We start from the raw sequence: 71932 nt of genomic DNA, 5'->3' as shown, positions 1-71932 counted from the left end.
TGTATCGTATTTTCTGATTTTAAGCGTTCAATTACCTCTGGTTCAATAAGAATCATTTTCTTAGTGTACTCCATTTTTATACTAAATTAAACAATCCATTCAAAACAGCCCCCAATATAATCGGAAGAAATGCTCCTCCTTGCTGAATAATAATACGCTTTCTTACTTTACCTTTTCCTTTTTTAATTAATTTTCTTAGAATTGTTTTGTGTTTTTTCAGTTTACCCTTCTCACTATCCTTCAAAGGTACTTTACCATTCAATATATTAAAAATACAATCAATTTCTTCGTCTTTGCAAACTTTTAATAACGCTGTACGATATTTAGGTTTAAGCGTAAGTAAAGCCCTTAATAAATCTTTATGAGTTTTTACACGTCCAAACATTATTATGTTCGTATTTTAATATTTAAATCACATTTGTAGAAAAAAAGCAATTCAGTTTTACTATGCTTAAGATGGGTTCTCTTGCTTCTTTATATTTCGGGGTATCGTCTTTAAAAATTTCTTTGATATATTCACATACACAATTTATTTCCTCTTTTTTAAGAGAACGAAGTAAAATTTTACGATATTTTGGTTTAAATGTTTGCAATGCAAATCTTAACTTTTTTATGTGTAACGTCGTGTTGCCTTCAACCATTATTTGTTACTGACATTAATCGAGTGCTGCACACCATATTTAAACCCCTTCTTAGGGACATATACTACACAGTCATTAGTAGAGGGGTCAATTTTAGTTTTAAAACGACATGCGTCATTTGTATTTTGTTTCAAATCAACCATTAAGTAACCATGAGGTTCCACAGTTGCATCTTTATAGGCCTCTTCGACAAATTTTGAATTATCTGGAAACACCTGGCGTGCTAAATGACGTATTTGCGTCCGGTCTCTGGGATTTTTGAAGTAAATAATATAGCTTGTATTCAGAGAAATATCTCGTTGTCCTCTACCTTGATGAAATAAATTTTGTGTAATGTAAAACACGCTTAAATTTCTGTGATGACTACCTTTAGTAAAAATATCAACGATGCGGCCATCAGACTCTCGCATGAGATCATCAATTATTACTAAACGCGGTTGCTGACCATCAAACATACTCATTTCAGGAATTCCTTGTACATACGTTACATTTTCTAAATTATAAAGAGGTTGCATTTCATCATAACACCATAAAACTTGAGAAAAATGTGTGCTGCATACATTAGTACAGTTTTTTTAAAAAGTTGTTACAAAGTTTGATTTACCACAACCACTTGGACCTGCTACTAAAGCAGTAAATGGATGTAAAAAATGATACATTTGTGAAGTGGTACGTGCTGTCTTGGTTATGGTAGAACAGGGAATGGGTTAAAAAAATAATATAACAGTATTTTAAAGTCACAAATATAATATGCTTAATAAAATGTTAATATTACAATGGAATCGATTTTATACACCTTTAATACATAATACAATTATTTGTAGTCTACATTATTTACAGTTTTAATACATCTTTGTATGTCAGCTAAATTATTCATCAATATTAATGATTTTAAAAAAAAATTATAACAAATAAGTTTATTAAGTATAGAGAAAACTTATTCTACAAACAAATACCATCGATAAAACTCATGATTCAGTATTGAGCAAATTAATTTTGTAGTGACCCCAAGCTAATGTTTCACTAGAGTTATTGATAAAAAATCGTTTTGTATCAGAATGTGAAAGTGATATTTTATTATTTTTTTGGGTAAATATAACATGTTTTATTGATCGAAATCTATACATTTCACATATCTCATTTTTCTTTTTGAATAGAACTGTTTTATAATTTTCCATTTGGAATGTTTTAGTAACTGATTTGTTAACTCCTTTTGCTTTTGCAACGAATTTATCTAATGAATTTATGGCATACATTTTTGATCTTAAACCAACAAATTCTGTGACAATTGTCCCGTTATTTTCATCTTTGAAATAGCCAATTTTTTTTTTATTTAATAAAGGAAAACCATATGTGTTATTAGAACAGTAGTCTGAAGTATCAAAATATTTGTTTAAATCAGGTTTAATATCAGCATAAAAATTGTCAGTAAAAATTTGATATATGAAGCTGTCAGTGTCAGTATACAACATTTTACAATTGGATCCATATTTTTTTTTCATGTAGTTATAGTGGAAATCATACATGAGGGTTTTAGAAATATCTAAAATACAAAGTCCTAAATATATGGGTTTATTGTAAAATAGTTTCGTTTTTTTAAGTTGAATAGCGACAAAATTTTCTGAGAATATTGAAAGGCTATGAAACTCAGGTCTCACAATAAGTTTTTGAGCACCTCTGACTTTACCCCTATCTTCCCAATGCATACATAATTTAACATCCACTCGTTTTTCAATGTTTTCCATAGTTTTCCCAAATATTGAATTATTCATTAGTTAGTAAGTCTTTTTCAAAATCGGAATGAGCAGATGTACGTAGTTTTGTATTTAAATCAATATATTTTTGTAACCAAGGACTCTGTTGAAATTTTAAAATTCTATGGACTTTTTTTAGTTTTAACCCCATTTCAAGAGATTGTTTAAGGTTTCTGTAATGAATTACATATTTATTTTTATCATATAAATTTGGAACTAATTTTAAATGCTTGCTCCCTCCAGCTAAAATATTCTCTGGGCATAGTGGAAAATCGGAATGCAGATCATGCAAATCTTGTGGATATTCTAAATCGACTTCAAGAATATATCCTACATCAGAATCAATTGGAATATTAAAATCAGTATTACAATCCACCCATTCAAAACCACCCGTAGGAAGATACTGAGACATAGCCCAACCATATAAATTGTTAGCATCTAAGTACGTAATATAAGATGATTGAACTTGCTCATCAAAGTTTGGCATAAATTTATTATTAGCTTGTGCATAACGGTTGCTGCATTGGGAGACACCACCACGTATACCGGATTTTACAAAAGCTATTTTATCAAAATCTGTTAGTAGCTCTAATGTCACTTGTGTATACTTCAACATTGCATCCCAACTAAGTCCCGGTGCTGTATAATATTGAACGGGATCTAAATCATATGTTTTAATACATACGTTTCTAAAATTTTTAAATATATCAGTTAAAAGAAGTACATCTGTTTTTAGGTATAAGTCAGAATAGTCACCCATATCACGACATTTAAAATGAACCCAAACTTCCGTAGCATGTCTATAATCCTCATTTGATACTGCACTGTTAGTTAGTGTATTAAAAAACTGTTCTTGTGTGGGAAGTGACGTTAACTTTAAAGATTCAAATGAAGTCATAAAATCATAGGGATATATACCTTTACGTTTTAAATAACGAAGATCATCAATATTTTGAAAATTCCTACTCAGTTCAGTAAAGTTTTCATCATTTAAATTTTTCGATAACGAATCTATGCTACATGACAAAAATTTCAAAGAATCAATGAACCTTAATTCAATCTTATTAACACCTATTTGTATAATTTTTGAAAAAGAAATATATCGCTCTTTATTTTGGGGTATGACATTTACTTCACCCTCCGAAAAATTTAATGCATGCACAATGAAATGAGCATCATAGTTACTTAGGTTGTGTAAAATTATGGGAATAAATTTGGGGGTTTCAAACTTTTCTGCACAACTTGTATGACAGACACCTACAAAGGTACCAGTATATTTATTAAAATCTATTTTATGTTCCGAATCGAGATCTTTATCACATATATAACATGTAGTAGTGACAGATATTTTATTCTTCATATCCACCGTGAGGGGAATAGGGTTAATCACAGTTAAGTTTTGATTAACAATCCGTTTAACGTCTTCGCTTAACCTCTCCATAAATACTTTGGAACAATTATTACCCGTATATGTTTCATACTTAGACAAACTATCATTAAATGCACATTTTATATAGTACCCAAAACTGTATTCATCGTGTCTCTGAATATTTTCAGTATACGAGGTAGATGGATTATTACCACAGCCTTGTAAAGGATTTAAAAATGATTCAAAATCTGCATAAATAACAAAAGGTACTTTTAACTTCCTCTCATATTTATCAAACGTCAATTTAGCTCTCGCAGCGTTCGGTAAATCGGTTCGGATGTGATTACAATCATGTTGTTGATGAATTTTCAATTTAGAATTAGTTTCAAAGTAAAGCAGACAACCATCACAAATATGTGTAGCATGTTCATGTGAATTTATTTGTCGGCTGACTAATCGAGAAAGATTTTTAATATAACAATAATGACCATTGGATCCATTGTTAATGAATAATAAATTAACATGATTTTGTTTACGACATTTTGTGAAATATAGTGGACCAATTATTTTCGTAGATTTATTTGTTATATCACGATCAAGACCAAAAACATTTATACTTATATTATTAAAGCACTCAAATTTATTAATATCTTTTAATTTAACCGGGAATGGGATATTTGTGAAATTTAAAGAGTTTTGTTTAGATAAATATGAAGATACTCTATCTGAATTTTTATTAACTGGATGCAAAGCAGAAAGTATTGCCCATTTAAAACATGATGATCTTTGTTTTTTTCATTAATTATAGCCCGCTTATGTTTAATGTCTAAAGGTAAATCTATATAAGAAGATCCTTTTAATGGGTTAAATTTATTAATGTTTATATCAATATACTTTATTTTTTTAAGACTCCATCCTCTGTCTTTCTTTTCAAAATTACTTATTTTATTTGAAATTTCTGTACTGCTACTAGAATAAATAACACTAATGTCATCACCTAAACAAAACATATAATTAAATGTTTGAAAATCAAAAGTATTTTCTATATTTTTTGTTGGTTGTACAAAATCTCCTTGTAAAATAAAATTTACTTTTAATGTAGTATGCTCTTTTAAAGCATTATCAAGCAAATTATATACAGTATTTTTAATTATGTTAAGAAAGTGCTCAGGAGTTTCGAATATAGAATTAGTGTTGGTGGAATTGGGGATTCTGTACGTTACTATCCGCCGTCCGAAAGCAGTTTCTATTAATTGAACATTATTTAAGTTGGGATTTAAACTTAGAACATTTTTGCTATGAGTCTTGCTTTTAAGATGATTGGTATAATATTTTCTGTTAACATATACTTTGCAGTTAAGGCATTCGATAGTATTATTGTTTGTAGAACTTACAGATGTAGTTGTTTCTTCCTGTATTGGGTTCGTTGTTACCACCGCAGCAGATGTTGAAGGCTCTTGAGAAAATGGACGCTTACTCGAAGAATATTTTGTGACAGCAATTTTTCTTTTTACACCTCCTCCACTTTGTCTTGATCTGAAAATAATTAAAATGATAAAATCAAATAACATATCTTAAAACGTAATAGCATTACTAATACACTAGTAATAATTTACCATTTTTTATACACATTACGCAGTACGCCATCATAGGAAACACGCCATCAATTTCATCGCTTGAAATGGAACACGCGGAAGTAAAGTGATCCGTACAAGGGGTATAAAAAGGTTTTATGTCTGGATCTTCTAACAACCAACTCGGAAGTTTATCACTTATGTACCACAATCGTATATACCTATGCATCTTATTAACCACAAATGGTTTAGTGAATACACTAATGTCATCGTTGGTTAAAGATTCCATAGTGATTATTTTGCTTTCACAGTTTACCACTCAATGAGTAAAACTAAGAATCATCCGAACATTTATATATGGCACGCCCCACTCTCAGAACAGACAAGATGCAACAAGTATTCTTATGTAACTTAAACAATAGTGAAAATATACTCACAAAGCAGCTTGATCGGTTTCTACTTGTATACACAGGTTCACTAAGTCAAATTCAACTTCCGCTGCTTGACATAGCTCAACCATTTCTTCTTCGTAAACAAAGTCGTTGAGTTCGACAGTCATTGTGCAGTTTTGTGTGGTAACTTAGAATGATAATGAAAATAGGAAGAAGATTAGGAAATGTACTTCATGTACATTTCCTAATCTTCTTCCTCGGAGTCCCAAATGGGGCTCGGGGTAACCGCTCAGGGCGATGGCCCTTTTCGGTGGTAGCAACGCCGTCTGCAACTACAGACGGGTCACTTGGTGGGACCGTTGGGTCCGTGGTGTCGAGTCCGGGGAAGAAGTCGCGGCAGCGCGATCAAGCCTGCGTTATGACGCGGCGATCAGCGGTGCTGCGGCGACTTGGTATGTCCTGGATGGGGCTTACGCCCGCCGCTCAGCGAGGTCGAGCTTGCCAATGTGCATTGGCAAGCGCCCGTCAGCCAGCGGCGAGGAAGCGTTTGGAAGTCCGGTGGTTACGTGGTCCTCGTGGGGCGCTCCGTAGACAGCGCGTCTTCATCCGCCACTTGAAGACGCCTGTCTTGCAAAGAGGTGCCCACAGTCTTGACTATTCGACGGGGAATAGCCGACGTGGGCATCTCATGCATGGGGCCGGTATACCAAATGGATAGTAGGTCCTTGTGAGGATGGGGTTTGTTCTTCAAAAGGCCCATCGGCATTCCGGGGGGCAATATGGAGCTCATCCAGTGCAGAGCTCCATTATGCATGCCAGGATGAGCGGGACTGGGTCGCGCTGCTCCTGGATCGCCATCAGGACCTGATTCAGGGCACCGATGACGCGGGTCGTCCTTGTGTCCAATGGGCCGCGGGCCGGCTGAACTGCCGACTGCGGTACTCCCACTCGCTTCGCCTTCGTCCCCCTTTCGGGGGCAGCGACCACGGTGGGCTTGGACGGTCCGGCGGGCTGCGCTAGAGGCTGCATCGTGATGAGGGGCGTCACTGTGGATGGTGCGCTCGGCTTGCGCGCTTTGGCGCGCTTACCGCCACGCTTGCGGCGTCGCTTGCGGCCTTGCTGCTGCCCTGGCTGGTTGGCAGCGGCCGTCAGTGAACCGGGTGCATCTGCTTCTCTTTGCAGAGTAGCAGCAGTTGTGGCGCGCGCAGCTGTGGTAGTGCGCGCAGTGGTACCCGCTCGGCGGTTGCGGGCCTCCTTGCGGAAGACCGCGCAGGCTGCGTTGTTCGCCGTGTGTGCCTCCCCACAGTTGGCGCACGTCGGCGGCTCCTCCCGGGGACGAGGGCAGTCCCGGGCTGGGTGACTTCCCCCACATCTCACACAGGCAATGGGCCTGTGGCAGTTGTGGGAGGAGTGCCGGAACTGCTGGCATCGATGGCATTGCGCGGGCCCCTTCCTGCCGCGCCATGCCTCAATAATGACGCCGGGCATACAGAGGAGCTCGCGCACCTCATATATGCCCCGGGTTAGGTCCGACGTACGCTGCAGTTGCGCGTACATCAAACAGCCCGGTCTGCCCGGGCGGGCGGGGATCGCTCGCACGTGCTCCGGCGTGTAGCCAAGCTCGCGCAGCTCCTGCTCCACTAGTGCCGGATCCGTGTCGGCCGGCAGGCCGCGGATCGCCACCTTGAGGCTCCTCTCTGCTGGCATCGAGTAGCAGAACCAGGAGATTCCGCTAGCACCCTCCAGCTGGGTCAGGTACCGCTGGATGAGGCGGAACTCCTGGTCCGACTTGGGTATAAAACGGACGCCCTTGCCATAGGGGCGTCCGTTTGGTGTGTGTCCCAGGAGCTTCTTCAGCTCCCGGAAGTGGTGCGGCCAATCCGGCAACGCCTCCACTATCAGTGGAGGGTATTTGGCTGCTGTCTTCGGCGCTCCTCCGATGTCGATGGTAGCGGCTGGGGCAGCAGCGGCGGCTGTGGCGTCGTTTGGGGCGACGTTGGTGGCGCGGGTGGGGGCCGCGCCGGCGGCCTGTCGTGTCCGGGCGGCGTATGTCGGGCTCGGGGACGCTGAAGCGTCCATCGGCGAGCTCGGCGATAGTGCGGGCATGCTTGATGGCATAAAAGCTGCCGGAGTCTTGGGTCCCCGTTTAGGCGGGGACGGGAATCTTCCCACGGCGATGTCCGCCTGTGCGGCGGTAAATCGCGGCGATCGCGGGGAAGGTATTGGTGCTGCAGTCCTGGTCCCTGGGTTGGGAGGTGCAGCAACGGTGGGCGTGGTCCGGGTCGGGGTCGGTGTCGCCTGTCGAGACAGCGCTGGCGACAGAGAGAGCGGGTTTGCAGCAAAAGCCACTTCTCCTGCTCCGGTGGAGGGCCCAGCACCGTGGGCCAAGGTGGTGCGGGTGGCGAGGCCGGTCGCGACGATCGCGTCCAGGCCGACTTCAAGCGCGGCGGTAGTGTTCCGCACGAACACTCTTCGCCTTATTGCGCGCGGACGGGTGGCACGCCGCTGCGGTAGCGGCGGCGGGTTAGGCGCCGGTGGCGGCATGGCCGGAGGCGCTAGGGTCGCGGGTAGCGGAGCCGAGGCTCAACGCTAAACACGGCGGTGCGGAGCGCAAGGCGCTCGACGCGGGAACGCGGGGGGGTGCGGAGCACGGGGGGCTCGACGCGGGACGCGAGGGGGTGCGGAGCGCGGGGCGCTCGACGCGGTACGCAGGGCGCTTCGGCGCGGGGCGGAGCTGCCTGACGTGGCCCGAGCAGCGGTGTCGGCACGCCAACCCCACCGACCCAGCCCCCGGGGCTTGCCGCTGGTGGCAGACCGGGGAACCAGAATCGGGGAGGAATGACGCGTAAATCCGAGCGCCGCCGCTGGACGCAGTTGGTTCGGTAGGCAGTCGCAGTGACCGAACACTAGGACGGGCCCGAACGCCGGTGCACAGGTGTGCACGCGATGGCAGCTCGAGCAACTCCTCATTTAACTCAACAACAACTCCTCCTCAGAAGTACATTTAAGAAAAAGGATAGCTTTTATATTAGTTTCGCTTGCATGAAGCAGTGGGGATAGCAAATAGATAAAGAAAAATATTTTTAAAATACAGGTAATAAGCACTTAAGTTTTCATGGGTTCGTATAGAGGGTCTTTTTACTTTGTGATGTTTACCGACCGCTGGTTCAGAGAATACTTATTGTTTCTGGTTATCTCTGTCAATAAAGTATTTTTTACAGTCATGCTTCCCAGCGATTTGCTTTGTAATGTTGTATATAATATCTCGCATGCTTTGATAGTGCTTATCACCAGCAGATTCAACGTAGTACTTTAATCGCAAATCTGCATATTTCCAGTATTCAAGAGGCGAAACATCTTTAAGACTCTTCATGTCATAGATGTCTATTTTGATTAGATGTGTTGCACTGATACTGTCATCGTCGTTGGATGAGATATATGATAGGCCCCCGTCACTTGCTTGCGCTACACATGAAGACTTTGACTGTCTCTTCTTTTTCTTTTGCTTTTCAAAAAAAGCATCTATACTGTTGCTCCTTCTCATTGCGGTCTTTTTATTGTCACTCATATCTTGATCATCTGATATATTGAGTGGATAATATAAGTGCTTTAAAGTATATTCATCATTCGGTGAATTCTAGAATAAATATGAGATCACGATTAAAACAAAATATTAATAAGATTCATAACAGTTCCACATCGTAAAGATTCAATTATAAGTTACGAATAGATAAAAAAAGACAAACGTATGTGATTCTTACCTCCATGATGAATAAATGTTGTTTCACACCACTGGTCGATCTTAGTAAGTGTTTAATAAGTAGACTTTTAAAACACTGGGTTGGATACTAACAGTCTGACACTGAATAAACTTATGCCTTAAAGACTTTTAAAATACTGGGTTAGATACTAACAGTCGGACACTGAATAAACTTATGGCTTGTATGGTTGAGTGAAACGTTTTATACGCACATTTTTATAATACAAGTTTGTTCTTGTCTTTAATTAATCATTGAAACTACCGTGGCTATTTATTGCTTGTAACTAGGAATGGACAATAAAAAATACTTTGACAAAGGAAAGGTTGGGTTATTTATTACGGTGTTTCGTATAGTTAAATAAAAAAAATTCTTTAGATAATGTTCCAACGAACAATATATTTTTTTTGAGTTGAACAAGTAAGTTCTTGTCTGCAATCAGGTAGGTTTATTGTTTGTAACGAGGAATGTGCAACAAAAAATACTTTGGGAAAGGTTACTTGCGTGTTATTTATTTCAGTGCTCCATAAAATAGAATTAAAAAAACTTTGGAATCTTTTCGAGACGAAAATAATTTATTAACAATACATTGTCTTATTTTAAACGATGCTCTACTAAGAATTTCTCTTTTTTTGTTATAAATATTCTAATGTTTCAAACATGATGTGCATATCCTTTGTCAATAACAATTATCGAGTCTTTAATACACTTAATCAAACCAAAATCATTTTGATAATGCTGTAATATGTTAAACCTATCGTAATATCAAATATAGAGTTCTTAATAAACTTAATCAAACGAAAATCCATTTGATAATGCTGTAATATGTTAAACCTATCGTAATATAAAGTCCTTAATAAACTTAATGAAACCAAAATCATTTTAATAATTCTGTAATATGTTAAACCTATCGTAATATCAAATATAGAGTTCTTAATAAACTTAATCAAACGAAAATCCATTTGATAATGCTGTTGTTAAACCTATCGTAATATAAAGTCCTTAATAAACTTAATGAAACCAAAATCATTTTAATAATTCTGTAATATGTTAAACCTATCGTACGTAATGTTTTCATAAACCTATTTCAATAAGTTGTAAATATTCTTATTTTCCAAATATTATGTGCATATACTTAATCAATATCACATATTGAGACCTTAATAAACTTAATCAAAACGTAATTATTTTGATAACGCTGAAATATGTTAAGTTTATATATTTTGGTTTCATCTTATCAAAGTATGAATTTACTAATTGAAATTACGATAATTTGAATTACTAATTTAAAGTACGAGAAAATCTAATAATAATTAGAATAATAGCTTTGGTTTTAGAAACTTGTTAGAATTCGAATATACCTATATCGAATAGTAAAGTTAATAAAAAAAGTTATATCTGCTATAGTGTAATGCGTATTGGAACTTATCCCAATACGCATTACACTCATCCAGGAACTATATTCCAATATGAATTAGAATCCACAGACTTAGGTAAAAACCTGAGGTAGTGATGTAGAGTCGGCGCATATATGAGTGCTATGAGATAGTATTTTGACCTATATAACGCAATTGGAATTAGTTAGATTTTCATCAAAATCCAATAAGAATCTTATTAGAATCCTCAAAAAATTTTCGGAACCGGGCTCCGCCCGGTTTCAGGATGGGGGAAACCGGGCTTCGCCCGGTTTCAGAAGTGAGGCAAATACGGCATTCTATACTACTTACGCATAATGATAAAAAAGTCATTCTATCAGGTTTTCCTGAGGTTTATACTTCAAGAGAATAAATTTTAATAATTTGTCATACAATACTACAGTGACAGCCATAATATCATCTGTTTTCACATTTATGGTCAAATGGGGTCACAGATAACTATGGCAAGGGCAAAGAGGTTTAGCCTTTTTATATATAATCTTTTTGCTTTTTGTTCCATAGTAAACTGTCACCCCATATGAGCATAAATGTGAACACGGCTATAGTATAAGTTGTGTTCAAATTGCGTAATGTGTAATTTGTATAACATCTTATTAAAAAAAAATATCAAAATCATTTTACAGTTAACAATCTTCAGAATTTTCTATCTTGTGAGAGATGAGAGTGAAGCCTGCTTCTAAGCAGACTTGTCGTTAAGAAATTCATCAATCGTATAGTTTTATCCAATTTGTTATAACATATTGCTTATACTTATGCATTGGTACATACATATAAAACATTTAATTATCTTAATGTATTATTCCAGATATTACTTGCAGGATTCATACACGCATAAATAGTAATGGTAAGATACTTAGTTATCTATGCAAAATTTCACCAAAATCCGTTTTGGGTCAAAATGAGGGTTTAAAAACCTATATTTTAAATCCCCCACAAACGTTAAGGAGGTGTTCCACGAAAAAAACTATGACAGTCTCCGGGATACAAGGTATATATATATATCTATCTATATCAGAGCAATGATTAACTCGAACATCTATATATATATCTATATAAAAGAAAGTTGTGTTAGTTACACCATTTATAACTGAAGAACGGCTGGACCAATTTTTATCATATTTGCTTTTTTGGATTCCTCTTAGACCGAAACAGGATAATAAGTATCAAAATATAACATTCATAGAATAAAATATATCCGCGGTACGAAGTTCGCCGGGACAGCTAGTAGATAATAAAGTAATAATGTGAAGAAACATATTAGGTTGGGGAAAAAGTTTCTTCGCATTTTTTAAGAAAATTCAAAACATTTTTTAATATAGTTTATGTACATTTATTTAGTGGAAATCTGAAGGTGCAAGGTCTGGACTATACGGTGGATGCATTAACACCTCCCAGCCAAACTCTCTTAACTTTTGCTGAGTGGCTAAAGATGTGTGAGGTCTAGCGTTATCAGGATGAAAAACCACACCCGTTCTGTTGATTCATTCCGGCCGCTTTCTCTCAACTTCTTGCTTTAATCTAATCTCGTCATATGTAATTATGGTGTATACATAAATATTTTCAACAAGCATATTTGAATATGAAATTTAATTGAATACGTTGAAGTTGTGCATCAATGCAGGCCATTTAGTAGATTAACTGAACTCCAATGTCACATTTATTAACTTGCAACGCACTGAACTTTAGTGTAACTTTTGCCAAGCTAATATACTTACTACCTCCAAGTTTGTGAGGGCTTTCCGAGTAATTATCACTTCATCTGATGAAAATACTTCGTCGTAGTCTACATCTCATTCGATATGATGGCATTCCGGAGAAATCTGGAGAAAACTTAAATTAAAAATATTATTTCTTTTATCTGAGGGGAGCGATATTGTCATATTTACCGAATTATACATAAACCCTAAAAACTTGCAACACTGTTGTGGGTTTAACTTACTTTTATCGTAATTAATTACGAAACCTAAGCAATTAAGTAACCTTACGGTCTCGTTTACATTCCTAAGGCATTCATCGAAGTTATCCCCAATGCACATTATGTCATCCAAATATAAGACTGATTTAAACCCACGATACCTTAAATACCTAACTACTTCCTTCATTAACTTAGTGAAAGTTCGCGGAGCGGAACACAGACCATAAGGCATCGCATTGAATTCGTAGGTTAATATTTGTGCATTTTCATTTTTGAACTGAAATCGTAAATATTTACGTTGGAAAGACGATATCGGGACAAGTAAATAGGATTCTTTAAGATCTATGGACGCCATAAAACCCTTTCGTGGTATCATTTTTGATGCCGTTCTATGATCCTCCATCTTAAAATGAGAATTAGAAACGAATTTATTTAATTGTTTTAGATTGAGAATAAATCTATGACCACCATTAGATTTTTGTGCTAAAAAGATGTTAGAAATAAACTGATCTCTTCGAGGTTTACACTCATTAATAGCACCTAATTCTAATAAATTCCTTATGGCTAGTGCCATTTCTTGTTTTTCTCCAATTGAGAAGGAATTATGAGGGGTGTTATTTTGCACTACTTCACGAGTGAATGGTATACAATAACCATTGTGCACCCAATCTAAAACAATGGGATTTTTAGTAACCCTAAGCCAACAAGGATAGTAATGCCGCAGCCTGCCAGCGTGTACCTGTGTTAGTGCCGTGTTGGGGCACGCTTGTTGACAGGGTTCATTGTGCTCGAAGTTGAATTCCGCGTTGACGGCGGTGGCATGGACGCCGGCGCGCGGCGATATTGAGTTCGGTACGATCCTGCCCGCCCCCCCCTGCTGAACGACTGGTAGCGAGAGGGGCCGGACCAGTTTCCCTGAGGACGAGGGCGAGCGGCTGCAAAGGAAGAACTCGGTGGCGACGCTTTCGGATTGGGGACTTTTTTAATTTGAAGGCCTTGCCTTTCAATTGCCTTTGAAGCTTTGGATTTATCCAGTCCCGGAGTAATGAGCTTCGATCTTACTTGCGTCTCAGTAAAGTGAAGATCAGTAAGTATTCGACAGCTATCCGATAAAATTTTTACTGCTTGTACCTTGTCATCGCCGGTCAATAACAAAGTCATCGCTTTGTTTATAGCTGTTATACCTATGCCCAGCTGATCCTGCCTTGTCTGGAGCTTTCTGTCCCGGGCCCTTACAATATCCGCGACAGCGGCAGATATTTCTGGATTTAAGGTTGGGGCTTTTAACAGTTTACAATTATCTGGAGCCACATACTCCTTTAAAAGCTTTTCTTTTATCTCCGCTTGAAGGCCCTTTTTTAAGATTGGGAGCCATCGCTGCGCCAATTTGCCATGGATGTCAGGGCCATAAATCGGAATATCGTCCACTGCGTCCCCCAGTGCATGCAATAACTCTGGTTCGAGTTCCGGCAACGCCTCTGTGCATACGTCTTGCGACGATGGGACAATCTCATCTACATGTTCGCAAGTCGATGGAGGCAGAGCTCCCGAACGCTGTGCCGACTGAGACGATGGTGTCGGCGAATGAGGTAACAAGGGTGGTGCGTCATTATGCTCATTTGACTCTTGTGTTCCATTTTCTAAGAAAAGAAAACGATAAAGTTAAAACTTTTTTTTTTTTTTTTTATAGGTACTGCTATATATTAGCAATGTTACAGATTTAAATATTTGGAACAAACAAGAGTTTAGGTTTTTGGCATCCGCTTAACCATCGTGTTAACCCGCAGTTAACCGCCAGGAAAGCTTACAGATACCTTTATATTTTAGGTCAAGTCGACCCGGCTCAACCATTGGGATCACTTTTGGCGTCATGCTTGTCCTTCGTGTTAACCCGCAGTTAACCGCCAGGAAAGCCTACTAGACGCTTTACGCACATCAAAGAATCACACACTGTAAAGTATTGTTAAAGCACTTACCCATATTGTCTTCGGAATCCGACGATGAGTACATGATTACACGTCGATGTTTTTTCTCATTTTTTTTCTCAAGCTTTTTAATTTTTTCACTGTAATATTTTATTTTTTCCTCAGCACTTCGTTTACGCATTTTAGAAGCGTGTGCTTGTTGCCTCGCACGGAAATAGAATGACGACTAGTCGCAGAGCCTACCCACAAGAAAACAAAAAAAAAAAAAAAAAAAAAAAAAAAAAATAATACTACCTACTTATTACTAAATGTGCGAAATGTTGCCTGCAGGGTAAAAGGACTACATGTTGTTTATTATATCTGAAGAATGAAGCGACGAAATATAATATTTAGTTTAGTCACTTTTATTAAAACCAGAGATAATTGTCACATTTTTGCCCATTTAGGTATTATCAAGTTAACATACTCAATCATATTTATGTGTTTGAGTCATTGCATTAGTAGAATAGTTACTTTCTTCTACCAATTCTCCCTAATTAGTGTTATGGATCATATACATTTCATGATTTTGTTGTTTTTAAAAGAAATTATTAGAGAGTATATTTATATAAGTTGTTTGCTGTTTCTAAAGAGTTACAAAGCTACTCTAAATATTTTTTCCAGACTTAGTACAAGAAATTACAAAGATTTGAGTCTTTTCTTAGGCTTAAAGAATATTTTTAGGTTTTTGTTCTCATTAGTGCTTGAAGGGTGTTTTATTTATTTCCATGGAGTTTATTTAATGTTTTTAGTTTTTATAAGATATTTCTATATGTTTTGGAATGTCAAGTCCATTTTGTTACTTTTGGTATTTGAAATTATAAAAATTGTATGTCATGAAGAACGTGTACTTTATTACTATATAAGTTTGAGACTTACTATGAAAAATGTCCGAAGATCTTTAATTATTCGGTTGTTACGGTGTTTTTCCGAATGTTTTTGTTGTTCGCTGATTACCTTGAAAGTTCTATACATCCACTGTCTATTAACGTTAAAGAGTTGGGCGCAGGCCTGGTTCAAGGGTGCTAGGGTGATGGGTTGTGAGCCCGCCATTCTGCGTCAAGTCAGTTTTGTGGTAAATTATAGTTTAAGTATAAAGTTTTATCTCATTATGTGTAGGTTAGTTCATTTATTCACAATTTACTTATCATGTGAATTCTTTATTAAAATTAATCATAATTTGTGTATTCTGCGACACAATTATATTCATACGTCAGTTTCATCTAACGACAACTTGGCGCATGTCATAATAGTTATTTGCGAGTTATTTTGTATGTATTATACTTATACCATTAAAATACGCGTCTGATTTGAAAATTTACTATCAAAACGTTCGCGGGCTACGTACGAAGACAAATATAATCTTTTTAGAAGTGTATTAAATTGTGATTATGATATTATATGTCTGACGGAAACCTGGCTGCTCCCGAGTATTTTTGATCTCGAATTATTTGACAACAGATACAGTGTCTATCGTTGTGACCGTAACTATGTACTGAGGGGGGACAAAATGGGTGGCGGTGTTTTAATAGCAGTTAATCGTGAACTCAAAGTTAAGTACTCAACTACCATCCCATCGCCCGACTCAGTGGCTGACATTATTTGTGTTTCAGTTACCATTAAAAGCCGACATATACAAACTTGGAACTTTTATTGTTGCTATTTTCCTCCATGTCGTGCTCACAGGGACTTGTTGTTAAATTTTTATGAACGAATGACGGATTTGACTTTGGCTAGTCCTGAGGCAGTCTATTGAGGCCTACAGCACACTGGTCAGAAAAAATTTAAAATCCGTTAGTTTTATTGAGTTACTGTGTAATTGTTTTTTTTCTGTTGTTTTCCATTATTTATTTTACAGCTGGCGGATTGGGAAAATTAGTTCGTGTATAGTTTTAAAAGACACTTTGTCGTTATTATTATAATATACATATATTTTTTTTTTATTAAATTTTAATTTATTTTATTATGTTTATATTTATTATATTAATATTTATTATTTTATTATGTCGTCAGATAGTCTAAATAGTGATCTTTTTCTGTCTATGTCTTCTAGTTCCAATAGTTTATGTTTCTGAAAACTGGCTTAAAACTTCTTTACCTTCATCAGCCTTCTCTTTACCAGGTTTTCGACTAATTCGGAATGACCGTGTTGGCAGGGGAGGGGGTGGAGTTGCGATCTATTTGCGATCCTATATTCCTTTCTCTGTTGTTAGTTCGTCGTCTCAACCCCCTCTTCCTGATGCGGCTGAGCACTTACTGGTGGAAGTTCTCCTATCTCATACTAAAATCCTTCTTGGTGTATTCTATTGCCCACCATCTATTTCCAATTACTTTCACTCTTTTGAAACCCTGTTAGAAAAAGTAATCCCCTCGTACAGCCATTCAATTATTATGGGAGACTTTAATACATGCTTACTTAAAGATGATCATCGTACCAGGAATCTTCTGGCTACGATAGAATCCTGTAGTCTTTCGCTACTGCCTCTTGCCGCTACACATTATTCTCCCGGCTGTACTCCCTCTCTTCTTGACTTAATTATAGTTTCTTCTCCAGACTTCGTCAATAAGCATGGTCAATGTCTTGCTGATGCATTTTCCTATCACGATTTGATTTATCTCTCCTATAATATACGTCCTCCTAAATCGAAAGCGAGAATTCTTCTGCGGCGTAACTTTGGAGGGATTCATAAGAGTCTTCTATGTGATGATGCCAGACATTTAGATTGGGCGGCTATCATGGATGTAGATTCCGTTGATCGCAAGGTCGAAATATTCAACACGCTGATTACACAGCTCTATGATAAGCATGCTCCGGTAAGACCAATTAAAATTAAGCACTTGCCAGCTCCGTGGTTATCAGAGGAGATTAAAATTCTAATACATAAGAAGAACACGGCAAAATTTAATTATAAAATTAATGATTCTGATGCTAACCGTATAAAGTATCATAAAGCACGAAATCGCTGTAATACATTGTGTAGAGATGCCCAACGTCGCCACATCCATTAATCAGTCGAGAACGGTGATACCGCTAAGACTTGGAAATTTCTTGAGTCACTTGAAGTTGGTAAATCATCCCCTAAGACTTCTATCAACATTGATATTGAACTCCTTAGTAAACATTTCTCTACTTCTGATACAATTGATAGTGTCAATAAGGAGCGTACTCTTAGTATTCTTTCTTCGCCATCAACTCCAGACTTTTTACCTTTTACCTTCGAGACATTCACTGAATGTGATGTTAAGAAGAGCATATTGTCCATCGCCTCGAATGCAATCGGTACTGATAGCGTCAGCCGTAATATGATCGTTCCCATTCTTGATGTTGTTTCCCCTTTTCTTACCCATATTCTGAACTATTCTACCATCTTGACTAGCAAATTTCCTGAAGCTTGGAAGAATGCACAAGTCACCCCTCTGCCTAAAAAGGCCAATCCTGCTTCTTTCTCTGATTTCCGTCCCATTTCTATTTTACCGTTCCTTTCTAAAGTTCTTGAGAAGCTAGTTTACGAACAATTCAATCTTTTCCTTAATAAAAACTTACTTCTCAGTCCCTTGCAGTGGCTTTCGTGCTGGTCATAGTACAGTTACAGCGCTAGTTAAAGTAACTGATGATTTTCGGTGGGCGATGTATGATAAGGAACTCACAGTACTGATACTGCTAGACTTCAGTAATGCTTTTAACTCAGTTGATTATGATATCTTGTTGAGTATCCTGCGCTCCATTAACATATCTCCATCGGTGATAGATTGGTTTCGGAGTTACCTGTTTGGTCGTCGGCAACGCATTCGGATTGAGGAGACCTCTTCATCCTGGTGTGATGTTGCGGCCGGGGTATCTCAGGGCGGCGTGTTATCTCCCTTACTCTTTGCTATTTTTATTAATTCAATTTCCCAATGTATCTCTTCTCTCTATCACATGTATGCAGATGATCTCCAAATCTATCGCCATTCAACCCTTGATAACCTTGGTTCTACTGTTGCTGCTATTAATACAGATCTTAAGGAAATTTTTGAGTGGAGCAGGCAGTATGGAGTTAAGGTTAATCCAGCTAAATCTCAGGCTATTATTATTGGAAGCCCTTGTATGCGTTCAAGGGTTGATTGGGAAAATCTACCTAGTGTTGATTTTAATGGTGTCACAATTCCGTTTTGTGCCTCTTGATAAAGAGACCTTGGCTTGCATCTTGATAAAGAGTTATCGTGGTCTGTGCAAGTCAGGGATTTGAGTAGAAGGACTTTTGGCACTTTTAGGTCGCTGTGCCGTCTGCGATCCATTCTTCCAATCCCGACTAAAGTTATGTTAGCACATTCTCTTTTTCTCTCTTTTCTCGACTATGCGGACGCAAGCTATCTTAATTTGACCGAGGACTATCTTAACAAACTTGAGCGTCTTCAAAATCTAGCTATTCGGTTCATATTTGGATTACGCAAATATGACCATGTATCTGAATTTCGTCAGAAGCTTAAGTGGCTCCCTATCCGCCGTCGCCGGGATCTTCATGTACTTTCACTTCTGTACTGTGTGTTATTTAATCCTAAGACTCCTTCTTATCTTAACGAGAAGTTTAAATTTCTTGGAGTGCAGTCTGAACTTAGATCGAGTCGTGCGCTGACTTTGAGCATGCCGTTCCACAAAACGAAGTTTTATAAGCATTTGTTCACTGTCAAAGCTACTGAATTGTGGAATGCACTCCCATTGAACATAAGACAGTCGAAGTCATTGGGCATATTTAAAAATGCTGTTAAGGCTCATTATCTCGCTCAGTAAAGACGACTATTATTATTTATTTATCTACTCAAACTCATATTTAAGTATTTACGGTATATTAAGATATGTATTAGTATATTTATTTTTTTATATTTATCAATAATATTTTTTATTTTTTTTTATTTGTGTAGTCTGGTTTATGTATTAGTATGTAGATATTCGTATGTATGTACTAAATAGTGTACCCCACCTATTTGTTTTCTTTTTAGTTTTCCTAATCCTAAGGTTGCCTGGCAGAGATCGCTACTTAGCGATAAGGCCGCCTTTTGTATCCTGCTTCATTCTTCACGTGTTTGTTCTTTTTTTGTCTCGTTTTTTTGAGTGGTGTACAAATAAAGAGTATAAATAAATGATTATTATATTGTATTTGGGGACTTCAACATACCTAATGCTACTTGGGTGAGCAATGTGCATCCACACGTGTCTCTCCAGGGTGACTTTCCATCGGATTTAGTCAACGAGCTTTCAAATTTTCTTGCTTTTAATAATTTTCAGCAATACAATGGAATAAATAATTCCAACAATCGTATTTTGGATCTAGTAATGTCGAATATTGAGTGTAAAATCATCTCATCTTCGGCGCCACTGGTGCCTGAGGATGCACATCATCCGGCTTTCGAGGTTATCCTGGCTAGTACAAGCGGAAAGTCACTTGGACCCCGGCAAAATAAGATAAGAATATTTAAGACTGCAGATTATGACGAAATAAATAAAGCTTTGTCGGTGTTTGATTGGGAAAGTTATTTACTTTCTGATGATATTGAAGTTTCGGTTGAGAGATTTTACATTAAATTAAATGAAGTTATTGAGAAATTTGTCCCTTGTAAGTCTTTTAATTGTAACGCTAAATATCCAATATGGTATAACCGAGCATTGGTTAAGATAATCCGTGAAAAACAAAAATTTCACCGTAAGTGGAAAATCTACAACCAGTATTGTGATTATCAATCTTTTTCAATACTAAGGGACAGGCAGAAGATTATGGAAACTGAGTGTTATAATAAGTTTATTGAGAGTGCAGAGTATAAGATGGGCATAAATAGTAAATACTTTTGATCATACGTTAAATCTAAACGTAAATCTAATGACCTACCGGACTCGATGTACATTGGTGATGTTAGGGCCTCTGATGGTGAGACAATATGTGAATTGTTTAATAGTCATTTTAATTCGGTTTTTGACAAAAATAAGGACTCCCCTAGGGATACTCAGTCTTTAACTTCGTTCACTTCAATATTTGTTAATTCTGTTTCCTTCAGCGTGCCCCTAGTAGCTTCGTATTTAAAACAATTAGATATTAGTAAGGGAGCAGGACCCGATTGTATTCCTCCTATATTTTTGAAAATTTGTTGCTATCAGCTGGCGTATCCCTTAGTATTATTATTTAGACAGTCCTTAGGGCAGGGCAAAATGGTATGGAAAAAGTCATTTATTACTCCTATCTTCAAATGTGGTGACAAGCACAATATTAGTAATTATCGTCCTATTTCAAAGTTGAGTACTATTCCCAAATTATTCGAGAAAATTATATATGATACCCTTTTTCGTATTATTCGACCAATTATTATACAGGAACAACATGGGTTCGTTACACGGAAGTCTACAGAAAGCAATCTCTGTGAATTCCTCGACTATGTCTACAGAGCCATGGATGCCAGGGTTCAGGTTGATGCTGTGTATACCGACTATTCTAAAGCATTTGATAAAATATCGCATGAAATTCTCATACAGAAGCTCGATAAAATTGGTATACATGGTGACCTGTTACGATGGATGCAAGATCTTACCTTAGGGATCGTACCCAGGCTGTAGCTTTAAAAGGATACTGTTCCTCATTTCTGCCAGTCTCCTCTGGTGTCCCTCAAGGCTCACATCTTGGTCCGTTGCTATTCAACATCTTTATCAATGACGGTATTTCTTGTTTTAAAAATTCAAAGGTTTTGCTTTTTGCAGATGACATGAAAATTTATAGGTCTATCAATACACTTCATGATTGTAAACTCCTACAAGAAGATCTTTTTAGAGTGAATACGTATTGTAAAGTCAACCTTCTTGATATTAATGTCAAGAAGTGTAATGTTATTACTTTTACCAGAAAGAAAAATCATATAATTAGTGATTATTATGCGAACTTCCTTCTTACTATATATACTGACTGAGGTGAGTTAATACTAGCATAACCTTCTCTAATGGAGATTTGCAACAAGTAAATTGTGTTTTAAGTATTCTTAATATTGATAATATATCGAACATTTCCTTGGTTGCCACATCATCTGGGATGGGTTGAGACATTTTGGGTAATATTGGGTTTTTGAAGTGTGTTATTTCTGCTTCCGTTGCTCCTCCATCAGTTGTAGTAGATGCGGCAACATTGGCCCAGGTTCTAGTTTTCTATAAAGGTTTAGACATATGTATTAGTTAAGGTGGCTTCCGTACATAATTATTCTGCTGAATACGTTTCAAGTAAGCTAGTCTGACTTTGCATTTACTGTAGTTTGCCGGATGATCCTCATTGCAGTTGCAACAGTAAGCAAGTTCATTCCGACTTTTCTTCAAACATTTAGAAGATGGGCGCATCTCTGTACATTTAACCCTTTATAAGGCAGAACTATCCAGAAGAATAAAACAACTTTTGTTTATAGTTTTGGCATATTTTTATTTATTTAAAAAAAATGGCATTAAAAAAAATTGGAAAACTAATTAGGAAAATTGTGGAAATTTGGTGGGAAAAATATCTCCACTGCCCGTCAACTACTCATGTGCTTACAGTATGGTATTGTGCAAAACACGGTGTAATGCAAAGCGGGACATTACATTTATCGCATTTTATTTTGCTTCGTTTGTCGCTCGTCTTTGTGCTGCAGAGCTTACAGCGCCGGTAGGTCTCCATGGCTGCTGGCATATGCACACCTACATTTTGGAATCGCACTTCTTCAGGCACAGCATTGATACTTTTTTGGTAATTGTCTGTATCACATCGTAATTTCTTGGAAACGTAGGTGCCCACGCTCGACTTTCTTTTTCTGCTACTATAACCACCAATAAGTCCTCTTGCAAGAGCCACCCGAAATTCTAAATTGGTAAGCTTGTGTACCCTTGGTGTTTTGGAATATAAAATGAAAGCATTTGTCAAGCTTGCATCAACCAAAAAGTCCGCAGCCACCAGCGTTTGCTTCTTCGTCCGATAGAATATGTGTTCTTGATTTGATCAAATAGGTCGACACCTCCCATTCTTTTTGTGTATTCTTTCACTACCCTTGGGCATTTCACTGTCGGCTTAGTGCCAACTTGTTGAGTTCTTTGAACTGTAGTCATTCCTTCTTTGGGATGAAAAGCATTGGTTAGTAACAAAACCTCTTTGGTATCCTGCCATACAGTAAAAGCTACGTCTTGTTTAGTTCTCCACTTGAATTCGCCTTTTTTCAACTTCAAACTCTTGTTCCTGCCAGTTCTTTTTATTATACTAGGTAAAACTGCTCTATTTCTTCTAACCGTTCCACTTGCAAATATATTTTGACGTGACAACGTCTTATAAATTGGTTTGCCGGGTGACACTTCAAGAAACTGCGTTACGCTCCGCTCACGTTATGCGCTCACAATGAGAGCGAGTGAGAGGCACGCGTCCCTTCCACTCGGGCATGGTTAGCCCGCCTAAGAGCGAGAGAGACAGACATAAAAAGTGAAAGGCACGCGTCCGTAGTAGTAAACGCTGTTTCATTGTACGCAAATGTATTGCAAGTTATTGTATGTATATTTGTATATAAATACGTATGTATGTGTAAAGGTAAAAATAAAATTTTGTTAATATGAAATTCAGTGCGAGATTCTTTGTATAAATTAATGTTTTAAATATAATTCTTTGTATAAATAAATGTTTTAAATTGTTACTATTATTTCATCCTTCTTCCTACTATACGAATGAATATTCACATTAAAATTATTTTACCACTCAAAGTCGTTGTCACGTAAAACTTTCGCCCGTATACCGACTTTACAGGCAACCAATTTTTTTTTTTTAAATTATTCTTCCTTTGGGAAAGAATAGCAGGACACCTCCGACATGGTGGTCGGAGACCTTGTAATTCCTGGTTAATTTTAGTATACCAACTTCTTTTAATTTAAAAATAGGATGTGATAAATAAATAGATAAGGGATGTAATAGTGTTTTTTTTTTTCATATAAATACTGCATGAGTACCAGTCGCAAAAAAAATTATCGAAGGTGATGTGTTTCTTGAAAGCTTTCTCTGACAATTTGATTGACAATCTTTTTACAACATTAGCACCTAAGCGCTATTCTGTTCCTTGTCCCGTTTTACCTGTATAAATTTCGAAATTATATAGATACCCTGTGCTGCTGTCGCAGCAACACCACACTTTATATCCCCTTTTTATAGGTTTCAACGGCATATACTGCTTCAAGCTGGATCTACCTTTGAAGAGGATCATGCTCTCATCGATGCTCTGTGATGATGAGTTGGTGGCATTATTTTGAAATGCATCATTGAGTTATGATATGAGAGGTCTAAGTTTATACAATTTGTCAAAATCGGGACTTCCTCTTTCGGGTTGTTCTCTGTTATTATTCAAATGAAGTGCCTGTAATATTTTCTTGAAACGTTTTACCGTCATAACATCAGCAACTTCGTTTACTCTAAAGCCAGGGTCTGTTGACCAATACAAATCTATTTGGGGCAGAATGTGATATCCCATTATAATAAAAATGCCCAAAAAAGCACGAATTTCTGCTTTGTCGACAGGACTCAAATTCTTTATCCGTTCCTGTTCCGCATACAAGTTCGTCTGAGTAATAATCAAATCAAAGCCATCATCGTTGAAAAACTTTTCAAAGTGGGCTACTGGACGGGCTTTTCTATTCATAAGATACTTAGGTTGTACTGTTACCTCATCAAATTCAGGATCTGGCCGGGAATCCCACATATTTTTTCCCCATGACTCATCTTCACATTCTGATTCATCACTAGGTTCTTCCTCCAGTAATTCTGGGATCTGTTGGGTAGATTCAATACTCAAAGACTCGTCCTGATGTGAGTAATCTGATCTTCCAGCAGAAGTTGAATGTGATGAGGAAGGCTCTGGCTCTGGTCTATTTCTAAGTGTGTATTCTGATTGCTCCGGCGCAGGAGAACTTGTGGAAGAACTATTCTTCCAGAACTCTTTGAATATTGTTCACATTGAATTCTTCTGCCTCATCAGACTCATTTCCGTCTTCTGAACCATCATCTGGAATCCCAAAGATCTCCTCCAAGGCCTTTTCTATTTCATCGTCACGCAAATAATGCTCCATTGTACGAGAAAATCTGAAAAAAATATGAACTAGTTGAACGACATACCCGGGCAGCGGGAATAATATTCCCACCAATGAAAAAAATCTTAGAAAAAAGAAAAAAGATGGTGAATTCAAAAATACAGGCAAAAATCATAGGAGTAATTATAATTCCACAAAACGAAACTAAGTAATTACCTCTTTCCAAGTAAAATTAAGAAGATTCACGGAGATTAAAACTGATCATGAAAAATACGCCAATTTTACAACAGCTGCATCGGCCATCACAAAAATTCCAAAGACAAATCTTTTTTTTTTTTAATTATTGACAAGACAGATAATTCATATTTGCCAGTGCAAAAAAATATATATTCCCTAATTTTGTTCTCACTGCTTAATCGGTAGAAAATATTGGTGGTAAAAATAGCCCCTCTGCCCTATAAAGGGTTAACACAACGCGGTGGCATATTACAGTTTTTCGAAGAATGTCCAAAGCCCTAACAACTTAAGCACTGTCTACCTGAAGAGAGGTTAGGTTTAAATTTTTCAATCGTTATAACACAGTTAAATAAGTATTTTATTTGTCGAAATTTGACAACATCAGAGCCTTCGGCGAGTTGAACTAAATATGGAGGACAAGGTGCCTCATTGTTTAATTTTAATTTAGTCACAGTAGCTCCCACAAAGCCAAGCTTTTTGAGCTCATCAGGAAGATCCTTTTCAGTATAGGCAGGTAGACCTTTGATAACTACCTTGGGTGTTTTTTCATCCTTGCGGGTGTATGTGTAATACACCATCAGCAGATCACCTTTTAACAGCTTGATGAGCTTCAGGTGAATAACAGATGACAGCTACTTTATTCCCGTTTCTGTATTGGAGATGAAACTGCTTTTTATATTTACTTACAGTGTCTTTGATGTTTTCATAGGTCATATTTTTGATATACCACGAGTGGTCTCCAGCGATGGCAAAAGGTCGTTTCTTATTGCAAACCCGACACCATGCTCACGTTTGGCAGATTCCTCTTTCCCTCTCCAAAAAAAAGTGTAGTGAGATTCTCTAATGGAGCCTTCGTCGGGAATTCGTGTTTCTTGTAAAGCTGTTACTGCTATGTTGAGCCTCTTTAACTCAAGATCAATTACAGCGGTTTTACGTAGGTCTTGTACGTTACCTAAGCCTCCACAGGTGTTTGGGAGACCTGTCCTCAATGTACGGACGTTCCGCGTCGCAAGACGCATAGATAGTCGGGTAATAGTAGGTTTTATTTTCGTGAATGCAGGTGTAACAGATAACGGCGCTAGTTATCTGGCTATAAGCCAGTGTTCTCCACACCTCAAAAGAACAGACTCGCACCGAGACGGATCAGTACCCAATTGGCCGGGGGCTGCCTAGCTTGAGCTGGTAACTGATCGATGAGTCTACAATGGACTCTCTCACTGTCGAGAATGACCCCTAGCGTCCACACTTACGCCTATTCATGCGGACTTATAACTGGTAACTGCCACTCTCCGTGTTGTTTCCGCGAAAGCTAGCTCTCACGTGTGAAGTGTCCTCTTCACAGACAGTGCATCGCCTGGGACGATATTGAGGAGATGTAGGGTTGCCCAAGACCTACACCACCCTCTCGGCCTAGCTGGTCTGACCCACAGGAACGATAAGTCGATATATGTGGAACCAGGTCGGCTGCAGGTGACTGCCGCTTAGACAGGTTGGACCCATGCGCGCCTAACAGAGTAACCATTCCGGGTTTGATTTTTGAGTTTTCCTTCTCCTAGACGGGTTGCAGACCAATGCTGACGAAGCCCATCCCTCCGAAACTTCTATATATGCAAGTGGAATAAACCCCTTAATTTCTGTTGATGGGTATAAGTAGAAAGAAATATCATAACAATTCATATTTTTCTAGCTTTTAAATCAAGATTCTATTTGAATTATGTTTTCCATATACCAACCAATCGGTCTGAAGTAGCCGCAGCTATAAATGCACCACTCTTAGAATAAGTAACAGCATTCTTTGCAGCATTAGATCTAAAGAATATAAAGCTTTTCCCATGGTTAAATCCACGACCTTCAAAGTGCCATCTTTACTTGCAGTCACTAAACATTTATTTTTAGGATGAAAAGCTAATTGTGTTATAAGCTGTATGTAAACTGAAATATTGCGCTGTTTTATGAGTTCTTGTATCAAATAGTTTTAATTTTCCCAATGATGTACCCACACCTAGAAATTTAGTTCCTGGTAACCAAGCTAAATTATTTCCATGACCGCTCAGATACTCGTATCTACGAGGGGGCGTTTTTAAGTTCGCGGCATCGGGGGTAAGACGTGGAAATAAAAATACAAGTTTATTTTTCCTTTTCAATATATTCTCCTGCAACCCTAATACATTTTTCAGATCTTTCAATTAGCTTATGTATACCCTCGAAAAAAAAATGTTTTTTCTTTGTCTGAAAAATAAGCTGAAACTGCTTCCTTCACTTCTTCATCGCTTGAGAACTTCTTCCCCCGAAGTTCTTTTTTCATTTTTGGAAAGAGATAATAATCACTGGGAGCCAGGTCAGGACTGTAGGGTGGATGAACCAAATGAAGATATCTTTTTGTTGATCTGGAACCTCCAAAGCCTCCAATCGTGTCTATAGAGATTATTTGAAAGGGTTTCGTGGCTGGGCCAAGCTGAGACATAAATCCAAATTTATCTTGTCCTCTTGATTTATTTTTAATACAAATTTCACAACTACTACAAACTTTTTTGATGTTCTTCATCAAATTTTTAGCTGCATAGTGTGGACTAATTGTCTTCTGCATTTGTCCAATTCCAATATGGCAAAATTTATCATGCACGTTTTTCAACAATTAGCTAAATTGTTCAGAAAGAATTATTTTTTTTCGTTTTTTACCCATTTTGAAGAAGACGTTGCATCGTTCAATTAATTTGCTTTTTTTGTTTTGTATTTCTTCGTAATTTTTTTGATCTTTTATGATATCTTCAAGTTTAATTAAGTTCACAACTTTTAATTGTTCATCTGTATTTTCATTGGACTCCAATACCGGATTTCTGCTCAGGCAATCCGCTTCCAAATTCTGTTTTCCTGGTGCATATTTTATTTTAAAATCATATTGTGAAAGATAATATGTTAAATCACCAAGCTCTTCATCAGCCCTACATTTCAGATTCATGTTTCCAAGTGGTTTGTGGTCTGAATAAACTGTAAAAGTTTTACCTATCAACCAGTGTTGCCAGTATCTCACCGCTTCCTTGATAGCTAAGCATTCTAAGTATATTGCTTTCTTTTTCTTTTGTGCTTCATTTAATTTTTTTGAAAAATATGCAACCGGATTTTCTTTACCATCCGGTTGTGTTTGTTTTAAAATAGCCCCAATACCTTCTAAAGAAGCATCAGTATAGATGTTTATTGGTAAGTCCTGATCATATATTTCTAGAACTGGTTGTGAGCATAGCAAGTTTTTTATCATTTCAAATGCTGTTTGGCATTTATCTGACCAAACACATTTTTGATTCTTCCTTAGTAAATTATGCAATGGTTCTAGTATTATTGCTCTTTTTTCTATATACTCGTAATTTTTTTGTGTTTTTGGAACTGGGAAATCTTTTATTGAAATCAGGTTATCTTTAAGTGGTTTTACAGAATTATTCTGAATTATGTGACCCAGGTATTTGACAGAGTCTGATGCAAAGGTGCATTTGGTAAAATTTTAGCCTGAAGCCTTCTGTTTTGATTGCATCTAATAACTGTGTTAGATGACCAATGTGTTCATCGAAAGTTTCGGAATAAATGAGTATATCATCAATGAAATTAACTGTGAAATCTATTAGTTTATACTTTCTCAATATATTACTTAATATTCTCTGAAAAATTGCTGGTGAGGTCTTTAACCCAAATGGAAGGCATGTCCATTGAAAATGTCCATCCTGTGTAACGAATCCCGTCTTTTTTCGATCTTCGATTCGTAAAGGGATAGACCAAAATGCTGAATTTATGTCTAATGTTGAAAAAAATTTGCATTCTCGTTTTCATCATTAAATCTTCAATTAAGGGAAATGGTTGAGCTTGAGGCACTACTATTTTATTTAAATCCCTGAAGTCTATGCATAGCCTGGACTTTCTGTTCTCCTCTTTTTTAAATGCCAATGTTACAGGCGCAGCAAATGGACTATAGGACTCTTCTATAAGTTTAGTATCCAGTAATTTTGCTATTAGTTTTTCTATTTCTTTTTTATCTTCTATAGTGCATCTATAAGGCCTCTTACTACAATATTTATCGACTAATAAGTCTATCCTCGCTTCATATCCATCAACCGAACCAACATCATATTTGTCCTTTGCAAAAACGGATTTATATTTGCTTATTAGTCTATCTATTTTATTTTTTTGATACTGATTTAAGTGCTCTATCATTAATTTGAAATCTTGTTTGTTAACATGCTCATTCAAATTTATTTTGTAATTCGACCAAATGCTATTATTTTTTTGTATTTCTTGTAATACTGTATTTGTTCTAATATTGGTAAAAAAAAATTCAGTTTTTTCATTTTCCGTATTAACACAGTGTTTTTGTGTTATTGATAAGTCTTCATTTTGAATAAGCTTAAAACTTTTAATTATGTATAATCCAATCAAAAATTCATATTTAAAGTTTTTTTCATCAATTATGTATACATCAACATCTTTTTCCAATTCAAAGATTTTTATTTTTAAAGTTGTCAAACCACTTGTCTTTTTAATACCATTAATTGTTACTAAATTAGCTTCATTTGAACTGTTTCTTTTTCCTTTTAGTTTAAGTAACTTTGAGTTAATCAGAGAAACATTTGAGCCGGAATCATAAATTCCATTTATTTGTACTTTATCATTTAATATTAATTTTACATTAATTAGTGGTGTTGCTATTCGTTTTTTTGGTCGGTTTCATTTAACTCAGCTTCAATCACCGAATTGTTAACATGTTTGATAGCATTTTTTTCCATTTGTCGTCCTCTTTTGTTCGAAACCAACATGAACTCCCAGAGTGGTACCGATTTCCTTTATTTAATTTTTCACAAATTTTGCAAGGAATTTTATCTTCATTTTTAGTCTGTGCTCTAGGGTTTCCATATTTTCCCTTAGCCACAAAATTTCTCTTATTTACCATGTGTTCAAATTTACTCACTTCATTGAATAAATCCACTGTATGAAGTAATGCTTCTCTATCAATTCTATTAAGAATAAACTCTGGTAAACCAGCTGCGATAAGATCCAACAATGTGCCTATGTCAATTGTTCTTCTCATTTCCAACAAAAGTTTTTCCTTTCTCATGGCATAATCTAACAATGAACCTTCTTTGTATTTAAATAATAGTGCATATGTGACTGGGTTCCATCCCTTGTTCGCAAATGATTCACAGAATTTGTTTCTCTACATTGACCATTCAGAGTTGACGGTTAATTTTATGATCATTGAGCTATACCAATCAGCACAACTTTTATCCATAAACAATCTGAGTATTTCAATTTTTTGTTCATCTGTTTTCACATCAAAGCGTATGCATTCTTTTTCAAAAATGTCAATCCACTGGTTTGCATTGGAATTTTTACTTGTAAATTTTTCTATCACAAACTTCTCAGCAACATGTTTCAAGCTCTGAGTTTTACTCACCTGCGTATTTTCTACTAATTTTTCAAATAACTTCTCCAATGTACCAGTGTCTGATGTAAGAGCGGCAACTTTTTCCTGGCAAATTTCTTCTAGAAATTGGTCCCCAAATTGTAAATTACCGTCCTCATCCACATAAACTTTTTCAAGCTCTTTTGTCAAAGTTATCCAGACTCTTCTTACCTGGTGCCTTTTTTTATGCTATTTTTTACTTTCACATACGCAGATGTTTTCAATATTTCTTTATGAAGATTAACTGGTTGTAACTCTCCGGGTATTGCGTACACTTTGTTATCACTTGTGGCTATTGAGGTTATAGCAAAAACGTTCGATTTTCCATCATTCCCAGGCGTCAGTGTAAATTCAAAACGAAGTTTCTCCATTTCCAATTGACGTTAATAAACAAAAATGTCGTTTTATAATAGGTTTTTAGTTTACTTCGTATGATTTCGTCAACTGAAACAACTTAAATGTGTTGCTCTGTAAAAACTAAGATTTATTTCGTTATTTTTATTACATTACGCTACAATTCAATTTTGAGACAAATATGTAAATCACTCCTACCTGTAAAAACAAAGAAACGACATTTAAAGTTTATTTCTTAAGTAAGTTCACAAATGGTTTTTTGATTTATTCCGTTATCCGTTATAAGTCACGCACAATGACACATCAAAATTGTCTTTTTCTGACTGCCATATTTGTTACTGTTTTATCATAACTTTTGAACTGCTTTGCCGACGGCTTGGAGCGCGGGAGAATTTAAATTATACAATATTGAAACTCTAAAGAAATATACTTTCTTTACATATATATACTACAGCAATACACACATCTCTTAAATGGAGTATTGTAAGCTATTTTGAGTGCTTTGTTTTGGATAATTTGTAATAATTTATAATTAGTTGAACAAGTATTACTACAAATGGGGCAAGCATAAGTTATTGTTGGCCTGACAAGTACAATATAAATTTTTAGCTTGGTAGACGCGCTAAGTTTCCTTTTTTCGATTTAAGATTAGGCTGAGGGCACCAAGTGTTTGTGCACCTCTTACTCGTAAATCTGCAATGTGCTTCGACCAATTTAGTTTTACGTCCATGTTTAACCCAAGATAGCACACTTACCGCCGCTACTGGTCGAGACTTTTTACGAGTCCACTGTCGGGGTGTTATTTCTGGCCTTCTGCGCCACCCTGCAAAAAGAAAAATAATTAATTTCATTGGAAAATTTTTGGACTTTTTCCGAAAATTTTCCGAGTTTCTAAATTTTTTAACTAAATTTTCACATAAGCGTGTGCTCCTCACTGGACTGCACGACACCCGCACGCGCGAGAGCGGCGCGCACGCGAATTTAGCACATTTTAGACGGTCTAAAAAGACATTAATCTTGAACCGAGGCTTCATAGGCCCAACAAAACTGCCATACTTTGAGTGATTTCATTCAACAATTTGACTGCTAAACACACTTACCGCCGCTCCTGGTCGAGACTTTTTACGAGTCCACTGTCGGGGTGTTATTTCTGGCCTTCTGCGCCACCCTGCAAAAAGAAAAATAATTAATTTCATTGGAAAATTTTTGGACTTTTTCCGAAAATTTTCCGAGTTTCTAAATTTTTTAACTAAATTTTCACATAAGCGTGTGCTCCTCACTGGACTGCACGACACCTGCACGCGCGACAGCGGCGCGCACGCGAATTTCGCACATTTTAGACGGTCTAAAAAGACATAAAAATCTTGAACCGAGGCTTCATAGGCCCTACAAAACTGCCATACTTTGAGTGATTTCATTCAACAATTTGACTGCTAAACACACTTACCGCCGCTCCTGGTCGAGACTTTTTACGAGTCCACTGTCGGGGTGTTATTTTTGGCCTTCTGCGCCACCCTGCAAAAAGAAAATAATTAATTTCATTGGAAAATTTTTGGACTTTTCCGAAAATTTTCCGAGTTTCTAAATTTTTTAACTAAATTTTTACATAAGCGTGTGCTCCTCACTGGACTGCACGACACCCGCACGCGCGAGAGCGGCGCGCACGCGAATTTCGCACATTTTAGACGGTCTAAAAAGACATAAATCTTGAACCGAGGCTTCATAGGCCCTACAAAACTGCCATACTTTTTTTTTTTTTTTTTTTTTTCTTAAGAATACTTTATTTGTTGGTCAGAAAAATATGAATACAATTTTCTACAGAAAGTAATTATTTATAGTAAATCAATAGACAATGAATAAAAAGCAGTAGACAATGAATCAGTATTTAGTGACAGAGAATATTTATTCAAACATTATATTATTAAGTAAGGTAACAGAATCTAATTTTAATTGAAAAAATGGGGTTTTTGTTGGTCTAGTACTATACCTAGCTGGTACTATAGTTATTAAAAAATCAGGAAGGAAGCAAATAATATACTATTCCTTATTGAGTATCAAAGTAACATTAAAATTAAATTAAATTCTTAACTTAAGTATGCTAATAATAAATTTAATAACAAAGTATTTATATCAAATGTAAATTTTCAAATTAAATGACTTTTACAATGCAAATACACAATTTTCAAAAAAAATAGCTAGTTTTCGAGTATCGTATGTCCTACATGTTTGAGACAATGCAAATTATGTATTTTTTGGAAGTTTATACAACTTGGTAAAAAAATGTCTTCATAAAAATTATTTTTTACAGATGGATGATATTAACCTTTATTACTTAGGGTTTTAACCTTTCAAACATACTATCTATACCACCACAATACACCATAATATAGCTACAGCATTTTTGCGGCGCATCAAAAGACTCAATCTTATACAGGTACTAAACATATTTAATTGATTTTAATATTTCTGTAATTATTCTCTGAAATTATAATTTTTATTTTAGGGACGCAAATGTCAAAGTCAATGTAATAAAAAAACTTTTATTCAAAATAATGTTGCTTGAAGTGATGGCAATATTAGTTATTAAATTTATGTTTTTATTAGAATGCACAAACAAATTTAGGACCGACAGGATTAGAAACGGGAACTCTCTCGCATTGGCGGTATGACGACCATGTATGGTGAAGGCCGCGATTGCAGTCGCCAGTTCGCAGAACTACTGATGCCTGGGGTAGTAGGGCGGCGGGTACCGTTCCATCGCGTAGTGGCTGGGCTGATGTACGGGCGGCGGCGCGGGCGCAGCGGTCGGCGCGAACGAGACGGGCGGCGGGGGCGCGGGCGGCATCGCAAGTGGAACGTGTGCTCGCATTGCCTGGCTGTCTTGAGCCATTTGCATACCTGCTGTGTGGGCGCCTGCGAAGGGTGAAGGGTAGTAAAGCCCTGCTGGCGGCATTGGCTGATAGTGCTGGTAAGGCGGCGGCGCGGGCGCAACTTGAGGTTGCAAGAACGCCGGAGATGTCGCAACTCCGTGCGCAGTCGGCGGTGGGAACCTACTCGAACTCACTGATGACACGGGTATATCTTGCCTATTCGAGTATTGTTGGGAGTCACTTATGTTACTATTATTTGAGCTTGCGTTGTTGCTTGTATCTAGGTTCACTTCTGCAGGCGCTGTTTCGTCAGTTGAATTAATTTGTTGTAAAATGTCCAAAAACGTTTGCAATATCTCAGGAGATGCGTTATTTTTATTATTGTGTTTTATTTTGACAGGATTACTTTCTCCAGCCAAAGAAGATAAAGCTTGAATAAGTGATTCATCAAAGCTCTTTTGTTGTGCCGTGACTGACGCTAACGCTGCTTGACTGAACATAGTATTATTGGATTGATTTTTATGGGCTCCGGACGCTAACGCTCCATGATTGTACATAGTATTATTGGATTGATTTTGAGAGGTTCCTGACGCTAACGCAGCTGGATTGTACATAGTATTATTGGATTGATTTTTATGTGCTCCTGACGCTAACGCAGCTGGATTGTACATAGTATTATTGGATTGATTTTTATGTGCTCCTGACGCCAACGCTGCTTGATTGTACAAAGCATTATTGGATTGATTTTGAGAGGTTCCTGACGCTAACGCAGCTGGATTGAACATAGTATTATTGGATTGATTTTTATGTGCTCCTGACGCTAACGCAGCTGGATTGAACATAGTATTATTGGATTGATTTTTATGTGCTCCCAAATCGCCGCCCTTGGCGTCGCCCATCATGTATTCCATGAGTTGTAATAAAAATTGATTAGGCACGGTTGAAACACCTGCATTTGACGGTTCTTCATCAAATATAGTATTATTGGATTGATTTTGAGGGATTCCTGCATTGAACGGTTCTTGATCAAATATAGTATTATTATTGGATTGATTTTGAGAGATTCCCTCTACATTTTCTTCAACGAACTTTTGAAACAAATCAGTGCTGATTAGTGACTTCAATATTTCTTTCAAGTTCTGGTACTCCTCAATCATTTTTTTATAATCGAGAGTCCCATATTCCTCCTCTTCATTAATAGCTTCTAATTGTTTTTTTATCGCATCGATCCTTAGTTCCCTTTGCACACAATTTTCACACAGCTGGTCTGCAATTGTTTCATCCTCTCCCTTTTTCATTTTGATTCGCACATTTGAATCGTCATTCGAGGCTTTCCTTTTCGTAGGTTCGCTACTTTTTATTTGAGCGTGCGCTGGCATTATTGGCGGTGGTGGTTTACTGGAATCATATACCGGTATAGGTGGAGGTGGATGGGCCATTGTAAAAGGTGCCGTTGGAGGGGGTGCTGTAAATACAGGCGCCTGCTGCCGAACTGAAGTAGTTGGAACCGTCGGTGGCGGCGGCGGCGGCGGCGGCGGCAGCGGTGGTTGTCCAATAGGCATCACGGGACGCGGGGCGATTGGCGCAACCGACACGACGGGCGGTCGCGGGAACGCTGCAGCGGGGGCAACACTAGCCGGCGCAGACACAGCCGGCAAAGGTGGTGGCGGTGGCGGCGGAGGTGGGCCCGCGTAACTCCCTTGTATGTATAATGCAATCTGGGGGATAGTCTCAGCTGCGGCTGCAGACATGTTGGCGTGACGCTCCGCTAAAACCCGCGGCAGTTGCCCGGTAGATTTGAACAAACTCTGCTCCTCCTTAGTGGCGTGCAGATATGTACACAGTTCGCGAGAACATCCAGCCGAATTTTGAAAGTCGTGACAGAACTTCAAAGTCTTTTTTATAACCTCGAACACAAGCTCGTGGCGGTACTTGCACTGTGCACCCTTGTTACACTGCCCCCATATAAAGTCCCGGCAGAAACTTTATTTGACATAAAGAACTTAAAGAGACCGGCAAAAAGTTTATTTGACATATCTCGGTATTGCTCCCAGGCAATTTACTAGTGACAGTTTGGGTTGCTCTATACACAGCCCAAACATAACAATTACCAATTGTTACATGACTTGGGGCACTTTACACCCCCAAAAATAACAACATTAGAGGAACTTCAGTCCGCTTATTATCTTACTGACTGAAGCTCTTGACAAATTTTAATCAATAAAAATTACAAAATTATCGACCATTGGCAGGCAATTTACACCTCCCAATAATTCTAATTAGGTTAGAATAGTGAAGGACTACATTAAATACTGTGATATAGCCAATTTGTAATTCCCTGTTATTTATTAATTTGTATGTTTGTATCGTTGTATTGTTAGTTGTGTGACTTTTAAACTCTAAACTTACTTACGAATTATTATAATGGCATTCAGAGCGTCAAATGCAACTAAATCTTCTAACGTGGCCAGTGTCAACGTTAAGCACGTTGACCCAGAAAACCGCAAGCGCCCTCCTGTCAAGGCACCCTCTAAAGACCTGCCCTTCTTGGCGAAGTCGGCCGCGGAAGGCCCCCTTGAGGAGCTGGCTACCACGGCAAACCAGCTCTTCCAGGAAGCCAAGACTCAGTTGGAGCAGTCTGGAAATATAAAAGCGACTATAAAAGAGACACTGATCGAGTGCCTTAGCGGCCTGTACACAATTGCGCTGAGACTCAACGACAAAGCACCGTGTCCAGTCGTTCAAACTGCTCCCGTCGCTGACTTTGCCAAGGAGGTCTTGGAAGAAATCAGAAAACAGAGTGATCTTGTAGTTGCGGCCAGAACTGATATGGGTGCCGTCAGAGAAACGGTCGAAAAACTCAACGACGACATTAACAAAAACACTTTAGGCGGCATCTCATATGCGGCAATGGCCGCAACCACCAAATCGGAGAAGACCTCTTTCTCCCAGCCTGAGCGGGTCCACTCGCTGATCGTATCTTCAGTTGACGCTCATGATACCAGTGACGATGTGATAGTGAAAATCAGAACTGCAGTGAGCGCAAAGATATCGGGCCTGCGGGTGGACCGGCTCAGGAAAGTGAGAGATCAAAAAGTGGTGTTGGGATGTCAGACCCAGGAAGAGCTGGCCAAGGTAGCAGATAAGCTCAGGTCTGGCAATCCAACACTACTAATAGAAGAGAAAGCAAATAAAGACCCGTTGATTATAATAAAAAATGTTCTTAGCTATAATACAGACGAAGACATAACGGGCGCTCTGAAAAACCAGAATGCACACCTGCTGGCGGGGATACCTGAAGGGAACTACAGGGCCGTGGTGCGGTATCGACGGAAAGCGAGAAACCCACTCGAATGCCACGCGGTCCTGCAGGTGTCCCCATCAGTGTGGCAAAACCTTACCCAGGCTGGCAAGGTGCACGTGGATTTGCAGAGGGTGCAGGTCGAAGACCAGTCTCCGTTAATCCAGTGCACACGATGTCTGTCTTACGGGCACGGTAGGAAACTCTGCACGGAAGCGGCAGACCAGTGCAGTCATTGTACTGGGCCGCACCTGAGGAGGGACTGCCCACACTGGATGGCAGGAGAAAAGGCTACGTGTCGCAATTGTCAGGCGGCCAAACTGGATAAACTGGACCACGACGCCTTTGACAAAGAATGCCCAATCCGCAAAAAATGGGATAGGCTGGCCAGACTTAGTGTCGCCTACTGTTAAAGGCATCACTAGAGCAATAGCGCATGATATTAGCGACGGCAGAGCGGCGAGCTTTAACCAAGTTGCAACAAACCTCGAAATCAGTAAAATAGAACTAAAGAATAACAAACAAAATGTGAAAAGGAAAAAATTGAGCGGGTTTCATGAGAAACTCGAACAAATTTTAATTGAGCATAGAAAAGGAATAAACATATATTTCATCAAAATAGCCTATATAGAACCAAAAATTAACATTAATAAATTTAGGAAACATCACTTACCAATCTCAAACGTCAAGCTCGTCACGCCGAAACCGAAAGTCGCCACCGATGCGCTATATACACCTAAAATAAAAAGAAAAAAGATATGAATATTAATATAGGGTTACTAAGATAAGGGGTGTAAGTGGGTGTGGCTAGTACCAGTCAGCCTCCCAAATTGCCAACCTCACCTGCACGTGGTGCACCCTGCCGTTTAACCGACGAGGCTCTGGCGACCGACAAGTGGCGGTATAACCACTTCGAATTGGCTAGGCTGAACGCAGGCGCCCACACAGCAGGTATGCAAATGGCTCAAGACAGCCAGGCAATGCGAGCACACGTTCCACTTGCGATGCCGCCCGCGCCCCCGCCGCCCGTCTCGTTCGCGCCGACCGCTGCGCCCGCGCCGCCGCCCGTACATCAGCCCAGCCACTACGCGATGGAACGGTACCCGCCGCCCTACTACCCCAGGCATCAGTAGTTCTGCGAACTGGCGACTGCAATCGCGGCCTTCACCATACATGGTTGTCATACCGCCAATGCGAGAGAGTTCCCGTTTCTAATCCTGTCGGTCCTAAATTTGTTTGTGCATTCTAATAAAAACATAAATTTAATAACTAATATTGCCATCACTTCAAGCAACATTATTTTGAATAAAAGTTTTTTTATTACATTGACTTTGACATTTGCGTCCCTAAAATAAAAATTATAATTTCAGAGAATAATTACAGAAATATTAAAATCAATTAAATATGTTTAGTACCTGTATAAGATTGAGTCTTTTGATGCGCCGCAAAAATGCTGTAGCTATATTATGGTGTATTGTGGTGGTATAGATAGTATGTTTGAAAGGTTAAAACCCTAAGTAATAAAGGTTAATATCATCCATCTGTAAAAAAATAATTTTTATGAAGACATTTTTTTACAAAGTTGTATAAACTTCCAAAAAAGTACATTGTCTCAAACATGTAGGACATACGATACTCGAAAACTAGCTATTTTTTTTGAAAATTGTGAATTTGCATTGTAAAAGTCATTTAATTTGAAAATTTACATTTGATATAAATACTTTGTTATTAAATTTATTATTAGCATACTTAAGTTAACAATTTAATTTAATTTTAATGTTACTTTGATACTCAATAAGGAATAGTATATTATTTGCTTCCTTCCTGATTTTTTAATAACTATAGTACCAGCTAGGTATAGTACTAGACCAACAAAAACCCCATTTTTTCAATTAAAATTAGATTCTGTTACCTTACTTAATAATATAATGTTTGAATAAATATTCTCTGTCACTAAATACTGATTCATTGTCTACTGCTTTTTATTCATTGTCTATTGATTTACTATAAATAATTACTTTCTGTGGAAAAACAATTGTATTCATATTTTTCTGACCAACAAATAAAGTATTCTTAAGAAAAAAAAAAAAAAAAAAAAAAGTATGGCAGTTTTGTAGGGCCTATGAAGCCTCGGTTCAAGATTTATGTCTTTTTAGACCGTCTAAAATGTGCGAAATTCGCGTGCGCGCCGCTCTCGCGCGTGCGGGTGTCGTGCAGTCCAGTGAGGAGCACACGCTTATGTAAAAATTTAGTTAAAAAATTTAGAAACTCGGAAAATTTTCGGAAAAAGTCCAAAAATTTTCCAATGAAATTAATTATTTTCTTTTTGCAGGGTGGCGCAGAAGGCCAGAAATAACACCCCGACAGTGGACTCGTAAAAAGTCTCGACCAGGAGCGGCGGTAAGTGTGTTTAGCAGTCAAATTGTTGAATGAAATCACTCAAAGTATGGCAGTTTTGTAGGGCCTATGAAGCCTCGGTTCAAGATTAATGTCTTTTTAGACCGTCTAAAATGTGCGAAATTCGCGTGCGCGCCGCTCTCGCGCGTGCGGGTGTCGTGCAGTCCAGTGAGGAGCACACGCTTATGTGAAAATTTAGTTAAAAAATTTAGAAACTCGGAAAATTTTCGGAAAAAGTCCAAAAATTTTCCAATGAAATTAATTATTTTTCTTTTTGCAGGGTGGCGCAGAAGGCCAGAAATAACACCCCGACAGTGGACTCGTAAAAAGTCTCGACCAGGAGCGGGGGTAAGTGTGTTTAGCAGTCAAATTGTTGAATGAAATCACTCAAAGTATGGCAGTTTTGTAGGGCCTATGAAGCCTCGGTTCAAGATTAATGTCTTTTTAGACCGTCTAAAATGTGCGAAATTCGCGTGCGCGCCTCTCTCGCGCGTGCGGGTGTCGTGCAGTCCAGTGAGGAGCACACGCTTATGTGAAAATTTAGTTAAAAAATTTAGAAACTCGGAAAATTTTCGGAAAAAGTCCAAAAATTTTCCAATGAAATTAATTATTTTTCTTTTTGCAGGGTGGCGCAGAAGGCCAGAAATAACACCCCGACAGTGGACTCGTAAAAAGTCTCGACCAGGAGCGGCGGTAAGTGTGTTTAGCAGTCAAATTGTTGAATGAAATCACTCAAAGTATGGCAGTTTTGTAGGGCCTATGAAGCCTCGGTTCAAGATTAATGTCTTTTTAGACCGTCTAAAATGTGCTAAATTCGCGTGCGCGCCGCTCTCGCGCGTGCGGGTGTCGTGCAGTCCAGTGAGGAGCACACGCTTATGTGAAAATTTAGTTAAAAAATTTAGAAACTCGGAAAATTTTCGGAAAAAGTCCAAAAATTTTCCAATGAAATTAATTATTTTTCTTTTTGCAGGGTGGCGCAGAAGGCCAGAAATAACACCCGGACAGTGGACTCGTAAAAAGTCTCGACCAGTAGCGGCGGTAAGTGTGCTATCTTGGGTTAAACATGGACGTAAAACTAAATTGGTCGAAGCACATTGCAGATTTACGAGTAAGAGGTGCACAAACACTTGGTGCCCTCAGCCTAATCTTAAATCGAAAAAAGGAAACTTAGCGCGTCTACCAAGCTAAAAATTTATATTGTACCTGACAAGTACAATAACTTATGCTTGCCCCATTTGGAGTAATACTTGTTCAACTAATTATAAATTATTACAAATTATCCAAAACAAAGCACTCAAAATAGCTTACAATACTCCATTTAAGAGATGTGTGTATTGCTGTAGTATATATATGTAAAGAAAGTATATTTCTTTAGTTTCAATATTGTATAATTTAAATTCTCCCGCGCTCCAAGCCGTCGGCAAAGCAGTTCAAAAGTTATGATAAAACAGTAACAAATATGGCAGTCAGAAAAAGACAATTTTGATGTGTCATTGTGCGTGACTTATAACGGATAACGGAATAAATCAAAAAACCATTTGTGAACTTACTTAAGAAATAAACTTTAAATGTCGTTTCTTTGTTTTTACAGGTAGGAGTGATTTACATATTTGTCTCAAAATTGAATTGTAGCGTAATGTAATAAAAATAACGAAATAAATCTTTGTTTTTACAGAGCAACACATTTAAGTTGTTTCAGTTGACGAAATCATACGAAGTAAACTAAAAACCTATTATAAAACGACATTTTTGTTTATTAACGTCAATTGGAAATGGAGAAACTTCGTTTTGAATTTACACTGACGCCTGGGAATGATGGAAAATCGAACGTTTTTGCTATAACCTCAATAGCCACAAGTGATAACAAAGTGTACGCAATACCCGGAGAGTTACAACCAGTTAATCTTCATAAAGAAATATTGAAAACATCTGCGTATGTGAAAGTAAAAAATAGCATAAAAAAAGGCACCAGGTAAGAAGAGTCTGGATAACTTTGACAAAAGAGCTTGAAAAAGTTTATGTGGATGAGGACGGTAATTTACAATTTGGGGACCAATTTCTAGAAGAAATTTGCCAGGAAAAAGTTGCCGCTCTTACATCAGACACTGGTACATTGGAGAAGTTATTTGAAAAATTAGTAGAAAATACGCAGGTGAGTAAAACTCAGAGCTTGAAACATGTTGCTGAGAAGTTTGTGATAGAAAAATTTACAAGTAAAAATTCCAATGCAAACCAGTGGATTGACATTTTTGAAAAAGAATGCATACGCTTTGATGTGAAAACAGATGAACAAAAAATTGAAATACTCAGATTGTTTATGGATAAAAGTTGTGCTGATTGGTATAGCTCAATGATCATAAAATTAACCGTCAACTCTGAATGGTCAATGTAGAGAAACAAATTCTGTGAATCATTTGCGAACAAGGGATGGAACCCAGTCACATATGCACTATTATTTAAATACAAAGAAGGTTCATTGTTAGATTATGCCATGAGAAAGGAAAAACTTTTGTTGGAAATGAGAAGAACAATTGACATAGGCACATTGTTGGATCTTATCGCAGCTGGTTTACCAGAGTTTATTCTTAATAGAATTGATAGAGAAGCATTACTTCATACAGTGGATTTATTCAATGAAGTGAGTAAATTTGAACACATGGTAAATAAGAGAAATTTTGTGGCTAAGGGAAAATATGGAAACCCTAGAGCACAGACTAAAAATGAAGATAAAATTCCTTGCAAAATTTGTGAAAAATTAAATAAAGGAAATCGGTACCACTCTGGGAGTTCATGTTGGTTTCGAACAAAAGAGGACGACAAATGGAAAAAAATGCTATCAAACATGTTAACAATTCGGTGATTGAAGCTGAGTTAAATGAAACCGACCAAAAAAACGAATAGCAACACCACTAATTAATGTAAAATTAATATTAAATGATAAAGTACAAATAAATGGAATTTATGATTCCGGCTCAAATGTTTCTCTGATTAACTCAAAGTTACTTAAACTAAAAGGAAAAAGAAACAGTTCAAATGAAGCTAATTTAGTAACAATTAATGGTATTAAAAAGACAAGTGGTTTGACAACTTTAAAAATAAAAATCTTTGAATTGGAAAAAGATGTTGATGTATACATAATTGATGAAAAAAACTTTAAATATGAATTTTTGATTGGATTATACATAATTAAAAGTTTTAAGCTTATTCAAAATGAAGACTTATCAATAACACAAAAACACTGTGTTAATACGGAAAATGAAAAAACTGAATTTTTTTTTACCAATATTAGAACAAATACAGTATTACAAGAAATACAAAAAAATAATAGCATTTGGTCGAATTACAAAATAAATTTGAATGAGCATGTTAACAAACAAGATTTCAAATTAATGATAGAGCACTTAAATCAGTATCAAAAAAATAAAATAGATAGACTAATAAGCAAATATAAATCCGTTTTTGCAAAGGACAAATATGATGTTGGTTCGGTTGATGGATATGAAGCGAGGATAGACTTATTAGTCGATAAATATTGTAGTAAGAGGCCTTATAGATGCACTATAGAAGATAAAAAAGAAATAGAAAAACTAATAGCAAAATTACTGGATACTAAACTTATAGAAGAGTCCTATAGTCCATTTGCTGCGCCTGTAACATTGGCATTTAAAAAAGAGGAGAACAGAAAGTCCAGGCTATGCATAGACTTCAGGGATTTAAATAAAATAGTAGTGCCTCAAGCTCAACCATTTCCCTTAATTGAAGATTTAATGATGAAAACGAGAATGCAAATTTTTTTCAACATTAGACATAAATTCAGCATTTTGGTCTATCCCTTTACGAATCGAAGATCGAAAAAAGACGGGATTCGTTACACAGGATGGACATTTTCAATGGACATGCCTTCCATTTGGGTTAAAGACCTCACCAGCAATTTTTCAGAGAATATTAAGTAATATATTGAGAAAGTATAAACTAATAGATTTCACAGTTAATTTCATTGATGATATACTCATTTATTCCGAAACTTTCGATGAACACATTGGTCATCTAACACAGTTATTAGATGCAATCAAAACAGAAGGCTTCAGGCTAAAATTTTACCAAATGCACCTTTGCATCAGACTCTGTCAAATACCTGGGTCACATAATTCAGAATAATTCTGTAAAACCACTTAAAGATAACCTGATTTCAATAAAAGATTTCCCAGTTCCAAAAACACAAAAAAATTACGAGTATATAGAAAAAAGAGCAATAATACTAGAACCATTGCATAATTTACTAAGGAAGAATCAAAAATGTGTTTGGTCAGATAAATGCCAAACAGCATTTGAAATGATAAAAAACTTGCTATGCTCACAACCAGTTCTAGAAATATATGATCAGGACTTACCAATAAACATCTATACTGATGCTTCTTTAGAAGGTATTGGGGCTATTTTAAAACAAACACAACCGGATGGTAAAGAAAATCCGGTTGCATATTTTTCAAAAAAATTAAATGAAGCACAAAAGAAAAAGAAAGCAATATACTTAGAATGCTTAGCTATCAAGGAAGCGGTGAGATACTGGCAACACTGGTTGATAGGTAAAACTTTTACAGTTTATTCAGACCACAAACCACTTGGAAACATGAATCTGAAATGTAGGGCTGATGAAGAGCTTGGTGATTTAACATATTATCTTTCACAATATGATTTTAAAATAAAATATGCACCAGGAAAACAGAATTTGGAAGCGGATTGCCTGAGCAGAAATCCGGTATTGGAGTCCAATGAAAATACAGATGAACAATTAAAAGTTGTGAACTTAATTAAACTTGAAGATATCATAAAAGATCAAAAAAATTACGAAGAAATACAAAACAAAAAAAGCAAATTAATTGAACGATGCAACGTCTTCTTCAAAATGGGTAAAAAACGAAAAAAAATAATTCTTTCTGAACAATTTAGCTAATTGTTGAAAAACGTGCATGATAAATTTTGCCATATTGGAATTGGACAAATGCAGAAGACAATTAGTCCACACTATGCAGCTAAAAATTTGATGAAGAACATCAAAAAAGTTTGTAGTAGTTGTGAAATTTGTATTAAAAATAAATCAAGAGGACAAGATAAATTTGGATTTATGTCTCAGCTTGGCCCAGCCACGAAACCCTTTCAAATAATCTCTATAGACACGATTGGAGGCTTTGGAGGTTCCAGATCAACAAAAAGATATCTTCATTTGGTTCATCCACCCTACAGTCCTGACCTGGCTCCCAGTGATTATTATCTCTTTCCAAAAATGAAAAAAGAACTTCGGGGGAAGAAGTTCTCAAGCGATGAAGAAGTGAAGGAAGCAGTTTCAGCTTATTTTTCAGACAAAGAAAAAACATTTTTTTTTCGAGGGTATACATAAGCTAATTGAAAGATCTGAAAAATGTATTAGGGTTGCAGGAGAATATATTGAAAAGGAAAAATAAACTTGTATTTTTATTTCCACGTCTTACCCCCGATGCCGCGAACTTAAAAACGCCCCCTCGTAGATACGAGTATCTGAGCGGTCATGGAAATAATTTAGCTTGGTTACCAGGAACTAAATTTCTAGGTGTGGGTACATCATTGGGAAAATTAAAACTATTTGATACAAGAACTCATAAAACAGCGCAATATTTCAGTTTACATACAGCTTATAAAACAATTAGCTTTTCATCCTAAAAATAAATGTTTAGTGACTGCAAGTAAAGATGGCACTTTGAAGGTCGTGGATTTAACCATGGGAAAAGCTTTATATTCTTTAGATCTAATGCTGCAAAGAATGCTGTTACTTATTCTAAGAGTGGTGCATTTATAGCTGCGGCTACTTCAGACCGATTGGTTGGTATATGGAAAACATAATTCAAATAGAATCTTGATTTAAAAGCTAGAAAAATATGAATTGTTATGATATTTCTTTCTACTTATACACATCAACAGAAATTAAGGGGTTTATTCCACTTGCATATATAGAAGTTTCGGAGGGATGGGCTTCGTCAGCATTGGTCTGCAACCCGTCTAGGAGAAGGAAAACTCAAAAATCAAACCAGGAATGGTTACTCTGTTAGGCGCGCATGGGTCCAACCTGTCTAAGCGGCAGTCACCTGCAGCCGACCTGGTTCCACATATATCGACTTATCGTTCCTGTGGGTCAGACCAGCTAGGCCGAGAGGGTGGTGTAGGTCTTGGGCAACCCTACATCTCCTCAATATCGTCCCAGGCGATGCACTGTCTGTGAAGAGGACACTTCACACGTGAGAGCTAGCTTTCGCGGAAACAACACGGAGAGTGGCAGTTACCAGTTATAAGTCCGCATGAATAGGCGTAAGTGTGGACGCTAGGGGTCATTCTCGACAGTGAGAGAGTCCATTGTAGACTCATCGATCAGTTACCAGCTCAAGCTAGGCAGCCCCCGGCCAATTGGGTACTGATCCGTCTCGGTGCGAGTCTGTTCTTTTGAGGTGTGGAGAACACTGGCTTATAGCCAGATAACTAGCGCCGTTATCTGTTACACCTGCATTCACGAAAATAAAACCTACTATTACCCGACTATCTATGCGTCTTGCGACGCGGAACGTCCGTACATTGAGGACAGGTCTCCCAAACACCTGTGGAGGCTTAGGTAACGTACAAGACCTACGTAAAACCGCTGTAATTGATCTTGAGTTAAAGAGGCTCAACATAGCAGTAACAGCTTTACAAGAAACACGAATTCCCGACGAAGGCTCCATTAGAGAATCTCACTACACTTTTTTTTGAGAGGGAAAGAGGAATCTGCCAAACGTGAGCATGGTGTCGGTTTTGCAATAAGAAACGACCTTTTGCCATCGCTGGAGACCACTCGTGGTATATCAAAAATATGACCAAAAGCCATCATCATCATAATGAAAGCCATCATCGTTGAAAAGTTTTTCAACGATGATGGCTTTGATTTGATTATCACTCAGACGAACTTGTATGCGGAACAGGAACGGATAAAGAATTGGAGTCCTGTCGACAAAGCAGAAATTCGTGCTTTTTTGGGCATTTTTATTATAATGGGATATCACATTCTGCCCCAAATAGATTTGTATTGGTCAACAGACCCTGGCTTTAGAGTAAACGAAGTTGCTGATGTTATGACGGTAAAACGTTTCAAGAAAATATTACAGGCACTTCATTTGAATAATAACAGAGAACAACCCGAAAGAGACCCGATTTTGACAAATTGTATAAACTTAGACCTCTCATATCATTACTCAATGATGCATTTCAAAATAATGCCACCAACTCATCATCACAGAGCATCGATGAGAGCATGATCCTCTTCAAAGGTAGATCCAGCTTGAAGCAGTATATGCCGTTGAAACCTATAAAAAGGGGATATAAAGTGTGGTGTTGCTGCGACAGCAGCACAGGGTATCTATATAATTTCGAAATTTATACAGGTAAAACGGGACAAGGAACAGAATAGCGCTTAGGTGCTAATGTTGTAAAAAGATTGTCAATCAAATTGTCAGAGAAAGGTTTCAAGAAACACATCACCTTCGATAATTTTTTTTGCGACTGGTCACTCGTGCAGTATTTATATGAAAAAAATATATTTGCAAGTGGAACGGTTAGAAGAAATAGAGCAGTTTTACCTAGTATAATAAAAAGAACTGGCAGGAACAAGAGTTTGAAGTTGAAAAAAGGCGAGTTCAAGTGGAGAACTAAACAAGACGTAGCTTTTACTGTATGGCAGGATACCAAAGAGGTTTTGTTACTAACCAATGCTTTTCATCCCAAAGAAGGAATGACTACAGTTCAAAGAACTCAACAAGTTGGCACTAAGCTGACAGTGAAATGCCCAAGGGTAGTGAAAGAATACACAATAAGAATGGGAGGTGTCGACCTATTTGATAAGACAAGAACACATATTCTATCGGACGAAGAAGCAAACGCTGGTGGCTGCGGATATTCTACTTTTTGGTTGATGCAAGCTTGACAAATGCTTTCATTTTATATTCCAAAACACCAAGGGTACACAAGCTTACCAATTTAGAATTTCGGGTGGCTCTTGCAAGAGGACTTATTGGTGGTTATAGTAGCAGAAAAAGAAAGTCGAGCGTGGGCACCTACGTTTCCAAGAAATTACGATGTGATACAGACAATTACCAAAAAAGTATCAAATTCAAATTCAAATTCAAAATTTCTTTATTCATGTAGGCCTATCACAGGCACTTATGAAGCGTTCATACATAATTGTTTACATAATTGTAACGGGATGGTGATAACTTCGTTCGCCAACTTAAATCTAAAGCTACGAGGGTTCCAAACGCGCCCTGGTCTAAGAAGAGCCCACAACAAACTTAGCCGGGTAAATTTATTTTTTTGTTATCACCATCTTCCAGTAAATTTAAATTAAGCTATGAAGCTAGAGCAATTCACACCCAAGCTTTTTTATCGTTAAAATAATCCTTAATGTTATAATAGGATTTTTCTGTAAGCTTACGTTTTATATAAACTTTGAACTTATTGAGAGACAACTCAAAGATTTTATTTGGTAATTTGTTATAAAATAATATACAATTGCCCTTGAATGAATTTGCAATTTTGTGTAGCCTAGTAAACTGCACAACGAGTTTATTTTTGCTTCTAATATTTATATTGTTACAGTGCATTTTCTTTTTAAATTTTGATATATTTTTATGGACATAAATTAAATTTTCATATATGTACTGACTATGCACCGTCATTATTTTAACTTCTTTAAATTTATCCCTTAATGACTCTCTTGGGCCCATTTTATATATCGCACGAACAGCCCTTTTCTGCGGGACGAAAATAGAATCTATATCAGCAGCATTACCCCATAATAAAATGCCATAGGACATAATGCTGTGAAAATAACTAAAATAAACAAGCCTAGCAGTTTCTATGTTTGTCATATGACGAATCTTTTTTTACCGCGTATGCTGCAGAACTAAGTCTGTTCGCTAAATTATTTATATGTGGGCCCCATTGAAGCTTAGCATCTAAAGTTATTCCTAAAAAGATTGTCGTATCCACCAAATCCAACTCCTCATTATTAAGTTGTACAATGGTTTTTACTTGTTTAACATTCGGTAGTGTGAATTTAATACTCTTCGTTTTTTTTCCGTTAAGAGCTAAGTTATTAGCCTCAAACCATTGTACTACTTTAGCGAGACATATGTTTACATCGTCAAGATTTTTTTCACGACGTTTAATTTTAAACATCAATGATGTATCATCAGCAAACAATACTATCCCGTGATTGTCCTCAGCTAGGTAAGGAAGGTCATTCATGTAAATGAGGAATAGGAAGGGTCCTAATATAGATCCCTGGGGGACACCAATTTGCACAAATGACCCGTTAGACCGCTTTCCGTTCACGTCAACTTTTTGAATTCTATCATTAAGATAGGAAATCATTAAATCTAGAGCTATGCCCCGAATTCCATAGTGGTGTAGTTTCCTGATTAATGTTTCATGTTGTACACAATCGAAAGCCTTGGACAAGTCACAGAAGACGCCAAGTGCGTCCCGTGACTTCTCCCAGGCTTCAAATATATTTTTTACTAACTCAACACCAGCATCGGTTGTTGAGCGACCCCGTGTAAAACCAAATTGCTGCCCGTGCAATAAATCGTTCTTATTAAAAAAGTGAAGTAATTGATTTAATATAAGTTTTTCAAAGATTTTACTGAGAGTAGGTAGTACAGATATTGGTCTAAAGTTAGAGGGGTCGGTAGTACTACCCGATTTGAACAACGGAACTAGTTTGCTATGTTTCATTAAATCAGGAAACACACCACAGTCTATACAATTATTAAATATGAATGATAGGTCAGGTGCAATTATATCAATCAAAGACTTTACAACGTTAACGGAAATGCCCCACAAGTCATTTGTTTTCTTATTATTTAATAATTTAAATGCCTTAATAACGTCTGAGCTGCTAACGTGTCTGAACTTAAAAGTATCGTTACATTCAGGCACATTAAACTTCAAAAAAGAGAGAGCGGTGTCCGGTGATGATTTCAACGATTTTGTTGTGGAGACAGGAATGTTGGTGAAGAACGTTTCAAAAGCAGTTGCAACCTCGAAAGCTGACGTTATTGACTTGTTATCTACATCAAGTTTGATGTCATTAGTTCGAGGTGTTACTCTTCCTGTCTCCTGATTAATTATATTCCAAGTTGTTTTTATAACATTACTGCTATTTTTTTTTTTTTTTATCAACGCTGTGCCTTAAGAAGTGCGATTCCAAAATGTAGGTGTGCATATGCCAGCAGTCATGGAGACCTACCGGCGCTGGAAGCTCTGCAGCACAAAGACGAGCGACAAACGAAGCAAAATAAAATGCGATAAATGTAATGTCCCGCTTTGCATTACACCGTGTTTTGCACAATACCATACTGTAAGCACATGAGTAGTTGACGGGCAGTGGAGATATTTTTCCCACCAAATTTCCACAATTTTCCTAATTAGTTTTCCAATTTTTTTTAATGCCATTTTTTTTAAATAAATAAAAATATGCCAAAACTATAAACAAAAGTTGTTTTATTCTTCTGGATAGTTCTGCCTTATAAAGGGTTAAATGTACAGAGATGCTCCCATCTTCTAAATGTTTGAAGAAAAGTCGGAATGAACTTGCTTACTGTTGCAACTGCAATGAGGATCATCCGGCAAACTACAGTAAATGCAAAGTCAGACTAGCTTACTTGGAACGTATTCAGCAGAATAATTATGTACGGAAGCCACCTCAACTAATACATATGTCTAAACCTTTATAGAAAACTAGAACCTGGGCCAATGTTGCCGCATCTACTACAACTGATGGAGGAGCAACGGAAGCAGAAATAACACACTTCAAAAACCCGATATTACCCAAAATGTCTCAACCCATCCAAGATGATGTGGCAACCAAGGAAATGTTCGATATATTATCAATATTAGGAATACTTAAAACACAATTTACTTGTTGCAAATCTCCATTAGAGAAGGTTATGCTAGTATTAACTCACCTCAGTCAGTATATATAGTAAGAAGGAAGTTCGCATACTTTCATGGAACGCCGACGGTCTACGTGGTAAAATACATGAACTACTCGATTTGGCAGTGCATGTTGTATCTGTTGATATATTATTTATATGCGTTTACTTGCTATCGACAAGATAAGCATCCCAGTGGCCGTGGTCAGGGTGTTGCTATCTTAATTAAAAGCAATATAAAACAATCCCTGATTACCGTTCCTATCACTAAAAATATTGAAGCAATTGGCATTAGCATTAAGTTATAAGGTGTTGAACATATTTTAGTGTCTGCTTACCAGTCCCCTAACTTACCGCTTCTTCAGTATGATCTTGATATTTTATTAAATCTTGGCCCCCATGTACTCATCTCCGGTGACTTCAATGTTAATAATGACTATTGTCAAAGCAGCTACACAAATACCCGAGGCAGAGTCTTGTTTCATCATATGCTGCATAACTACTACAATATTCTAGCTCCTGATAGTCCCACACAGGTGAATTATTCATCCGATTATAAAACTACTAAACCCGATTTGGTCCTGTCACATAATATTGTAAACATTAGTGAAGTCCAGATAGTAGTAGCACTCTCATCAAATCATTACCCTATTAGCTATAGTATAGGAGGCAACCTACACCGCAATAAGATAGCTCGTTATTACCTGTATAACGATGCCAACTGAGGTGACTATCGTAATTGGTTGGATGAAAATATTAACATGTCATTCAAGAACCTTTTCCTCTGTAAATGAAATTGATCTTGCCATAGACCATTTGCAAAGAACCATTATTCGTGCGAGAGACTGCACAGTCCCTATGGGTACATATAAGACCAATAACGTTACTAAGTTGCCCCGACATGTTAGACAACTGATAAGTTACAAAAATTCGCGTCGCGTTGATAATTGTCTTACTAAAGGAGCTCTAAAAAAATTTGTTCGCCGTCTAATAAATCGTTTTTGTAGCTTGAATGAAGTGGTAACTAAGAACATTTCTGATAACAAATGGAATAAAACATTTTCAAAGATTGAAAACCCAAGAGTCGAGGAGTGGCGCGTATCTAGATCTCTGAAACCCAAGCGAATTACAATACCCCCCCTTAAGTATCCGGATGGAACCTTGACATCCAATGCAATTCCCTTCATTATATTTAAAGTTACAGTATTTCTAATCTGTCACATCCTGTTCGACCAGCGGAAGTGCGTACTATTTTAAAAACGCTTAAAACCCGTAAATCACCTGGGCACGATGATATCGTGAACACTCTTTTAAAGAATTTTTCACAGAAGGATGTTGTTCTCGTTACAAAAATTTTCAATGGTTGCCTGTATATAGGTTACTTTCAGAGCGCCTGGAAAACTGCTAAAATAATCGCACTAAAAAAAACCGGGCAAAGATGACTCAGTACCAACTAACTACAGACCCATTAGCTTACTTCCGTCTTTAGGCAAATTATTTGAAAAAATTGTGTACAATCGCCTACGCGCAGTTTCTGAGCACTTACTAATTAATGAGCAATTTGGTTTTCGCCAATCGCATTCAACTGCTCATCAGCTGGCTCGGGTTTGTGAACATATAACTCATAACCTCAATCTTCACCAATCTACTGGTATGGTCTTACTTGACATTGAAAAAGCTTTTGACAGCGTCTGGCACGAGGGCTTTCTTCACAAACTGGTGGTTCTTAACATACTCGTACCCTCACCATTGATAAAACTTGTCAAGTCCTATCTACGGGATCGTAAGTTTAGGGTTTATATTGGTGAGAGCGAATCATTGTGTCGGACAATGCCAGCTGGCGTCCCTCAGGGATCTATTTTAGGTCCATATTTGTTTCTGTTATATTTAAATGAAATCCCAAGACAACCTAGAACAAATTTAGCCTGTTTTGCGGATGACACGGCATCTTATACATCTTCTGATGATATTGATAATTTGTCGCTTACAATTATCCATCGATCGGCTTCACACCTTTTTTACTAAATGGAAGCTTAAGCTTAACGAAAGCAAGACTGAAGCCATTCTATTTACTCGGCATCGTGAACCTCCCTTAAGAACATTAGAACTTGCTGGTTATATAGCGTCAAATGGAGACGGTCCGTGCGCTATCTTGGGTTTTTTTTTTTTTTTTAATTATTCTTCCTTTGGGAAAGAATAGCAGGACACCTCCGACATGGTGGTCGGAGACCTTGTAATTCCTGGTTAATTTTAGTATACCAACTTCTTTTAATTTAAAAATAGGATGTGATAAATAAATAGATAAGGGATGTAATAGTGATTTTTAAGGTTGTTTCATATAAAATAATGTTTTGATTATACGTATTATGAGTCGGGCTAAGTTTCAAATGAATAGTGTTAATTTGCCAATTTCTATTCATGTTTATTTCATATATTCTTATAATATACGGTAAACATAAATCTTTATTGTAGATACTGTGTGTCATGATTTTAAGGTAGATAGTTGGATATTTATTAAATATTATTTTGGTATGTTTTAATGTAATGTGATTATATAGTTAATAATTTGGTAAATTTGTATATTGTTTATTTCCGATTTTATTGTATTGCTTTGTCTACTTATTTTATTATTATAATTATTTAAAGTTCCTAATTTTATCTAGTATTGCAAATATTAACCGTGTTATCTTAGTCATCACATCAACCGATAGACGTCCACTGCTGGACATAGGTCTTTTGTAGGGAGTTCCAAGTTCCACGATTCTGAGCCGCTTGGATCCAACGGCTACCTGCGACGCGCTTAATGTCGTCTGTCCACCTCGTTGGGGGTCGACCAACGCTGCGCTTACCAGTACGGGGCTGCCATTCCAGCACCTTGGGACCCCAACGTCCATCCTTTCTCCGAACTATGTGCCCGGCCCATTGCCACTTAAGCTTCGCGACTCGTTGAGCTATGTCGGTAACTTTGGTTCTTCTACGAATCTCCACATTTCTGATTCGATCGCGTAGAGATACTCCGAGCATAGCTCTCTCCATCGCCCGCTGAGTGACTCTAAGCCTTCTTATGAGGCCCATAGTTAACGACCATGTTTCAGAGCCATAGGTCATCACTGGCAACACGCACTGTTCGAAGACTTTCGTCTTCAGGCACTGAGGGATTTCTGACGAAAAGATGGCACGGAGTTTCCCGAACGCTGCCCATCCGACTTGGATTCGGCGGTTCACCTCCTTCTCGAAATTGGACCTACCTAACTGGATCGTGTGTCCTAGGTATACGTATTCGTCAACAATTTCGAGTGCAGTGTTCTCAACGATTACTGGTTGAAGCGGAACATGAGCATTAGACATAATCTTCGTCTTGCTCATGTTCATTCGTAGGCCAACCTGTTGAGAAGCTCTGCTGAGGCCATCGAGCATCGTATTTAGGTCTCCCAGAGTCTCTGCCATTATGACTACATCGTCGGCAAACCGAAGTTGAGTGATGTACTCGCCGTTAATGTTGATGCCAAGTCCGTTCCATTCCAGAAGCTTAAAGACGTCCTCCAACGCAGCGGTAAATAGTTTCGGGGAGATAACATCTCCCTGTCGCACGCCTCGCTGCAATTGGATTGGTCTCGTAGTCTGATCCTGTATACGAACTGACATAGTGGCGTTTTTGTACAAACACTGCAACACTTGGATATACCGGTAGTCAATTCGGCATCTCTGCAGTGACCTAAACACAGCCCAAGTTTCCACCGAATCAAAGGCTTTTTCATAGTCCACAAACGCTAAGCAAAGTGGCCGGTTATACTCTTCAGTCTTCTGTATAACCTGCCGCAGCGTATGAATGTGGTCTATGGTACTAAAGCCCTTACGGAAACCGGCTTGTTCGGGAGGCTGGAAGTCATCAAACCTACGAGCGAGACGATTCGTAATGACTCTCGAAAACAGCTTGTAGATATGACTCAGCAGCGAGATGGGTCTGTAATTCTTCAACAAGGTATTATCACCTGTTTTGAAGAACAGAACCACCACACTCCTGTGCCATGCCTCTGGCGTTGTGCCTTGGTGAATAACGGAATCAAACAATCGCTGAAGGACTTTCAGTATCGGTTTTCCACCTGCCTTCAGGAGTTCTGCCGTTATTCCGTCATCACCCGGCGCCTTGCCATTTTTAAGCTGCTTGAGAGCCACACTAATCTCGTATAGGCTGACGTCTGGGATATCTTCGGTATAATGTCGAGTTAATTTGGCTCTAGGATCCTTAGCCAAATCTTCAACAGGCGTCTGTACTGTGGTGTACAACTGTCCATAAAAGTTCTCAACCTCACCCAAGATCTCAGGTTTGGAAGAGACAAGACTACCATTATTGGTCTTCAGTCGCATCAACTGGCTCTGACCGATAGACAGATCTCTAGCGAACACTTTAGAGCCTCTGTTTTGCTCGATGGCATTTTTAATACGCTCTGTATTGAAGTGCCGCATATCACGAGTCTGTGATTTAGAGATCTGCCTATTAATCCGCCGGTAAGCGGACGCGTCTGCTATAGACTGTAGTCTCATCTCTTGCCTCTCCGTCATAAGCTTGAGTGTATTGGTTGAGAACCTATTGGCCTTGTTTCTACGGTGGGCCTTGTAGAATTTGGACCCGACTGTTTGGACAGTTTCCACCAGCCTGTTGTTCAAATCGTCCACAGTGTCGCAATCTGCTAGGCAACCGAACCGGTTCTGTAGTTCTAGTTGAAAGCTCTCGGGGTTTTGAATATGGGCACGAGTAGGCCGGAGTGTAGACTTCACCAGTCTGACTCTTTCAAGTTGAACGTTTATACTCAATGTGCCTCTTACCATACGGTGATCACTTCCGGTTTTAACCCTGTTGATCACAGAGACATCATTGAATACATGCCGTTTGGTCGACATGATGAAGTCGATCTCGTTTCTCGTGGAACCATCGGGGCTTATCCAGGTCCATTTCCTGTGTGGCCGCTTCTTGAAGAAGGAGTTCATCATATAAAGGCCCTCCTTCTCCATGAAGTCAGCCAACATTTGACCCCTGTGGTTCCGTTGCCCATACCCAAATTGCCCCACCCTCAACTCTGAACCAGTTCGCTCGCCAAGCTTCGCGTTGAAATCCCCCATCACAATATTGTAGTAGGTGTTCGAGGCATGTATGGCTTTTGAAATGTCCTCATACAAAACCTCTACATCCTCGTCTGGGTGTGCCGAAGTCGGCGCGTATACCTGTATGACCTTCAACGAATACCGTTTGGTAATTCTGAGTATAAGGTATGCTACCCTGCTCGACACACTTTCGACTTTTACAACATTGTTGACGAGAGACTTGTGGACGATAAACCCGACACCACCCTGTGACTGTTGGTCACCCTCCCGGTAGTAAAACAAGTTGCCGGATTCCAAGATTATCGAGTCCTCCCCCTCTCGCCGGACTTCAGACAATCCTATAATATCCCAGCGCAACTTGCTCACCACTTCTTCCAGCTCAATCACCTTTCCATCGGTCCTCAACGTGCGTGCGTTGTATGTTGCCAGGTCAAGTCGTCGGGGTTGGCAGCGGAATCTCTGCCGGAGATTCTTAACACCCCTTGCCCCGCCGTTACCATAACCGCTGCCAGAGCCAGGAATAGCGGGGCCGCCGGGAACTAGGGGCTGTGGTTTTTTTCTCCTTCCCATTAAAGATATGCCCGATAATGACCACGCTGGGCAGGCGGGTTGGTCATCGCAGGGCTAGACTGATCGCCCCGGCGTCGCTGCTGCCCGACACCGGTCTGTGCCATTTGTTCAGCCTAGCCAATTCGAAGTGGTTATACCGCCACTTGTCGGTCGCCAGAGCCTCGTCGGTTAAACGGCAGGGTGCACCACGTGCAGGTGAGGTTGGCAATTTGGGAGGCTGACTGGTACTAGCCACACCCACTTACACCCCTTATCTTAGTAACCCTATATTAATATTCATATCTTTTTTCTTTTTATTTTAGGTGTATATAGCGCATCGGTGGCGACTTTCGGTTTCGGCGTGACGAGCTTGACGTTTGAGATTGGTAAGTGATGTTTCCTAAATTTATTAATGTTAATTTTTGGTTCTATATAGGCTATTTTGATGAAATATATGTTTATTCCTTTTCTATGCTCAATTAAAATTTGTTCGAGTTTCTCATGAAACCCGCTCAATTTTTTCCTTTTCACATTTTGTTTGTTATTCTTTAGTTCTATTTTACTGATTTCGAGGTTTGTTGCAACTTGGTTAAAGCTCGCCGCTCTGCCGTCGCTAATATCATGCGCTATTGCTCTAGTGATGCCTTTAACAGTAGGCGACACTAAGTCTGGCCAGCCTATCCCATTTTTTGCGGATTGGGCATTCTTTGTCAAAGGCGTCGTGGTCCAGTTTATCCAGTTTGGCCGCCTGACAATTGCGACACGTAGCCTTTTCTCCTGCCATCCAGTGTGGGCAGTCCCTCCTCAGGTGCGGCCCAGTACAATGACTGCACTGGTCTGCCGCTTCCGTGCAGAGTTTCCTACCGTGCCCGTAAGACAGACATCGTGTGCACTGGATTAACGGAGACTGGTCTTCGACCTGCACCCTCTGCAAATCCACGTGCACCTTGCCAGCCTGGGTAAGGTTTTGCCACACTGATGGGGACACCTGCAGGACCGCGTGGCATTCGAGTGGGTTTCTCGCTTTCCGTCGATACCGCACCACGGCCCTGTAGTTCCCTTCAGGTATCCCCGCCAGCAGGTGTGCATTCTGGTTTTTCAGAGCGCCCGTTATGTCTTCGTCTGTATTATAGCTAAGAACATTTTTTATTATAATCAACGGGTCTTTATTTGCTTTCTCTTCTATTAGTAGTGTTGGATTGCCAGACCTGAGCTTATCTGCTACCTTGGCCAGCTCTTCCTGGGTCTGACATCCCAACACCACTTTTTGATCTCTCACTTTCCTGAGCCGGTCCACCCGCAGGCCCGATATCTTTGCGCTCACTGCAGTTCTGATTTTCACTATCACATCGTCACTGGTATCATGAGCGTCAACTGAAGATACGATCAGCGAGTGGACCCGCTCAGGCTGGGAGAAAGAGGTCTTCTCCGATTTGGTGGTTGCGGCCATTGCCGCATATGAGATGCCGCCTAAAGTGTTTTTGTTAATGTCGTCGTTGAGTTTTTCGACCGTTTCTCTGACGGCACCCATATCAGTTCTGGCCGCAACTACAAGATCACTCTGTTTTCTGATTTCTTCCAAGACCTCCTTGGCAAAGTCAGCGACGGGAGCAGTTTGAACGACTGGACACGGTGCTTTGTCGTTGAGTCTCAGCGCAATTGTGTACAGGCCGCTAAGGCACTCGATCAGTGTCTCTTTTATAGTCGCTTTTATATTTCCAGACTGCTCCAACTGAGTCTTGGCTTCCTGGAAGAGCTGGTTTGCCGTGGTAGCCAGCTCCTCAAGGGGGCCTTCCGCGGCCGACTTCGCCAAGAAGGGCAGGTCTTTAGAGGGTGCCTTGACAGGAGGGCGCTTGCGGTTTTCTGGGTCAACGTGCTTAACGTTGACACTGGCCACGTTAGAAGATTTAGTTGCATTTGACGCTCTGAATGCCATTATAATAATTCGTAAGTAAGTTTAGAGTTTAAAAGTCACACAACTAACAATACAACGATACAAACATACAAATTAATAAATAACAGGGAATTACAAATTGGCTATATCACAGTATTTAATGTAGTCCTTCACTATTCTAACCTAATTAGAATTATTGGGAGGTGTAAATTGCCTGCCAATGGTCGATAATTTTGTAATTTTTATTGATTAAAATTTGTCAAGAGCTTCAGTCAGTAAGATAATAAGCGGACTGAAGTTCCTCTAATGTTGTTATTTTTGGGGGTGTAAAGTGCCCCAAGTCATGTAACAATTGGTAATTGTTATGTTTGGGCTGTGTATAGAGCAACCCAAACTGTCACTAGTAAATTGCCTGGGAGCAATACCGAGATATGTCAAATAAACTTTTTGCCGGTCTCTTTAAGTTCTTTATGTCAAATAAAGTTTCTGCCGGGACTTTATATGGGGGCAGTGTAACAAGGGTGCACAGTGCAAGTACCGCCACGAGCTTGTGTTCGAGGTTATAAAAAAGACTTTGAAGTTCTGTCACGACTTTCAAAATTCGGCTGGATGTTCTCGCGAACTGTGTACATATCTGCACGCCACTAAGGAGGAGCAGAGTTTGTTCAAATCTACCGGGCAACTGCCGCGGGTTTTAGCGGAGCGTCACGCCAACATGTCTGCAGCCGCAGCTGAGACTATCCCCCAGATTGCATTATACATACAAGGGAGTTACGCGGGCCCACCTCCGCCGCCACCGCCACCACCTTTGCCGGCTGTGTCTGCGCCGGCTAGTGTTGCCCCCGCTGCAGCGTTCCCGCGACCGCCCGTCGTGTCGGTTGCGCCAATCGCCCCGCGTCCCGTGATGCCTATTGGACAACCACCGCTGCCGCCGCCGCCGCCGCCGCCGCCACCGACGGTTCCAACTACTTCAGTTCGGCAGCAGGCGCCTGTATTTACAGCACCCCCTCCAACGGCACCTTTTACAATGGCCCATCCACCTCCACCTATACCGGTATATGATTCCAGTAAACCACCACCGCCAATAATGCCAGCGCACGCTCAAATAAAAAGTAGCGAACCTACGAAAAGGAAAGCCTCGAATGACGATTCAAATGTGCGAATCAAAATGAAAAAGGGAGAGGATGAAACAATTGCAGACCAGCTGTGTGAAAATTGTGTGCAAAGGGAACTAAGGATCGATGCGATAAAAAAACAATTAGAAGCTATTAATGAAGAGGAGGAATATGGGACTCTCGATTATAAAAAAATGATTGAGGAGTACCAGAACTTGAAAGAAATATTGAAGTCACTAATCAGCACTGATTTGTTTCAAAAGTTCGTTGAAGAAAATGTAGAGGGAATCTCTCAAAATCAATCCAATAATAATACTATATTTGATCAAGAACCGTTCAATGCAGGAATCCCTCAAAATCAATCCAATAATACTATATTTGATGAAGAACCGTCAAATGCAGGTGTTTCAACCGTGCCTAATCAATTTTTATTACAACTCATGGAATACATGATGGGCGACGCCAAGGGCGGCGATTTGGGAGCACATAAAAATCAATCCAATAATACTATGTTCAATCCAGCTGCGTTAGCGTCAGGAACCTCTCAAAATCAATCCAATAATGCTTTGTACAATCAAGCAGCGTTGGCGTCAGGAGCACATAAAAATCAATCCAATAATACTATGTACAATCCAGCTGCGTTAGCGTCAGGAGCACATAAAAATCAATCCAATAATACTATGTACAATCCAGCTGCGTTAGCGTCAGGAACCTCTCAAAATCAATCCAATAATACTATGTACAATCATGGAGCGTTAGCGTCCGGAGCCCATAAAAATCAATCCAATAATACTATGTTCAGTCAAGCAGCGTTAGCGTCAGTCACGGCACAACAAAAGAGCTTTGATGAATCACTTATTCAAGCTTTATCTTCTTTGGCTGGAGAAAGTAATCCTGTCAAAATAAAACACAATAATAAAAATAACGCATCTCCTGAGATATTGCAAACGTTTTTGGACATTTTACAACAAATTAATTCAACTGACGAAACAGCGCCTGCAGAAGTGAACCTAGATACAAGCAACAACGCAAGCTCAAATAATAGTAACATAAGTGACTCCCAACAATACTCGAATAGGCAAGATATACCCGTGTCATCAGTGAGTTCGAGTAGGTTCCCACCGCCGACTGCGCACGGAGTTGCGACATCTCCGGCGTTCTTGCAACCTCAAGTTGCGCCCGCGCCGCCGCCTTACCAGCACTATCAGCCAATGCCGCCAGCAGGGCTTTACTACCCTTCACCCTTCGCAGGCGCCCACACAGCAGGTATGCAAATGGCTCAAGACAGCCAGGCAATGCGAGCACACGTTCCACTTGCGATGCCGCCCGCGCCCCCGCCGCCCGTCTCGTTCGCGCCGACCGCTGCGCCCGCGCCGCCGCCCGTACATCAGCCCAGCCACTACGCGATGGAACGGTACCCGCCGCCCTACTACCCCAGGCATCAGTAGTTCTGCGAACTGGCGACTGCAATCGCGGCCTTCACCATACATGGTCGTCATACCGCCAATGCGAGAGAGTTCCCGTTTCTAATCCTGTCGGTCCTAAATTTGTTTGTGCATTCTAATAAAAACATAAATTTAATAACTAATATTGCCATCACTTCAAGCAACATTATTTTGAATAAAAGTTTTTTTATTACATTGACTTTGACATTTGCGTCCCTAAAATAAAAATTATAATTTCAGAGAATAATTACAGAAATATTAAAATCAATTAAATATGTTTAGTACCTGTATAAGATTGAGTCTTTTGATGCGCCGCAAAAATGCTGTAGCTATATTATGGTGTATTGTGGTGGTATAGATAGTATGTTTGAAAGGTTAAAACCCTAAGTAATAAAGGTTAATATCATCCATCTGTAAAAAATAATTTTTATGAAGACATTTTTTTACCAAGTTGTATAAACTTCCAAAAAATACATAATTTGCATTGTCTCAAACATGTAGGACATACGATACTCGAAAACTAGCTATTTTTTTTGAAAATTGTGTATTTGCATTGTAAAAGTCATTTAATTTGAAAATTTACATTTGATATAAATACTTTGTTATTAAATTTATTATTAGCATACTTAAGTTAAGAATTTAATTTAATTTTAATGTTACTTTGATACTCAATAAGGAATAGTATATTATTTGCTTCCTTCCTGATTTTTTAATAACTATAGTTCCAGCTAGGTATAGTACTAGACCAACAAAAACCCCATTTTTTCAATTAAAATTAGATTCTGTTACCTTACTTAATAATATAATGTTTGAATAAATATTCTCTGTCACTAAATACTGATTCATTGTCTACTGCTTTTTATTCATTGTCTATTGATTTACTATAAATAATTACTTTCTGTAGAAAAACAATTGTATTCATATTTTTCTGACCAACAAATAAAGTATTCTTAATACATAAATACTTATAATATTGTAACGTAATAAATGTCTATTTAATGTTATAAATTAATATTGTTGGAAATGTCGCGAAACTGGTATCCCGGCGCGAGGGGAGCGGTACGCGGGGACCAACCGCGCTCGCGGCTTTCTAACTTCGCACGGCTCGTCAGTCGCCCAGATTTGCTACCTGAGACTGGACGCCGCGCGGCCGCTGTGCGGCCGCCGCATTTTTTTTACGTCTCTCACCCGATTGCTGTTTTTTGCCTTAGACCCTAAGGATACTTACCCTCGAGCTATCTAGGCCCCGTGTATCGGGTAAGTGTTGAACGATTCCTTAAAGTTTAGACATTAGAATATCTTTTAATTAGGTAAATTACACGCATGCGGGTCGGCCATTACGCTCGTTGCCTTTGTTCTTTGTTCTCGCACATTGACCCATGCAATCGATCATATTTGGCTTAATCCTTGCATATTTTTTTGTTAAAATTTCATCTAAATGTTTTAATGCCTATTTTTTTTATAATTAAGTTTCCTATTTCGATAAATTCCCAGATTCTCATACTATAGTAGTTCTCTGTATTTTGCTAATAACCTCACGTACCTTTTGCTATTTGCTATCTTTTAATTAATATTAGTCTTAATGTCTATTGTTTTATTGTAATGCTTCTCACGCTCTCATAATGTAAACTCCGTCTGATTGTGAACAACGCATCCGCCATCTTGCGCAGTGCTTGCCGCTTAGCTGAGCCACGTGTTCGCAATCAGACGAGTTGAAGCGGAATTATTTTTCACACGCTGGACGAAAATTCCAGGGTTCGAGTTTCGAGTTTCGAGTCTCAAGTTCGAGATCAAGTCTCAAGTCTCAAGTTCGAGATCTGACGTCACCTCCGACGCCGATCTCCTGGTGCAGCTGAAGACCACCTCGTCTTCGCCTGGCTCGCTTCAAGTCTCAAGTTTCAAGTTTCGAGTTTCAAGTTTCAAGTTCCGGGTTCGACTCCCTGTTGTTGTCGACGTCACCTCCGACGCCGATCTCCGGGTGCAGCTGAAGACCACCTCGTCTTCGCCTGCCTCGCCTCAAGTCTCAAGTCTCAAGACTCCCTGTTGTTGTCGACGTCACCTCCGACGCCGATCTCCGGGTGCAGCTGAAGACCACCTCGTCTTCGCCTGTTCCTTCTGGGCCACGCAATCAACGGCTACAAGGGCAGTACTCGCCCACTGCAGAATTTGGAAGCGAACTAATTGACGGGCCCTTTCACCCACGACCCTGACCTTGTTACCCTAAATAAATTTGTGATTACGTGTTCCATCTTTTACTAGACCTAACTAGAACCGTTTCACTGGCGCCCAACGTGGCGCCCAACGTGGGTTTGTCATAAGTACCTATGTATTTCACGACATCTTGGTGCATGCCAGGCCAATAATAACGTAAGGCAAGACGACGGTAGGTTTTAAAAATTCCCATATGACCAGCCGTGGGTTCATTATGGTTTTCCGCTATAATTTGTTCACGGAGCTCAGATGGGACCACTTCCTTCCACGAAAATTCGTTTGTAAGTTGGCATTTATTTTTAGATAAGCGAAAGAGACTACCATTTTTAATTAGGAAATTTGTAAATTTTAATGGTTCGTTTAGACAACCATTATAGGACTTTTTGTACCAAGAGTCTTTAGTGTCCAAGTAAGATTTGGAAGTACTAATGGCACTTACAGGGACGCTTCTAGAAAGAGCGTCTGGAATGACGTTATCGATGCCCCGGCGGTGTTTAAGAATAAAGTTAAATGCCGATAAACGTACACCCCAACGAGCTAAGCGACCAGTAGGGTTGCTAATAGACAAGAACCATTTAAGTGCGCTATGGTCAGTATAGACTGTAAAAGTTTGACCGTTTTCTATGTAACAACGCCAATGTTCGAGTGCCAGAACGACAGCTAAGGTCTCACGTTCGGTTATGCTGTAATTGCGTTCGGCTGCAGTCAATGATTTACTCATATAGGCAATTGGATGTTCTTTGCCATCTATGGACTGAGTTAACATTGCGCCGATGCCATAGTTACTTGCATCTGTATGGACCTCGAATGGTTTGCTATAATCCGGACAAGAAAGTACTGGAGCTGAGACGAGACATTCTTTAAGTTTTTGGAAAGCGTCGTCAGCTTCAGAAGTCCAGTTAAAACCAGATTTAGTACCTTTAACAGAAGTTAGTTTATTTAAAGGCCCCGCTATGGTACTGAAGTTAGGAACGAAACGCCTGTACCAAGTCGCAGTTCCAAGGAAGCGTTTAAGATCCTTGCGACATGTAGGTGTCGGAAAATTTAGGATCGCTTCGACTTTACTTGGATCAGTACGTAAGCCATGGCTGTCAACCACGTATCCTAAATATTTTAATTGAGAAGCAAAGAAGTTACACTTTTCAAGGTTAATGGTTAGGTTTGCCTCCTTTAGCTTATCAAGTACACGCAAAAGTAGGGTCACGTGACTATTAAAATCTTTTGAAATTACAATAATGTCGTCTAGATAGGCAAATACCTTAAGATCAAACTCAGAAAATAGAAGATCAACAAGTCGCTGTTGAGTCGCAGGGGCGTTTGTAAGACCAAAGGCAGTTCTTTTAAAACGATACGTACCCCGACCAGGAACATAGAAAGCGGTCTTATCGCGATCCTCAACGGCAATAGGTATCTGCCAGAAAGCTTTTGAGAGATCAATACTAGTTAAATAACGTGCATCTCTGAGATTGTCAAGGATCTCGGAGATATAAGGAAGGTTATAAGCGTCGCGTTTGGTGACGGAGTTAAGTTTGCGGCTATCAAGACAGAACCGAGGTTCACCGCTCTTTTTAGTTACCAAGAGGACAGGAGACGACCAGGCGCTCTCGCAAGGCTCAATAACGTCAAGGCTTAGCATTTCGTCAACTTGTTCAACTAAAATACGTTGTTTCTCCGGTGACAACCTATAATAACGTTGACGAATCGGTTTAGAGTCTCCGGTATCAATGTGATGAGTGATAAGACTCGTTACACCGAGTCCTTTATTTTGAGACGAGATGTCATTATACTGTTTGACAACATTATCAGCTAGCTGTTTTTCAGCTTCTGACAATTTACTATAACCTTGTATAAAAGTTTGATGTGAAGCATCAGCTGTAGGATTAATATTTATGTCAGCCATTAGAACACTGCTAATATATTTAGGGCAAAGTTTAAATTTTCTCCAGAAATCAATACCTAAAATGAGATTTGGCTTCATCTCTGGTATTACTAAAGCTTTTAAAATGTGAAATTGGTCTTAAAATAAAAACTGATGGTTTGAAGCCAGTCTTGCCAATCTTTTGCGACAGCTTCATCATCCACACAATTCTCAGATACTAGTTTTTTGTTTTGGATGTCTTATTTTTTTTTTTACAGACAGGGCAATCAGGTGCCTTAAAGTTTTGCAGGCCGCAGACAAAACAGAATATCTTGCTGCGATCAGCGGTACACGACTTGAAAGTATGTGTGTCAGTACGACACCGGAAACAGTATGTAGGCCGTTTGAGATTATTAGTACTAACAGCATGAACATAATTATTATTTGAATTAGAATTATTATTAGGAAAATTTTGCTTATTAGAATTAGATTTATTAAAATTGAAATTACTATAGTTAAATTTTTGAGCAAAGTTAGAATTTTGTTTATTACTGGAGGTACCAACATAAGCAAGGTCAGGTGCAAGGGTCTCTGATGTGGCTTTAGGAGGTTCCTTAAATTGAAAAAGACGTGATTGGATATTCTCATAATTACGACATAAGGTCCTTAATTCATCGATTGATTTAATTTCAGATACAGAAGATAAGGCATTCGCATAACAAGGACGAATATTGTGGAGTATTATTTCCAGCTTATCGTCTTCAGAGAGCTGCTTAGTAAGTCGGGAGAAAAGACCAGACATAATAGAAAGATAAATTATGATATTTTCCTTCTCACCCTGCGTACGAGATCTAATTTCCGCTAATAGTCTATAGTCGAAGTCTGCTTGGCTAAAGTCACGCAATAATAAGATTGTAAGTTCGTCCCAAGTAAGTACCGAATCCTTAATACCACGGTACCAATGGAGAGCATCACCACTAAATATCTCTGTAGCGTTTCTAAGAAGTTTTTCAGTTTTTATATTTTTAGCCAGACAAAATTCATTAGCGCGTTGCATAAAAGCCCTTACACAGGATTTACCATCAAATTTTAATTTAGAAAACAAATTTGAGCTGCTGCCTTCGCACGTTACGCAAATGTTAAGAGGAGAGTTACTACTAGAGTTTGAAACTGCGCTATTTGAAACAGCTAAATGATCTATAGCACCATCTAAAAGACTATTCAGTTTATTAGCATAAGTTTTATATAAGTGGACACATTCATCGTATTCATCCTTCTCTTTGTCAGAGTGACAAATTCGGTGAAGACGATGGTATATATGGTTCAGCAGGTTTTGAGTTCTCAGAAGTGCACTTCTGTCCGAGGATGACGAAATTGCAGTATCGACTTTATCTAAAGTTTCGGCCACGCCCATAAGACCACCTCGTCTTCGCCTGCCTCGCCTCAAGTCTCAAGTCTCAAGACTCCCTGTTGTTGTCGACGTCACCTCCGACGCCGATCTCCGGGTGCAGCTGAAGACCACCTCGTCTTCGCCTGTTCCTTCTGGGCCACGCAATCAACGGCTACAAGGGCAGTACTCGCCCACTGCAGAATTTGGAAGCGAACTAATTGACGGGCCCTTTCACCCACGAGTGCGAAGTTAGGAAAGCCGCGAGCGCGGTTGGTCCCCGCGTACCGCTCCCCTCGCGCCGGGATACCAGTTTCGCGACATTTCGGAAGATTGCCCGCGCGCAAATTCCAACAATATTATTTTATAAAATTTATGTAACGTAATTAAATAGACATTTATTACGTTACATATCCCCCTCGCCCACCAAGGATTTCACTCTACCCAAGTGAAATCCGCTAGTACTCTCAGTAACGTCCGTACAATACTCATTCCGACGCAACTCTCAAATTTTTTCATACTTCACGCATACAATGAAAGCAACAGTATTTGTATCTGAAATACTGACGCATCCTTCCACAATTTGAGTTAATGGTTGTAAGAAAACCATAGACTCTTGTACAAACTTAGTTATAGATGAAATAACGAATGGCGATGAGAGGAAAATAGCATAATATTGTGTATTAAAAGAAAAAAATAAACTATTTCAGATAGGAAACTAATTTGGCAATACGCGTGATTTTAAGTCTTTGACATGCCAGGTTCCTAGATCCTTTCCAGTCATGTCTTGTAAAACATAAACTAAAGGAGACTTAGCAGTTATTTTAGCCTTTGAGTTCTCAGAAGTGCACTTCTGTCCGAGGATGACAAGAAGTGACAAGAACTTAACTTCGAATGCCATCACAAAAAAAAAAAAATTTTTTTTTTTAGCAAACAGAAAAAAATAAAGAAAACGGTTAAGTGTTGAGCGAATCGCGACGAGAAAAAAAAAGAAACTAAATACTCCGTCTGTTACAAATTAATTTAAATTAAGTAACGTCTTGGTTGATTCGAAAAGCAAAATAATCAAAATAAAAATTATTATTGCAACTATTGTGTACGTAAGGACAAATAAAATTTAAGCAATTAAAAAATTGAAAAGAGTTAATTACAGGTACGTAATACGTACACCTTAGTTGCTGGCAACCAAAATTAAAAAAAAAAACGTTTCACAAAAATAATAAAAAAAAACAAAGCACACACACCAATCTTACCACTACAAACTTTGGAAGCAAAATAATGACCATTATTACCACGTAGAGGGCGCCAGTGAACTGGGCGCAAGTTATATAGTTAGTAAATTAGGCCGGTCAAATAAATTAATTCCAAAATTCGCAGAGTGCGAGTACTTAACGTGTTGCTGGGCCCCACGTTGGGCGCCAGTGAAACGGTTCTAGTTAGGTCTAGTAAAAGATGGAACACGTAATCACAAATTTATTTAGGGTAACAAGGTCAGGGTCGTGGGTGAAAGGGCCCGTCAATTAGTTCGCTTCCAAATTCCGCAGTGGGCGAGTACTGCCCTTGTAGCCGTTGATTGCGTGGCCCAGAAGGAACAGGCGAAGACGAGGTGGTCTTCAGCTGCACCCGGAGATCGGCGTCGGAGGTGACGTCGACAACAACAGGGAGTCTTGAGACTTGAGACTTGAGGCGAGGCAGGCGAAGACGAGGTGGTCTTCAGCTGCACCCGGAGATCGGCGTCGGAGGTGACGTCGACAACCACAGGGAGTCGAACCCGAAGCGAGGCAGGCGAAGACGAGGTGGTCTTCAGCTGCACCCGGAGATCGGCGTCGGAGGTGACGTCGACAACAGTAGAGAGTCGAACCCGGAACTTGGGTTTGAACTCGAACTTGAAGCGAGGAACTCGAAACTTGAAACTCGAAACTCGAAACTCGAAACTCGAACCCTGGAATTTTCGTCCAGCGTGTGAAAAATAATTCCGCTTCAACTCGTCTGATTGCGAACACGTGGCTCAGCTAAGCGGCAAGCACTGCGCAAGATGGCGGATGCGTTGTTCACAATCAGACGGAGTTTACATTATGAGAGCGTGAGAAGCATTAAAATAAAACAATAGACATTAAGACTAATATTAATTAAAAGATAGCAAATAGCAAAAGGTACGTGAGGTTATTAGCAAAATACAGAGAACTACTATAGTATGAGAATCTGGGAATTTATCGAAATAGGAAACTTAATTATAAAAAAAAGGAATTAAAACATTTAGATGAAATTTTAACAAAGAATATGCAAGGATTAAGCCAAATATGATCGATTGCATGGGTCAATGTGCGAGAACAAAGAACAAAGGCAACGAGCGTAATGGCCGACCCGCATGCGTGTAATTTACCTAATTAAAAGATATTCTAACGTCTAAACTTTAAGGAATCGTTCAACACTTACCCGATACACGGGGCCTAGATAGCATCCCTAAGGACTAAGGCAAAAAAAACAGTAATCAAGTGAGAGTCGTAAGAAAAATAACGCGGCGGCGGCCGCACAGCGGCCGCGCGGCGTCCAGCCTCTAGCAGAGACCTGGGCGACTGACGAGCCGTGCGAAGTTAGAAAGCCGCGAGCGCGGTTGGTCGCCGCGCACCGCTCCTCTCGCGCCGGGATACCAGTTTCGCGACATTTCGGAAGATTGCCCGCGCGCAAATTCCAACAATATTATTATAAAATTTATGTAACGTAATTAAATAGACATTTATTACGTTACATATCCCCCTCGCCCACCAAATGCTTATCCTATAAGTCTCAAAATCATCAGGTTTTTGGAGAGATGGGTCGTCCGAAACATTGTTCACGACCGTTCCAGATGATTTCGGTAGACTTAATGGGTCCTCTACCCACTACTAAATTACGCAACAACTATATCTTAGTTATTACGTGTTGCTTTTCTAAGTATTGTTTAATTTTCCCAATAAAAAAGGCTACTGCGGACATTGTCACTAGAATACTAGAAGAGTCTGTGTTTCTTATACACGGGACTCCACAGACTATTCTTATGGACAACGGGACCCAATTCTGTGGAAAAGTGGCGGATTCCCTATTTAAAAAATATGCAATCCCCAACGTCCACTACACTCCTAAGTATACCCCTCAAGTTAACCTGGTTGAGCGGTATAATCGAACTATTATAACGTGCATCTCCACGTTTGTAGAGGACGATCATAGATCTTGGGATATGTTTATCCCTAAGGTTCAGTTCGCTATTAATAGTTCCGTTAATGAAGTTACCGGATTCACACCCGCGTTCTTAGTCTTTGGTCGCGAACTCGTTCCTTGTGGAACACACTACACTGATAGTGTGGATGTTGATAGTGAAGTATTGTTCTTACCTCGAGATGTTTATGTCGAGAACTTGGGTTGCCTATCAACCATTTTCGACACTGTTCAATCTCGACTTTGGCAGGCTCATATAAAAAATACTTCCCACTATAACTTGCGCCGTAAGTTTGCCGAATTTAACGTTGGTGACGTAGTTATGAAGCGTGCTTACTTCCTTAGCAACAAGGAAAACCTTTTTTCTAAAAAACTAGCTCCTAAATTTATTAAGGCTAAAATAACTGCTAAGAAGTCTCCTTTAGTTTATGTTTTACAAGACATGACTGGAAAGGATCTAGGAACCTGGCATGTCAAAGACTTAAAATCACGCGTATTGCCAAATTAGTTTCCTATCTGAAATAGTTTATTTTTTTCTTTTAATACACAATATTATGCTATTTTCCTCTCATCGCCATTCGTTATTTCATCTATAACTAAGTTTGTACAAGAGTCTATGGTTTTCTTACAACCATTAACTCAAATTGTGGAAGGATGCGTCAGTATTTCAGATACAAATACTGTTGCTTTCATTGTATGCGTGAAGTATGAAAAAATTTGAAAGTTGGGTCTGATTAAGTATTGTACGGACGTTACTGAGAGTACTAGCGGATTTCACTTGGGTAGAGTGAAATCCTTGGTGGGCGAGGGGGATATGTAACGTAATAAATGTCTATTTAATGTTATAAATTAATATTGTTGGAATTTGCGCGCGGGCAATCTTCCGAAATGTCGCGAAACTGGTATCCCGGCGCGAGGGGAGCGGTACGCGGGGACCAACCGCGCTCGCGGCTTTCTAACTTCGCACGGCTCGTCAGTCGCCCAGAATTGCTACCTGAGACTGGACGCCGCGCGGCCGCTGTGCGGCCGCCGCATTTTTTTTACGTCTCTCACCCGATTGCTGTTTTTTGCCTTAGACCCTAAGGATACTTACCCTCGAGCTATCTAGGCCCCGTGTATCGGGTAAGTGTTGAACGATTCCTTAAAGTTTAGACATTAGAATATCTTTTAATTAGGTAAATTACACGCATGCGGGTCGGCCATTACGCTCGTTGCCTTTGTTCTTTGTTCTCGCACATTGACCCATGCAATCGATCATATTTGGCTTAATCCTTGCATATTTTTTTGTTAAAATTTCATCTAAATGTTTTAATGCCTATTTTTTTTATAATTAAGTTTCCTATTTCGATAAATTCCCAGATTCTCATACTATAGTAGTTCTCTGTATTTTGCTAATAACCTCACGTACCTTTTGCTATTTGCTATCTTTTAATTAATATTAGTCTTAATGTCTATTGTTTTATTGTAATGCTTCTCACGCTCTCATAATGTAAACTCCGTCTGATTGTGAACAACGCATCCGCCATCTTGCGCAGTGCTTGCCGCTTAGCTGAGCCACGTGTTCGCAATCAGACGAGTTGAAGCGGAATTATTTTTCACACGCTGGACGAAAATTCCAGGGTTCGAGTTTCGAGTTTCGAGTCTCAAGTTCGAGATCAAGTCTCAAGTCTCAAGTTCGAGATCTGACGTCACCTCCGACGCCGATCTCCTGGTGCAGCTGAAGACCACCTCGTCTTCGCCTGGCTCGCTTCAAGTCTCAAGTTTCAAGTTTCGAGTTTCAAGTTTCAAGTTCCGGGTTCGACTCCCTGTTGTTGTCGACGTCACCTCCGACGCCGATCTCCGGGTGCAGCTGAAGACCACCTCGTCTTCGCCTGCCTCGCCTCAAGTCTCAAGTCTCAAGACTCCCTGTTGTTGTCGACGTCACCTCCGACGCCGATCTCCGGGTGCAGCTGAAGACCACCTCGTCTTCGCCTGTTCCTTCTGGGCCACGCAATCAACGGCTACAAGGGCAGTACTCGCCCACTGCAGAATTTGGAAGCGAACTAATTGACGGGCCCTTTCACCCACGACCCTGACCTTGTTACCCTAAATAAATTTGTGATTACGTGTTCCATCTTTTACTAGACCTAACTAGAACCGTTTCAATATACAGATAAACACCCAGAAACTCAAAAACAATCATATATTCGTCACACAAAAATTTTCCAGCTTTGGGAATCGAACCTACGGCCTGGGACTCAGAAAGCAGGGTCGCTACCCACTGCGCCATTCGGCTATTGTTAATCTTTATATTATAAGTATTTATGTATATTATTCATTAAAATATTCATCAATTATCTTAATACCCATTACACAAGCTACGCTTACTTTGGGGCTCGATGGCGATGTTTGTATCGATAGCGATGTCGTAGTATATTTATTTATTATTCACAATTTTTTAACTATCTGATTTTGCTATATTTCTATCCCTCGGGAACAGTTCTATCTGCATGAAAGATCAAATTCTATACATCAGAACAGTGCTGGCAGAATTTCATAATGATCGGTTTAATGGTTAAGACGTTAAAGCGTTAAAAGCTACGAACGACGAACGAACGAACTAAATAATTTTATAGTAGCAACTTTATAGAATAAATTGTATGTATGTATGTATGTTTTGTATGGTAGTAATATTGATAAACTTTTTCAATTCCACAGATAAGCTGCTTGATAAAGATGTACTCGAGAATGTGATTCA

At 39.0% G+C, this 71932-nt stretch overlaps 6 protein-coding genes across 6 annotated transcripts; 2 read left to right on the top strand and 4 right to left on the bottom strand.

Annotated features, from left to right (window-relative positions):
• Window positions 1-3595: 3595 nt before the first annotated feature.
• LOC120636752 lies at window positions 3596-5897 on the bottom strand. The gene is made up of 3 exons (XM_039908312.1): window positions 5776-5897; window positions 4904-5300; window positions 3596-3652 (listed from the first exon to the last, which is right to left on the bottom strand). The coding sequence occupies exons 1-3, from the start codon at window positions 5895-5897 to the stop codon at window positions 3596-3598; spliced, it is 576 nt and encodes a 191-aa protein (XP_039764246.1).
• Window positions 5898-8622: 2725 nt separating this feature from the next.
• Window positions 8623-9562, bottom strand: LOC120636778. The gene is made up of 2 exons (XM_039908343.1): window positions 9492-9562; window positions 8623-9367 (listed from the first exon to the last, which is right to left on the bottom strand). The coding sequence occupies exons 1-2, from the start codon at window positions 9495-9497 to the stop codon at window positions 8909-8911; spliced, it is 465 nt and encodes a 154-aa protein (XP_039764277.1). The 5' UTR covers window positions 9498-9562; the 3' UTR covers window positions 8623-8908.
• Window positions 9563-33418: 23856 nt separating this feature from the next.
• Window positions 33419-35851, bottom strand: LOC120636751 (actin cytoskeleton-regulatory complex protein PAN1-like). The gene is made up of 3 exons (XM_039908311.1): window positions 35820-35851; window positions 34590-35732; window positions 33419-34202 (listed from the first exon to the last, which is right to left on the bottom strand). The coding sequence occupies exons 1-3, from the start codon at window positions 35849-35851 to the stop codon at window positions 33596-33598; spliced, it is 1782 nt and encodes a 593-aa protein (XP_039764245.1). The 3' UTR covers window positions 33419-33595.
• A 322-nt stretch (window positions 35852-36173) lies between these two features.
• Window positions 36174-37463, top strand: LOC120636750. The gene has a single exon (XM_039908310.1). The coding sequence runs from the start codon at window positions 36174-36176 to the stop codon at window positions 37461-37463; it is 1290 nt and encodes a 429-aa protein (XP_039764244.1).
• A 19273-nt stretch (window positions 37464-56736) lies between these two features.
• On the bottom strand, window positions 56737-58026 carry LOC120636749. The gene has a single exon (XM_039908309.1). The coding sequence runs from the start codon at window positions 58024-58026 to the stop codon at window positions 56737-56739; it is 1290 nt and encodes a 429-aa protein (XP_039764243.1).
• A 322-nt stretch (window positions 58027-58348) lies between these two features.
• Window positions 58349-60724, top strand: LOC120636748 (actin cytoskeleton-regulatory complex protein PAN1-like). The gene is made up of 3 exons (XM_039908308.1): window positions 58349-58380; window positions 58468-59610; window positions 59941-60724. Exons 1-3 carry the CDS (start codon window positions 58349-58351, stop codon window positions 60545-60547), a joined length of 1782 nt encoding a protein of 593 aa, XP_039764242.1. The 3' UTR covers window positions 60548-60724.
• The last annotated feature ends 11208 nt before the right edge of the window (window positions 60725-71932 follow it).

The sequence above is a fragment of the Pararge aegeria genome, assembly GCF_905163445.1.
Source record: "Pararge aegeria chromosome W unlocalized genomic scaffold, ilParAegt1.1 SUPER_W_unloc_1, whole genome shotgun sequence".
Lineage (NCBI taxonomy): Eukaryota > Metazoa > Arthropoda > Insecta > Lepidoptera > Nymphalidae > Pararge > Pararge aegeria.
The sequence above is the reverse complement of the archived record's forward strand: the minus strand, read 5'-3'. Positions and strand labels throughout refer to the sequence as shown.

What these genes read in the sequence shown, in the direction of transcription:
- LOC120636752 (XM_039908312.1), bottom strand. Translation starts at nt 5,897, where the DNA reads ATGACTGTCGAACTCAACGACTTTGTTTACGAAGAAGAAATGGTTGAG. An exon ending in GAAACCGATCAAGCTGCTTT is followed by an intron (nt 5,301 to 5,775) that starts GTGAGTATATTT and finishes AATTATTTTCAG; the next exon opens with ATCAAGACAAAGTGGAGGAG. An exon ending in TTAACATAATTAAAAATACT is followed by an intron (nt 3,653 to 4,903) that starts GTATATAATTTG and finishes GTACCTTTGTAG; the next exon opens with GTGTCTGTCATACAAGTTGT.
- LOC120636751 (XM_039908311.1), bottom strand. Translation starts at nt 35,851, where the DNA reads ATGTTTGGGCTGTGTATAGAGCAACCCAAACT. An exon ending in TGTATAGAGCAACCCAAACT is followed by an intron (nt 35,733 to 35,819) that starts GTCACTAGTAAA and finishes TGTCAAATAAAG; the next exon opens with TTTCTGCCGGGACTTTATAT. An exon ending in AATCAATCCAATAATACTAT is followed by an intron (nt 34,203 to 34,589) that starts GTTCAATCCAGC and finishes ACAACAAAAGAG; the next exon opens with CTTTGATGAATCACTTATTC.
- LOC120636750 (XM_039908310.1), top strand. Translation starts at nt 36,174, where the DNA reads ATGGCATTCAGAGCGTCAAATGCAACTAAATCTTCTAACGTGGCCAGT.
- LOC120636749 (XM_039908309.1), bottom strand. Translation starts at nt 58,026, where the DNA reads ATGGCATTCAGAGCGTCAAATGCAACTAAATCTTCTAACGTGGCCAGT.
- LOC120636748 (XM_039908308.1), top strand. Translation starts at nt 58,349, where the DNA reads ATGTTTGGGCTGTGTATAGAGCAACCCAAACT. An exon ending in TGTATAGAGCAACCCAAACT is followed by an intron (nt 58,381 to 58,467) that starts GTCACTAGTAAA and finishes TGTCAAATAAAG; the next exon opens with TTTCTGCCGGGACTTTATAT. An exon ending in AATCAATCCAATAATACTAT is followed by an intron (nt 59,611 to 59,940) that starts GTTCAATCCAGC and finishes ACAACAAAAGAG; the next exon opens with CTTTGATGAATCACTTATTC.